Below are 72,089 nucleotides of genomic sequence, written 5' to 3' on the forward strand. Positions count from 1 at the left end.
AGGACATTCAGAGACTTGTCCCAAAGCCACTCCTGCGTTGTCTTGGCTGTGTGCTTAGGGTCGTTGTCCTGTTGGAAGGTGAACCTTCGCCCCAGTCTGAGGTCCTGAGCCCGCTGGAGCAGGTTTTCATCAAGGATCTCTCTGTACTTTGTTCTGTTCATCCTTCCCTCGATCTTGACTAGTCTCCCAGTCCCTGCCGCTGAAAAACATTCCCACAGCATAATGCTGCTACCACCATGTTTCACCGTAGGGAGGGTGCCAGGTTTCCACCAGACGTGATTGTCACGCCCTGGCTCTGGGGACTCTCGTATGTTGAGCCAGGGTGTTAGGTTCTAGTTTTGTGTTTCTATGTTGGCCAGGGTGGCTCCCAATCAGAGACGGCTGTTGCTCGTTGTCTCTGATTGGGAGCCATACTTAGGTAGCTGTAAGGCATTCGTCTCGTGTGGTTTCTTGTTCCTTTTGATTTGTGTTTGTATCGAAGAACTTCACGTTTCGTTTGTTGTTTTGTTCGCTGTGGTGTACAATAAAATAAATATGTACGCATCTCACGCTGCGCCTTGGCCCGCTTCTTTTCAAGACGATCGTGACAGTGATGCTTGGCATTCAGGCCAAAGAGTTCAATCTTTGTTTCATCAGTCCAGAGAATATTGTTTCTCATGGTCTGAGAGTCCTTTAGGTGCTCTTTGGCAAACTCCAAGCGGGCTGTCATGTGCCTTTTACTGAGGAGTGGCTTCCGTCTGGCCACTCTACCATAAAGGCCTGATTGGTGGAGTGCTGCAGAGATGGTTGTCCTTCTGGAAGTTTCTCCCATCTCCACAGAGGAACTCTAGAGCTCTGTCAGAGTGACCATCAGGTTCTTGGTCACCTCCCTGACCAAGGCCCTTCTCCCCTGATTTCTCAGTTTGGCTGGGCGGCCAGCTCTAGGAAGAGTCTTGGTGGTTCCAAACTTCTTCCATTTAAGAATGATGGAGGCCACTGTGTTCTTGAGGACCTCAACACAATCCTGTCTCGGAGCTCTACGGACAATTCCTTCGACCTCATGGCTTTGTTTTTGCTCTGACATGCAGTGTCAACTGTGGGACCTTATATAGACAGGCGTGCGCATTTCCAAAGGTTGGAGCGCTTGGGTGCACTGCCTTCATATCGTAGGCCTGCAGTAGTTGAAGCTTAATAATAGCCAAACCAAACCTTCACAAATGTTTCTAAACTTTATTAGGGTAATATCAAAAGTAAAGCAAGCCATTGTTTATAGGGAGAATATGAGCAGAAGAGCAAATGTTAACCAGTGAAAAAACACACTACCCTCCCCTGTGCCCCCCAAAAACACACTACCCTCCCCTGTGCCCCCCCAAAAACACACTACCCTCCCCTGTGCCCCCCCAAAATACACTACCCTCCCCTGTGCCCCCCCCCAAAACACACTACCCTCCCCTGTGCCCCCCCAAAATACACTACCCTCCCCTGTGCCCCCCCAAAATACACTACCCTCCCCTGTGCCCCCCCAAAATACACTACCCTCCCCTGTGCCCCCCAAAAACACACTACCCTCCCCTGTGCCCCCCCAAAAACACACTACCCTCCCCTGTGCCCCCCCAAAAACACACTACCCTCCCGTGTCCCCCAAAAACACACTACCCTCCCATGCCCCCCCCCAAAAAAACACACTACCCTCCCCTGTGCCCCCCCCAAAAACACACTACCCTCCCCTGTGCCCCCAAAATACACTACCCTCCCCTGTGCCCCCCAAAAACACACTACCCTCCCCTGTGCCCCCCCAAAAACACACTACCCTCCCCTGTGCCCCCCCAAAAACACACTACCCTCCCGTGTCCCCCAAAAACACACTACCCTCCCATGCCCCCCCCCCAAAAAACACACTACCCTCCCATGTCCCCCCCCAAAAACACACTACCCTCCCGTGTGCCCCCAAAAACACACTACCCTCCCCTGTGTCCCCCAAAACACACTCCCCTCCCCAAAGCAAATAAAAAGCTGGACAGCCCTCCCCAAGTAAATTTGGATCTGTCCCTAAATTAGACCAACTTCTATGCTGAGCCGTTGCACAGCCCCCAGCCAGGCAGTGTTGCAGCAAGGTGGGATAGGCTATAGGCAGGGCAGGGGTATTTAACTCTCTACGTGGGATAGGCTATAGGCAGGGCAGGGATATTCAACTCCCTGCGAAGTCCAGAGCCTCCTGGCTTTCTGTTCTGTCTGATAACTAATTGCACACACCTGGTGTCCCAGGTCTAAATCAGTCACTGATTAGAGGAGAACAATGAAACAACGCAGTGGTAATGGCTTCCAGGTCCAGAGTTTAGTTTAGGGGGGGGCTATAGGATTTGTAGTTCTTTGACTTTGTGCGATTAATTTACCAGCTATGAAACAAAACAGCAGAAATAATTAAACAGCTACTGCAGCATTTATTTTGCTCTAAATGTGATCACACTTTTTATTCACAAATGCGAGTGAAATGCTCGCACTGGTGAAATGGACATCTTTGGCGGGTGTTAACTTTAGGCTCTGGCTAAGTTCTTTGCAAAAAAATGAGCATAGTATTCACGGGATAGTATTCACGGGATAGTATTCACGGCACATTGTATATATCTGACTGTTACTAGGATAGTATTCACGGCACATTGTATATATCTGACTGTTACTAGGATAGTATTCACGGCACATTGTATATATCTGACTGTTACTAGGATAGTATTCACGGCACATTGTATATATCTGACTGTTACTAGGATAGTATTCACGGCACATTGTATATATCTGACTGTTACTAGGATAGTATTCACGGCACATTGTATATATCTGACTGTTACTAGGATAGTATTCACGGCACATTGTATATATCTGACTGTTACTAGGATAGTATTCACGGCACATTGTATATATCTGACTGTTACTAGGATAGTATTCACCGCACATTGTATATATCTGACTGTTACTAGGATAGTATTCACGGCACATTGTATATATCTGACTGTTACTAGGATAGTATTCACCGCACATTGTATATATCTGACTGTTACTAGGATAGTATTCACAGCACATTGTATATATCTGACTGTTACTAGGATAGTATTCACGGCACATTGTATATATCTGACTGTTACTAGGATAGTATTCATGGCACATTGTATATATCTGACTGTTACTAGGATAGTATTCACGGCACATTGTATATATCTGACTGTTACTAGGATAGTATTCATGGCACATTGTATATATCTGACTGTTACTAGGATAGTATTCACGGCACATTGTATATATCTGACTGTTACTAGGATAGTATTCACGGCACATTGTATATATCTGACTGTTACTAGGATAGTATTCACGGCACATTGTATATATCTGACTGTTACTAGGATAGTATTCATGGCACATTGTATATATCTGACTGTTACTAGGATAGTATTCACGGCACATTGTATATATCTGACTGTTACTAGGATAGTATTCACGGCACATTGTATATATCTGACTGTTACTAGGATAGTATTCACGGCACATTGTATATATCTGACTGTTACTAGGATAGTATTCATGGCACATTGTATATATCTGACTGTTACTAGGATAGTATTCACGGCACATTGTATATATCTGACTGTTACTAGGATAGTATTCACGGCACATTGTATATATCTGACTGTTACTAGGATAGTAAGAAACAAGACCAAATGCAAAAATAAGCCAACACATTTACATTTTAGTCATTTAGCAGACGCTCTTATCCAGAGCGACTTACAGTTAGTGAGTGCATACATTTTTTGTGTATGGGTGGTCCCGGGGATCGAACCCACTACCTTGGCGTTACAAGCGCCGTGCTCTACCAGCTGAGCTACAGAGGACCACATACACGAGTACATGTACATGAGTACATACATATTTGTATCTATTCTTCATACTGGCCCCCCGCGGGAATCGAACCCACAACCCTGGCTTTGCAAACACCATACTCTACCAACATCCCTTCCGGCCATTCCCTCCCCTACCCTGGACGACGCTGGGCCAATTGTGCGCCGCCCCGTGGGTCTCCCGGTCACGGCCGGCTACGACAGAGCCTGGATTCTAACCTTAGACCACTGCGCCACTGTTAGTTAAATAAAATATGTAATAGTAAACGATAATGTTCAACATATCTTTCGTTTTGGATCAAGTTAGCTAGTAGCTAGCTAGCTGACGGCAAAGGTGTCAGCTAGAGATGACGTGCCGGAGCTTGCAGGGATTTGTAGTCTTTGATGCTAATTAGCATTTTCTCAGCCGAGAGTAAATGGAGCCGAATATATTGATAAAAGTCACCTTGTCCTAATGAGATTTACACGGTTATCAAAACGTCACGCCAGGGTAAGCCCACACAAAACACAACCCTTATTTTAAGTGTTTCTAAAATCCCTTATTAGGAAAAATGAATGGTGAAAACAACTATTGGAATAATTTCTGTGTTTGACCGCTAGGTTTTATGGGTATTATGACAAGTCCACTCTGGGGCTCCATTGGTTTCAATGGATGTAAGAATATATGATAACAGGTCACACTAGAATAGCATTAGCCTACCGTCTGTGGAATACATGTAAAATAGATAGCTCAATGCATTTCAAAATGTTGGTAAGCGAAAACAGAGAAACAGAGAAATTCTTCACTTTTTAAAATTCAATCAACCTGCCTCAATACTATAGATTTAGGGGTCAATTATTTATAATTTAGGGTATAAAGATACAACACTTTTCTAAGGGGGTGAAAACAGTTTATTTGGTGTTCAACAAAGAGGAGGAGATATCTAAAGAGTCAAATATCAAACAAATATTTATGTAAAGTGTGAATGTTACTCAAAATGTTGGCCCACTTGAAGACAACAGGAGAGATATCATTCTCCCTTCAGGGCCCAACACAGAACAGAACAGAACAGAACAGCACAGCAGCATGGAAAATATGGTAGAAAATGAAATAACCAAACATTGGAAAAAGAGTTTAACCAGTATACATGATGTAGACATGAAAACGATGGGTCAGTTATTTTTTTAATGAATGAATCCATCTGGCTCAATAATCCAGGTCATTGTGACATCTTCAGCATTCAGACCACTGAGAACTAAATGATGTCAAGTGAAATAATTATTTTAAAACAAAAAATCAAAAATGTAGTAATGTATGATGAAAGATGTCTTCTTGTCTGCAGTGGGAAGAGATGCTGCCCGCTTGGTGGTTTTCTGGAATTATTGCAAAGATATTGTCCAGACACCAGGTGGCAGAAGACACAGTATTTCCCCTCACTAAAAACAATCTTTGGTGGTGGTTTTGACACCATTTATTTGACAGACTCCTTCCAACTAACGACGACCATATGTATCATCATAATTATGAATGTCTATATATCACCCTTTTCCAACCTAATTTAAGACCTGCCATTCCTGAGCAACATCACGACATGCTTTAAACATACAGTAGTAGGTAACTGGGGAGAACAAGGGAGAAAAAAGTGCACTGGTCTATTCCCTGATTAAACGTCTAGCATTCCAGATACAGAATGAGAATCCTATGGGTGTTCCATCCCCTAAGAGACCTGGAACATGGTTACGAGGGTTCCCCTAACCCCTACCCTAATGCTGCAGCTGGGATATTGTTGTGCACCTAGGGGCTACATCTTGATTCCTTTAAGTGTCCGTAGCTGCTTGGTTAAACTCGGAGGAGTGAAGGCGAGGCTGGTTTTGAGAGAGAGAGGAGCCAGACAGAGAAAAATGCTCAGTGTTTCTCATGCTTCGTAGTGCGGCTGCGTTGGGCGGCTCGGGTTGACTGACAGATCAAGAACAGGAAGGGGTTGTACTTGCACAGGAAGCAGGAAGTCAGAACAGGAGCGAGTTCAGTTAGTCATTGGTTGTGTCCGAAATGGCCCCCTATTCCTTATATAGTGCACTAGAGGGCAAGGGCTGTTCAACTCTGACCCTACGAGGTCCGGAGACGGCTGGTTTTCTGTTCTACCTGATAATGAATTGCACCCACCTGGTGTCCCAGGTCTAAATCAGTCCCTGATTAGAGGGGAACAATGAAACAACGCAGTGGAACTGGCTTGGAGCTCCGGAGTTGAGTTCCAGGGACATAGGGAATAAGGTGAGGTTTCAGACAGTGAGCGTGGGCTACTGGGCCATGCTGTTGAGGCTGCTGTTGGATCCTCCCAGGCCGTTCTCGGTCTTCTGGAAACTCTTGACTGCACTGGGGACCTGCATCCCTGTACTGAGGCTCAGTCCACCACACCATACCTGGAACAACACAACACATGAATACAACACCTCTACCATAGTCCACTACACCATACCTGTAGATAACAAAACACACATTAACAACTTGCAATACGGCTGTGAAATGTGCCGAATGATGGCACGCCTTACATAGCTACAGTGGGGGAAAAAAGTATTTAGTCAGCCACCAATTGTGCAAGATCTCCCACTTAAAAAGATGAGAGAGGCCTTTAATTTTCATCATAGGTACACGTCAACTATGACAGACAAATAGAGATTTTTTTTCTCCAGAAAATCACATTGTAGGATTTTTAATGAATTTATTTGCAAATTATGGTGGAAAATAAGTATTTGGTCACCTACAAACAAGCAAGATTTCTGGCTCTCACAGACCTGTAACTTCTTCTTTAAGAGGCTCCTCTGTCCTCCACTCGTTACCTGTATTAATGGCACCTGTTTGAACTTGTTATCAGTATAAAAGACACCTGTCCACAACCTCAAACAGTCACACTCCAAACTCCACTACGGCCAAGACCAAAGAGCTGTCAAAGGACACCAGAAACAAAATTGTAGACCTGCACCAGGCTGGGAAGACTGAATCTGCAATAGGTAAGCAGCTTGGTTTGAAGAAATCAACTGTGGGAGCAATTATTAAGAAATGGAAGACATACAAGACCACTGACAATCTCCCTCGATCTGCGGCTCCACGCAAGATCTCACCCCGTGGGGTCAAAATGATCACAAGAACGGTGAGCAAAAATCCCAGAACCACACGGGGGACCTAGTGAATGACCTGCAGAGAGCTGGGACCAAAGTAACAAAGCCTACCATCAGTAACACACTACGCCGCCAGGGACTCAAATCCTGCAGTGCCAGAAGTGTACCCCTGCTTAAGCCAGTACATGTCCAGGCCCGTCTGAAGTTTGCTAGAGTGCATTTGGATGATCCAGAAGAGGATTGGGAGAATGTCATATGGTCAGATGAAACCAAAATAGAACATTTTGGTAAAAACTCAACTCGTCGTGTTTGGAGGACAAAGAATGCTGAGTTGCATCCAAAGAACACCATACCTACTGTGAAGCATGGGGGTGGAAACATCATGCTTTTGGGCTGTTTTTCTGCAAAGGGACCAGGACGACTGATCTGTGTAAAGGAAAGAATGAATGGGGCCATGTATCATGAGATTTTGAGTGAAAACCTCCTTCCATCAGCAAGGGCATTGCAGATGAAACGTGGCTGGGTCTTTCAGCATGACAATGATCCCAAACACACCGCCCGGGCAACGAAGGAGTGGCTTCGTAAGAAGCATTTCAAGGTCCTGGAGTGGCCTAGCCAGTCTCCAGATCTCAACCCCATAGAAAATCTTTGGAGGGAGTTGAAAGTCCTTGTTGCCCAGCGACAGCCCCAAAACATCACTGCTCTAGAGGAGATCTGCATGGAGGAATGGCCCAAAATACCAGCAACAGTGTGTGAAAACCTTGTGAAGACTTACAGAAAACGTTTGACCTGTGTCATTGCCAACAAAGGGCATATAACAAAGTATTGAGAAACTTTTGTTATTGACCAAATACTTATTTTCCACCATAATTTGCAAATAAATTCATAAAAAATCCTACAATGTGATTTTCTGGATTATTTTTTCTCATTTTGTCTGTCATAGTTGACGTGTACCTATGATGAAAATTACAGGCCTCTCTCATCTTTTTAAGTGGGAGAACTTGGACCATTGGTGGCTGACTAAATACTTTTTCCCCCCACTGTATGTGTTGTTCACGGCAGTTGGACTGTTCTGAGACCATTAACTATCATTACAGACTCACAGGCATATCTTCTCTTGTTTTGTACCAGTATTCCTCACTCTTGGTAGACCAAGGAAGACAATTTTCGGATCACTGAAAATGTATTGGTTTTAGCTGGTTCAATATAGTGTACACACACCCAGTAGATTTCACAGATACAGGGTGTATATGGATAATATCTGGACCTGTGTTCTGGGACTGAGCTAGCCTGTGACCTATGGACCTGTGGTCTGGGACTGACTGACCTATGGACCTGTGGTCTGGGACTGACTGACCTATGGACCTGTGGTCTGGGACTGACTGACCTATGGACCTGTGGTCTGGGGCTGACTGACCTATGGACCTGTGGTCTGGGACTGAGCTAGTCTGTGACCTATGGACCTGTGGTCTGGGACTGAGCTAGTCTGTGACCTATGGACCTGTGGTCTGGGGCTGACTGACCTATGGACCTGTGGTCTGGGACTGAGCTAGTCTGTGACCTATGGACCTGTGGTCTGGGACTGAGCTAGTCTGTGACCTATGGACCTGTGGTCTGGGGCTGACTGACCTATGGACCTGTGGTCTGGGACTGAGCTAGTCTGTGACCTATGGACCTGTGGTCTGGGGCTGAGCTAGTCTGTGACCTATAGACCTGTGGTCTGGGACTGAGCTAGTCTGTGACCTATGGACCTGTGGTCTGGGACTGACTGACCTATGGACCTGTGGTCTGGGACTGACTGAGCTCTAAACACATCAAGCAAATAACATGCAAGGCCTCCTGGGGTGATTAAAGGAGAATATGGCAACATATTTGCATTGTCACTGGACAGATTATTGAAAGTAAAGCCCTGTTTTACCCTGCTGCTAAACTGAGTTTGTCTGGGTGTATAACATTGATCTTCTTTGACCAATGTCCACTTGTGAATGAAATGTGCTACCAATAGTCATGAAACATTTCACATTTATATATGAGTAATTTAGCAGACGCTCTTATCCAGAGAGACCATTTAGCAGACGCTCTTATCCAGAGAGACCATTTAGCAGACGCTCTTATCCAGAGCGACTTCCAGTTAGTGCATTCATCCTAAGATAGCTAGGTGGGACAACCACATATCACAGTCATAGTCACAACACTTCTTCCCGACAAAGTAGCTGTCAGAAAAGTCGGTGCTAGTTAGAAGTACGAGTGTTAGTTCATGAAAGAAACTTTTATTTTTATTTATTTTTTATATTGTTTTTTTTACAATACAAGTTCTCTGGTGTTATCTAGGTCTTGATGACAGGCAGGCGGTGTAAAGTACAGGGATGAGGGAGTGGTAGTTAGACAAAATAATATCAACCATAATACAGACAAAACATACCATGAAGGCTGGTACAACAGGTTGGCTAAACTTAGCCTTGAACGTGTGGATCAACTGCTTGGTTTCAGCGTTGTAGAAGGACACTTGTCCTGAGGAAGAACAAGAGAAAAACAAACAGAATTCAGGCCCAAGCAAACTATTGCATCCACTTCACTTGTTGAAGCACAGAGAGAGAAGGATGAGAAGTGTCTCCTGATAATAATAATATGCCATTTTAGCAGACGCTTTTAACCAAAGCGACTTACAGTCGTGTGCATACATTTTTACGTATGGGTGGTCCCGGGGATCGAACCCACTACCCTGGCGTTACAAGCGCCGTGCTCTACCGGCTGAGCTATTCTGATACTCAGAGGAGAACAGCCTAGTTTGTAATCACTTCCTGGGGAAGAGAGATGGCTGAAATCCAATATGGCCGTATCCGATGGCCTATGTCACCGTCACCTGAGGGATATGCTATTCCACCCTGACTGGCTGTAAAACACACCACTACATGTACAATAGAACAACGAGGCTCACCTTGTTCTCAGTTGGTGAAATTGTCAGTACAATATATCACACGTATAGCTGCATAAAATGTATGGATCAACAACAGGATTTTAATACCTGCCAGGTGTTGAAATCCATTGAACCACAGCTCCTATCAAACCTGGGTTCAAACTTCAAATACTATTTGACATTTTTTTTGGAATACTTTAGCTGTGCTTGACTGAGCTTTCCTGCCGAAACGGAACCAATAAAAGAGTCCCAAAAGTGTAAACACCACCTATCTGCCACCTCAGACAGGCTAAAGCAAAGGCTCAAAGTATCTGAAATATTTCAAATAATATTTGAACCCAGGTCTGGGTTCCTATGTCTCTAACATCAACCCACCTGAGTCCAGGTCACAGAAGACTCCGATGCGGTCAGGTGCGGCGCCGTCCAGACTCTTGGCCTTGTTGTTGTGCTTGGCGGAGAAGGAGGTCTGCAGCCAGGTGTTGATGTGGATACACCATGTGGTGTTGGTCTTTCCCAGCTGGTCGAACTTCCCCAGGTTCCTGTAGGAGACCCCGACGCTGTAGGACTTACAGTCTTTAAGAGCTTTCACCTCCCAGTAGTGTTGACCACAGTCCATACTGGTATCACCTGGGAGCGGTGGACAGACATGAAGGCTTATCAATCCCTTGACAGACAGAGCAAACACACATAAATACACAACTGGTGTCACCTGGGAGCGGTGGACAGACATGAAGGCTTATCAATCCCTTGACAGACAGAGCAAACACACATAAATACACAACTGGTGTCACCTGGTGGCTGGATACTGTGGTAGTATGATTTCATACATAATACCTGGGTGGGGACTGGAGAGGACAGACAGGACATCTTATGAATCACTACACAGACTTCTGGTGTGCCTTGGGAGTGGATATTATATTATGATATAATAATGTTATACCTGGGTGTGGAGGACAGGAAACCTTATCAATCCCACCTTGGGAGAGAACAAACACTGACACCCAAAACATCATAATACACGAAAACCCTGTTGAACATGTTTACCTAGCACTGTGTCCTCTGTTATGAATCCTCTGACAGAGCAGTGAGAACACAGCACGCCACTAAACAACTACCCTTCGTGGGTAGAGACTTCTGACAGAACACAGCACGCCACTAAACAACTACCCTTCGTGGGTAGAGACTTCTGACAGAACACAGCACGCCACTAAACGACTACCCTTCGTGGGTAGAGACTTCTGACAGAACACAGCACGCCACTAACGACTACCCTTCGTGGGTAGAGACTTCTGACAGAACACAGCACGCCACTAAACGACTACCCTTCGTGGGTAGAGACTTCTGACAGAACACAGCACGCCACTAACGACTACCCTTCGTGGGTAGAGACTTCTGACAGAACACAGCACGCCACTAAACGACTACCCTTCGTGGGTAGAGACTTCTGACAGAACACAGCACGCCACTAACGACTACCCTTCGTGGGTAGAGACTTCTGACAGAACACAGCACGCCACTAATTCTTACATAGATGTTCCTTTTGTCCAGGTGGGAAAGGGCAGTGTGGAGTGCAATAGAGATTGCGTCATCTGTGGATCTGTTGGGGTGGTATGCTAATTGGAGTGGGTCTAGGGTGTCTGGTATGATGGTGTTGATGTGAGCCATGACCAGCCTTTCAAAGCACTTCATGGCTACAGACGTGAGTGCTATAAGGTTGGTAGGGTTTACCTACCTAGCACAGTGATGTATTAACATTGTGTTTACCTAGCACAGTGATGTGTTAACGTTGTGTTTACCTAGCACAGTGATGTGTTAACGTTGTGTTTACCTAGCACAGTGATGTGTTAACGTTGTGTTTACCTAGCACAGTGATGTGTTAACGTTGTGTTTACCTAGCACAGTGATGTGTTAACGTTGTGTTTACCTACCTAGCACAGTGATGTGTTAACGTTGTGTTTACCTAGCACATAAATGTGTTAACGTTGTGTTTACCTAGCACAGTGATGTGTTAACGTTGTGTTTACCTAGCACAGTGATGTGTTAACGTTGTGTTTACCTAGCACATAAATGTGTTAACGTTGTGTTTACCTAGCACAGTGATGTGTTAACGTTGTGTTTACCTAGCACAGTGATGTGTTAACGTTGTGTTTACCTACCTAGCACAGTGATGTGTTAACGTTGTGTTTACCTACCTAGCACAGTGATATGTTAACGTTGTGTTTACCTACCTAGCACAGTGATGTGTTAACGTTGTGTTTACCTAGCACAGTGATGTGTTAACGTTGTGTTTACCTAGCACAGTGATGTGTTAACGTTGTGTTTACCTAGCACAGTGATGTGTTAACGTTGTGTTTACCTACCTAGCACAGTGATGTGTTAACGTTGTGTTTACCTAGCACAGTGATGTGTTAACGTTGTGTTTACCTAGCACAGTGATGTGTTAACGTTGTGTTTACCTAGCACAGTAATGTGATAACGTTGCGTTTACCTACCTAGCAAAGTGATGTGTTAACGTTGTGTTTACCTAGCACAGTGATGTGTTAACGTTGTGTTTACATTTACATTACATTTACATTTTTACATTTTAGTCATTTAGCAGACGCTCTTATCCAGAGTGACTTACAGGAGCAATTAGGGTTAAGTGCCTTGCTCAAGGGCACAGCGACAGATTTTCCACCTAGTCGGCTCGGGGATTAGAACCAGCGACCTCTCGGTTACTGGCACAACGCTCTTACCCACTAAGCTACCTGCCGCCCCTTTACGTTGTGTTTACTTACCTAGCACGGTGTAGGACTCTCCAGTGAACCTGTCTCTGCCTCCTCTGATGGCAGGCGACCGAGTCGTCAACGTTCTCTTGGGAGACGGAGTTCCACTTCTACAACCGAGAGGAAGGAAGGAAGGGCAGAACATTCTAAAGATTAGCATCGCAACACACTGACATTCTAAAGATTAGCATCGCAACACACTGACATTCTAAAGATTAGCATCGCAACAGACTGACATTCTAAAGATTAGCATCGCAACACACTGACATTCTAAAGATTAGCATCGCAACACACTGACATTCTAAAGATTAGCATCGCAACACACTGACATTCTAAAGATTAGCATCGCAACAGACTGACATTCTAAAGATTAGCATCGCAACAGACTGACATTCTAAAGATTAGCATCGCAACAGACTGACATTCTAAAGATTAGCATCGCAACACACTGACATTCTAAAGATTAGCATCGCAACACACTGACATTCTAAAGATTAGCATCGCAACACACTGACATTCTAAAGATTAGCATCGCAACAGACTGACATTCTAAAGATTAGCATCGCAACAGACTGACATTCTAAAGATTAGCATCGCAACACACTGACATTCTAAAGATTAGCATCGCAACACACTGACATTCTAAAGATTAGCATCGCAACAGACAAGACAGTAGAGTGAACAGGATGCTGTGGAGAAGCCCATTTCCTTTCAGCTAGGTATCCAGCTCCAAGGACCAATTTATCTGAAAGAAGATGGAGTTTTCCACAGATGTCATTGGTAAACTATGAAGATAAACAACAACCCTTGCAGTATGAAACATACGGATGAAGACGCTCTTTTATACGCACTTCAACAGTTTATCAGATTGCAAACAAACTCAAGCTTTTAGTGGTGTAAGACACAAGCAAACAGGGTGGAAGAGGAAATGAGAGATGAGAACTGGTAACAAACAGACCAATGGAAATGAGATGAGATGAGAACTGGTAACAAACAGACCAATGGAAATGAGATGAAATGAGAACTGGTACCAAACAGACCAATGGAAATGAGATGAGATGAGAACTGGTAACAAACAGACCAATGGAAATGAGATGAGATGAGAACTGGTAACAAACAGACCAATGGAAATGAGATGAGATGAGAACTGGTAACAAACAGACCAATCTGAGATGTTATTGGACTAGACGGGATCTCGGTGTAAGGGACTATTTTAAGGTTGAAATTGAGAGGTGGAAGGATACTCCTGGACAAGTTAGGAACATAGCTGTGACATGGCCGATATGGATACATCCTCTACAGGCAAATACATCAGATATAAGACTTCTCAGGTGGTGATTGAAACACTAATCAGGTTTCCATCCAACGTCTTTAAGCATGTTGTGTGGCCTCCCACTACGACTGGGGAAAGGATGCAGTTTATTAGGCTACAGATCAAATAAGTTCTGATGAACGTTTCAAGTTTTTATTGTCATGTGCACCAGTACAGTGAAATGCCTTTCTTGCTCTTCCCCAACACTGCAGTGTCAATAGCAGTGGCAGGGTGGTGATGAGCTTGATGCTCCTTTCAATAAATATCGACGCTCTTATTCTGGTGACATGATGATCGATGCTTGGCTGCCGTTTGACAAATACAAATAATCTTGCTATTTTGTCCATAATAATCCCGTCATGTAGGCTCTACGTGCGCTCCAGCCAACAGCTCGCAGATACACAGTGAGGGTCGGCTAGCCCAGAGTTTCCCAAACTCGGTCCTTTTCGGACTATAAGCCGCGCCTTTTTTCCCATTTTTCGACCCTGCGGCTTATATAACGGTGCGGCTAATCTATGGATTTTTACAGCTAACGGCCACTAGAAGACCTCCTAAATCTATGGATTTTACAGGTTACAGTCCATCAACTTTAACTCTATGGGCTCTATGACCGGTCCGCGCCCCCCACCTTTAAGCGGCGGGCTCCAGCAGGAAAAGCTGGAGGCCGGCGCAAAAGTAAAAGTGGAACCGAGAGTGGTACGAGAGACAGAACGAGCATTACGAGAGCGAGACAGTTTGTGCAAAGGAAGTTTTCATGCACAAACCCTCATTATGGAAAACAAATGTAGAAATGCATATGATGCAGCTTTTAAGTTAAAGGCAGTCAATCTGGCTGTCAAAACATCCACGATCATTAACGGGTTCCGAAAGGCTGGACTGCTGCGTGATGAAGAGGAGGACGCCGCCACAGCTGAGGCCCTTTAGAGGCTGTTCGATTCCGACAGTGATGAAGAGGAGTTCGTTGGTTTTGAGAGCGACAACGAAGGAGAGAGGAGAGTGGCTGACGAAGCCACCCTGAGCCTGTTAGTTTCCGACACTGAAGATGAGGACTTTGGTGGTTTTAGTACGCAGGAAGAAGACGGAGATGAGGATTAATGACTTGACTTTTCTGGTTACAGCCGTGTACTGCACCTTAGCCTAAAAGATGAAGACGAGGATTAATGACTTTTCTGGTAGGCTGATTACCGTATATTTTAAGCAGCCGTGTTGCTGCAACTTTAGGCTTACGCGCTTACTGTCGTGTTACAGGCACTTTATTTTGCACTTTTAAAAAAACACATTTAATTTAGCCATTGATATTCCCTCGTCAAGCGCTGTAAGCTTTGTTTTTTGTTATGGTACTACTGTAGGCTATAATGTAGATAAATATTCAAAGATGTGCACACTTTTTCAAGGTTTTTCAAAAATAACCAAAGTTAAGTGGTTAAATGATTGTGACGCTATTAACTAATTTTGCTGGGGAACCCCTAGCACTCCCTCAAGGACCACTGGTTGAAAACCACTGCTGTAGATCACTGCCGGTATGTGCGCTGGGACCGTTTACGTTTGAAAGTTGAAAAGTTTGTGTGTCTGCAACGCTGTGTGATACAGTACAGTTTACACAGCACAGTATATGTTCTGTAGCTACTATTGCACTAAATGGTAACACTTGAATACGTTATGCAAATATGCAACCTGTTTGTTGAAATGTTAATAAATGGGAGCTTCCTCAAGCAGCCATCTCTTTCCCGACAATCCCCTCTGTGCACGAACCCTTACATATGGTAATTAAACATTAAAACTCCTGCGGCTTATAGTCCAGTGCGGCTTATATATGTACGCATCATTCAATATCATTCAATTTAGCTGCTGCGGCTTATACTCCGGTGCGCCTTATAGTGCGGAAAATACGGTAACTTGATTCCAGAAGAAAGCCACTTTCAATGTATTTAGGTTGGGGGCTTTTCATCAAGGTGAGTGTTTCTTGGCGTAACGTCGTCCCCAGGCTATTGAACGCACAGCACATATAACCCTGGGAGATCAACCATTCAAAGTTGGCCTTAAATGGAAGTGACCATAGAATTCTATAGGAGTGACCTTACTGAGTAAAGTATTTGTCCTCGTCACTACTTAACACAGTCAAAAAGTCACAATTATTGCTGAACCCTGCCCAATTCCACAAGTTATCTTCATAAAATGTGATTTTAAACCTAACTAATGAAGGCCAAGGTTGATGCGTTGGTCCACCAGACCTTCCGGAAGTGTCTGGGAACGAGATTAGGTGTCACGTGACTAACATGACATCACTTTAGAGCGTATGCCATAGTGGGTTATGCCACATTTATGAACCCTTTATAAAGCATGACATATGGTTATAGATGCTTTGTAACACATTTATGTAGTGCTTATGAAGGCATTATGAAGGCTTTATGAAGCCTTTATAAGCTGAATGTAATTTAAAGCGGGACTTATTTTTCTAGTTTTTTTTTTCTGAGAGAGCATTGTGATCATGGTTGTGATTGTTGTTGTGATTGTTGTTGTGATCATTGTTGTAATCATAGTTGTGATCATTTTGTTTTTGTGAACATGATATGGAACGAATGAAAAACATGTATATTACAAATAGTACACTAGAACTGTTACTCACCAAAACCATTCGTTGCAATCAGGGAAAATGGGTAAAAACAAAATCAATTCTGTGCTATTAACTATACATTGATTCTGTAACAGAGATTGGTCAGCTGAAGGTAGAGGTTAATTTGATTTCTTTAGAAGGAGAGTGAGAAATAAGGGGGTTTTAGAAACAGAAACAGAGTTAGGATGTAATCTACAGATGGAGCTTCTTTCAGGACAGAATAAGATTTAATCATTTTCTTTGTTCGTGGACGGCAACCATGTCCAGTTTAACCAAATCAAATGTGCAATTATTTGGCCTAAATCAATAGTTGGTAAAGAGCTACCCTCTCCATATGTAGGTGACTAGTGAAGTCAGTCACACACAGATTCTCAATATCAAGTCATTTTCAGGAGGTTAATTCTCACAGACCTCAACGAGCAAAAATAGACTTTGCTGAAAATAATCTGTAAACTGTTCACACAAAAACCTGGAAGGGACTTGATGAATAAAACATATCTAAGCGTTTGTTTGCTGGAGCGTACGAACACGACCACAAGCGGTCTCTACCTAATACAATTCCACAGGTTTCAGGTAGCCTAATGCTACATTTAAGTAGCCTAATGCTACATTCAAGTAACATAATGCTACATTCAGGAAGCCTAATTCTACATTAAAGTCACATACTGCTACATGCAGGTAGCCTAATGCTACATGCAGGTAGCCTAATGCTACATTCAGGTAGACTAATGCTACATTCAAGTAGCCTAATGCTACATTCAGGTAGCCTAATGCCACAGGTTAAAAGGTAGCCTAATGCTACATTCAGGTAGCCTACTGCTACATTCAGGTAGCCTAATGCCACAGGTTAAAGGTAGCCTAATGCTACATTCAGGTAGCCTACTGCTACATTCAGGTAGCCTAATGCTACAGGTTAAAGGTAGCCTAATGCTACAGGTTAAAGGTACCTAATGCTACAGGTTAAAGGTAGCCTAATGCTACATTCAGGTAGCCTACTGCTACATTCAGGTAGCCTAATGCCACAGGTTAAAGGTAGCCTAATGCTACATTCAGGTAGCCTAATGCTACAGGTTAAAGGTAGCCTAATGCTACATTCAGGTAGCCTAATGCTACAGGTTAAAGGTAGCCTAATGCTACATTCAGGTAGCCTAATGCCACAGGTTAAAGGTAGCCTAATGCTACATTCAGGTAGCCTAATGCCACAGGTTAAAGGTAGCCTAATGCTACATTCTACAGCTTAAAGTCACACATGGTCACCTTGACATGTTCTTCAGATTGGTAAGATGAGCACTGTTGACGACCACAAAGAAACAATAAAAGCAACTGGTTAAAATAAAGACATTCTGTGGGTGTCATGGTGAAGCTTGCTATTTAAAGGACGCTAAAAGAGGTTCCATTCCATTAGGCACTAAATAACGCAAATCCTACACTATAGCTGAGTAAACATCTCTCCAGACAGTCCAGAGAATACTACGGGAACTATGAATTCTCTCTTTAATGGGGCAATCCGCAGTTGAAACAATATCAAAGCCTCCTCCCTGCCCCTGTTTCAAGTAAAAAGCTGAGGGATGGGGCTGGAGAAATGTAACGACTCAAATGTATAGACAGGACTATGGATATAAGGACTGACAGAGGTGTAGTCCAGGGTATACGCTGGTATACGGCGTATACCTACTTATTTTTCAGTCAGCATTGCGTATACCCACTTCTAAATCCCCCCTGATGCGCATCATTCAGTAATATCTGTGAGTCAGATTGCCTATTTTCTTCCTCGGGGATAGTGAAGCCATGACCCACCCTCCTCTGCCTCTAATTGGCTGGTACTCGCTGCTTTCACTGATTAGATTGGTTAACTTTAGGCATGAGGACTGATGAGCCAATCAGAGGCAGAGTAGGGCGGGTCATGCCGAGGAAAATATCGCTAATACCTCAGGTGCCAGTGAAAAAAAAAAAAAAAAAAACTCAGGTGCCGGTGCCACTTGACTACGATAACGGCAGCAGACCAAACAACGGATGAAGAAAGGACACAAGCGGCGGTGTGCCACCCCAGTTGATGGAAGACATCATTCTGAGGTAAGTTTTAAGGTGGTTTCCAAATGAATCATTATTTTAAACTACTGGCAAATTGCCAGTGACTGCACATTTAGAGGAGAAGAGATGTTGCCGCCAATAGTTAGTGCGAGTCGGCTAACGTTATGAAGCTAGCTACGTAGATTGGGATAATGTGGGGAAACCGGGGCATTGTTGGTTTTCAGTAAGTGTTTAATCAACCCAGTTCATAAGAATTTCATACCAGACTGATGAAACTGATTATCTCAATGTTTATGAAGCTTGTTTATTATTGTAAAGGTCTAAATTATAACGTTAGCCAAGTTACTAAGCCCTAAATTATAACATTAGCCAAGTTACTTAGCCCTAACTAACCTATATGATCTAGTTTAATTGCATAGTAGCTAAGCTGGTAGTTGATTTTTAAGTAAGTTAAAACACAAGAATGGGGACAAATAGTTTAAGATTCAGCCTAAAACAATATTGAGGTCTAATCAGGCTGTCTTATTTTGTATAGGGACAGGTAACCATGAAAAGGAAGGGAGATATTGCAGACTTTTTTGTAAAGAGGCACAAATCAGGCCCAGATCAGGCCCAGGCAGACCCCACCCCTAAAACCAGCAGCCCTGGCAGCTCTCAACCGGGAGCTAGCCAGGCAAGTCAGTGTGAGCATAGAGAAGGATCCAGTCTACCACCACCAGGTCAGAACACACAGGCAGTAAATTGCATCTCCAGTTTATTGAAAAGTGAAGCCTCACACTGTAACAAAAGGTGATTTTGACAGATTAAGCCTCATTTTGAATTTCTGTGTGATGTTATTTATTTTATTGCCCTTCTATTTATTTTGTCTGTATCCATGTTTGTTTTTTACAATGCTACTGTTATATAACATTTTGTACATTTTGTGTTAAATTTGTTGTTTTTTTGTTAAATAAACTCTCCCAAGTATTTCACTCACTAATCTCCTGTATGCTTCAGCTTCACTTGCTGAAAATATTTCTACTTGGTTATGCAGATTGTTAATGTAAAGAGGGGGACCCATGTCTTGCTGATGACTATTGTGATCACAGTAGTGTGTGTGTGTGTGTGTGTGTGTGTGTGTAAGTGTGTGAGAGAGAGAGAGACAGGGAGATGCATAATTAGTTTTGTTGTTGTCTGTAGACATCAATAATGACTGGCCAGACCTGTGGAGTGCTAAACAAACAGAAGACTTCAAATCCAAGAACCCCTGGTTGGGATCCAAAAACAAAAAATTGGGTAAGTTTAGGTAGATTGCTAGTTTGGGTAACTTCTGAAACAGTGGGCACAGATAACTTTGTGTGTGTGTGTGTGTGTGTGTGTGTGTGTAAAGGACCATGCACACGTACAGCTGTGGATACAGGAGTAGTTACATTGTTTGTTTATGCTTCGCAGGATGTCTGGTCTGTAGCAGTGTGAACTCCATTGGGATCGACAAGGAGCAAGGTGTATCGCTCTCAAGAGAATGGATGAACTTTGAAATTCAAGTGTCTGGCCAGGGAAGTAGAACAACAAGTTTGTCAATCTTGAGAAATAAGGTGAGGAAACATGCGTTGTCCAAGGCCCACACTCAGGCTGTGAAGGTGGCAGAGCAACAGAAAGAAGCTGCCATTGAGAATACAGTGGAGACTATGACTGAGTCCTACATGAAGGAAACTGAAGCTGTGTTTCGAACAGCCTACCATCTGGCCAAAAAGAACCGACCCTTTTCTGACCATGAGAGCCTCATTGAGCTGCAGGAACTGAATGGTGTAAAAATGGGCTCAATACTTCATTCACGTTACAGTGCAACACAAATAATACAACATGTTGCTAGTGAGATGCAGAGCAAAATCATCAGTAGCATTATAGCATCATCCAGTAAGTTAGCTGTCCTAATTGACGAGGCATCTTCTTTAAGTCACAAAGCTGTCATGACAGTTTCTATTAAAGCATCAATTCAAGAAGAAAGCCCTGAGTTCATATTCCTGGAACTTGTTGAACTGGAAAATCAGAGAGCAGATGGCATATTACAGGCGTTACTCACCTGTTTAACTAATGCTGGCTTTACAGAAGAGTGGCTTCATGAAAACTGGGTAACATTTGTATCTGATGGAGCCAGTGTCATGCTAGGAAAGAAGTCAGGAGTAGCAACCAGACTGACTTTGAGATTCCCAAAGCTTTTTGTATGGCACTGCATGAACCATAGACTTGAACTTGCTGTGTCAGATGCAGTTGATGAGGTAAACTCTGTCAATCACTTTAAAACTTTTATCCAGAAGCTATACTCTCTGTATAGTGTGTCAAACAAAAATTAACGTGAACTTGTTAATGCAGCAGCTGAAGTAGGCTCACAACTTCTTCGCATTGGCAGAATCTTGGATGTACGCTGGGTGGCCAGTAGCTTTCGGACTGTTCGTGCTGTTTGGACATCCCTGGGAGCTCTTGTGCAGCACTTTAAAAATGCTTGCAGTGATGAGATGAGGTCCACCAAAGAGAGGCAGATGTACAGAGGTTTGTTAGACCGTGTTCAAAGTCCAGAATTCATTTGTGACCTTGGCCTCATGTACGACACTCTCCATGAACTAAGTCTCCTGTCACAGGAGCTTCAGTCTCGTTCTATAACGCTCCTCAGAGCAGAGCATCTGCTGAAACGCTCAATCAGAGTGATCCAGTCATTCAAAGAGAGTCCAGGTGAGAAATATAGTGAGGCTTTAGAAGCAAAACAGACTGGGGAGTATCGGTCTATAGCCCTGAAAACAAATGCAAAGCTGAAGTCTATCAATCCAGGCCAGTTCTTACAAAGCCTTGTGAACAATCTGGAGAAACGCTTGTCTTTTGAAGATGAGACCATCATGGACCTCAGCATCCTTGATCAGAGTAAGTGGCCATCAAAGCCCAGCATCCGCCATGGTGAAGAACAAGTTAAGCGACTGTGCAAGCGATTTAACTTGTGCACAGACCAAGCACTGAATGGGATGCGGGACCTACTGGAAGAGCCCAGTAGTGAGCCCAAGGACCTAAAACCACTTATGAACTGTATGAAAACATTCCCTGTCGGTACAGCAGAGTGTGAGAGGAATTTTAGCCTTATGAACAATATAAGCTCAGACAAGAGGGCTGTCCTTCTGATCTCAAACATATCAAACTTGATGATGATTAATATCAACGGCCCACCAACTTCCAAGTTTGATCCTAGAAAATATACAAGGACCTGGTTGAAGAGCCATCGTGCTGCCTCTTCGGTGCGTTCTAGACAGTGCAGTGTGAAAGCTCCTGCAGAAAGCAAATTTGTCTGGAATATACTGTAGTATGAGCAAAGGTCAGAAACCCAGTGCTGGGTTGAGAGAGTATATCACTGTTGATGTGTTGTTAATGCATATATTTTTGTTAATTGTTAACTAAATATTGTTGTAACATATTTTGTTGAATGATTTACCGGTAAATGAACATGTTCAAAACAAAGCATATAGCAATATGAACAAGGATGCATTGTCACCTTCAGATTTGAAGTATTTTATTTAAATAAATGTGCAAAAAATAATCGAAACACCATTTCCTGTTTGCCTCATGATAAATACATTTTACATTCATCCAGGCTGCTCTTGTGACCAGTAGTAACTACAAACTGCTCCTAATCAAGTCATGATCATTTTATAATAGTGTGCAAGTAGAAATTACATATTTTTGGGTAAACTAAATCATAGTCTTACATGTCACTGTTTCTAAAACAGGGCTTTTTTCTGGACTACTTAAAAAAAAAAAAGGTGAATACTGAGAGTATACCCACTTCTCCAGGGACCACTACACCACTGAGGACTGACCATCCATGGAATCAAAATGATAGTTTTAACCATATTTTGAGGCTATGTAGTACTTTGTTTACAAACATTTCAGTAAAACAAGCTTCTATTTTGGGTTCTGATGAACTAAGCTTATTAGTCAAAACATGGATGTAGCCAACTGGATGTAGCCAGCTGGATGTAGCCAACTGGATGTAGCCAGCTGGATGTAGCCAACTGGATGTAGCCAACTGGATGTAGCCAACTGGATATAGCCAACTGGATGTAGCCAACTGGATGTAGCCAACTGGATGTAGCCAACTGGATGTAGCCAACTGGATGTAGCCAGCTGGATGTAGCCAACTGGATGTAGCCAACTGGATGTAGCCAACTGGATATAGCCAACTGGATGTAGCCAGCTGGATGTAGCCAACTGGATGTAGCCAACTGGATGTAGCCAACTGGATGTAGCCAACTGGATGTAGCCAGCTGGATGTAGCCAACTGGATGTAGCCAACTGGATGTAGCCAACTGGATATAGCCAACTGGATATAGCCAACTGGATGTAGCCAACTGGATGTAGCCAACTGGATGTAGCCAACTGGATGTAGCCAACTGGATGTAGCCAACTGGATGTAGCCAACTGGATGTAGCCAACTGGATGTACCAGCTGGATGTAGCCAACTGGATGTAGCCAACTGGATGTACCCAACTGGATGTAGCCAACTGGATGTACCAGCTGGATGTAGCCAACTGGATGTAGCCAACTGGATGTAGCCAACTGGATGTAGCCAACTGGATGTACCAGCTGGATGTAGCCAACTGGATGTACCAGCTGGATGTAGCCAACTGGATGTAGCCAACTGGATGTAGCCAACTGGATGTAGCCAACTGGATGTAGCCAGCTGGATGTAGCCAACTGGATGTACCAGCTGGATGTAGCCAACTGGATGTAGCCAACTGGATGTAGCCAACTGGATGTAGCCAACTGGATGTAGCCAACTGGATGTAGCCAGCTGGAAGTGCCCCTTTACGACGGAGCCTAGAATTGTTTTTCCAATATCCTTTTCTAAGAGTATCAACACTGCAGCTTGAAGAAATGAGGCCTCAACTTGGCAGACAGTGTCTGGAGTAACAATGCTGCAAGTGAAATGGCCTTTTGTCCTTTTGACCAATCAGATAAGCTCTTTTGCCAATAATTGGGTGGTCTGTGGAAACACAGCCCATGAACTAAAGAAAGAAGAATGCGAGAGAAAAAGCGGTTGAACGGTAGCCTGGTACCCAGACCTGTGTATGTCCTGTCACGCCAAAAGTGACAATGACCACAGAAGTTGGAAAGAGAGCACACAGATCTAGGACCAGGCTATTTCAATGAGAGTTCCAGGTAAAATGAGGATTAGGCCCAATCCCAAATGGATCCCTAGACCCTAAAACCTATGTGGAGAGCTAAGAGGATTTCACAGGTGCAGTCAATATGGTAATATCTACACCTCGCCCTCTGATAGGCTCGGTCGAAGTGTCTACACATTGCTTCTACCAATCAAATCCTCTCAGATCTCCACAAGTGCATAGGGCCTAGGGGTCCATTTGGGACGTGTATTTGTTTCAGTTCAGTTCTCACCTGCCCTTGTTCTCCTTGCCTTTGAGCTTGTTCTCCAGCCCCTTGCCCCCCTGGGGGTCCCACTCCACACTCCCGTCCTCTACCTTCAGGTTCAGGTGGGCCGAAGACGAGTCAAAGCCAAAGTTGAACGCTGGGGAGGGAATCAATCAATCAATCAATCAAACAAACAAACAAACACGAGATATAGCAGGCATTTTCTTACGTTTTTGTTGCCGGGGAAAACACTTAAGTCAAATAACTTTTATATCAATATTGTAATGACTACGTAATTAAAGATCCAAGACAACATAGTGCAATAGTTTTACCTCTGGTTTCCAGGGTAACTAACCGTCTTACCTCTGGTTTCCAGGGTAACTAACCGTCTTACCTCTGGTTTCCAGGGTAACTAACCGTCTTACCTCTGGTTTCCAGGGTAACTGGATCCGAGTATTCTCCAGCTGCTGCCTTGTTGCATGCTCGTACCCGGAAGTTCATGAACTTGGAGTCAAACTTTAAACCTGGAGGATGAACATTCCATTATCTGCATTGGTTCATAACGTTCTGTAGGTGAACAAGCTTTCACACTTTGATAAAGTTACAAACGTTTAGGTGAAGCAAAGCTATATGGATTGTTCACGTTTTAAACACAGGAAGCTACATGAAGACAGTCCAGTCTTAGCCTGGTTCACGTTTTAAAACACAGGAAGCTACATGAAGACAGTGCAGTCTTAGCCTGGTACCAGAGCTGTTTGTGCCGTCTTGCCAAGTGGCATGACAATGGCCATAGGAGTTGGCAAGACGGCACAAACAGATCTGGGACCAGGCTACAGTAGGTCTACTCTAGTTTCGTACCTGACAGTGAGTATTCTGTGGTCTTGATGTTATCCACCACCTCCCAGCAGTGTTCGTCTTTGATGCGTGGCAGTCCTTCGTGGTCGGTCTTTCTGTACTCCAGTATGTAGTGGTCTATCTTGCTGTCCTCCACTGGCATCTTCCAGGCTACGGACACCGTGTTGTCTGACACCAGACAATCCCCTACCTCCATCTCTGGGGCCCAGGGGACTGGAATAACATAGAGAGGAAGGCATCTTTAAAAGCTGAACAAGATCTTTCCATAGGACAATATTGGTAAATAATTTATAGTCTAAGACTTTTTGGATATTGTTCAAACCTCATAAATGTGTCCATATCACAATCAATAGGTTCCTAGCATTCATGGGGATGTTTTTTTACAATTAAATGAGAGAGAGAGGAGTGTGACAGACGTCCTATTAACAAGCCAGTGGACACACCACTGGGGATCAGGTGGTTTGCTTATTATAGTAGTTAGAGAGCTTCCATTGACTAAGATATCCTAGAGGTCAGGGTCCCACCACTGGTACTAACAGCAGCCTTTAGGTTCTAGAGGTCAGGGGCCCACCACTGGTACTAACAGCAGCCTTTAGGTTCTAGAGGTCAGGGTCCCACCACTGGTACTAACAGCAGCCTTTAGGTTCTAGAGGTCAGGGTCCCACCACTGGTACTAACAGCAGACTTTAGGTTCTAGAGGTCAGGGTCCCACCACTGGTACTAACAGCAGCCTTTAGGTTCTAGAGGTCAGGGTCCCACCACTGGTACTAACAGCAGCCTTTAGGTTCTAGAGGTCAGGGTCCCACCACTGGTACTAACAGCAGCCTTTAGGTTCTAGAGGTCAGGGTCCCACCACTGGTACTAACAGCAGCCTTTAGGTTCTAGAGGTCAGGGTCCCACCACTGGTACTAACAGCAGCCTTTAGGTTCTAGAGGTCAGGGTCCCACCACTGGTACTAACAGCAGCCTTTAGGTTCTAGAGGTCAGGGGCCCACCACTGGTACTAACAGCAGCCTTTAGGTTCTAGAGGTCAGGGTCCCACCACTGGTACTAACAGCAGCCTTTAGGTTCTAGAGGTCAGGGTCCCACCACTGGTACTAACAGCAGCCTTTAGGTTCTAGAGGTCAGGGTCCCACCACTGGTACTAACAGCAGCCTTTTGGTTCTAGAGGTCAGGGTCCCACCACTGGTACTAACAGCAGCCTTTAGGTTCTAGAGGTCAGGGTCCCACCACTGGTACTAACAGCAGCCTTTAGGTTCTAGAGGTCAGGGTCCCACCACTGGTACTAACAGCAGCCTTTAGGTTCTAGAGGTCAGGGTCCCACCACTGGTACTAACAGCAGCCTTTAGGTTCTAGAGGTCAGGGTCCCACCACTGGTACTAACAGCAGCCTTTAGGTTCTAGAGGTCAGGGTCCCACCACTGGTACTAACAGCAGCCTTTAGGTTCTAGAGGTCAGGGTCCCACCACTGGTACTAACAGCAGCCTTTAGGTTCTAGAGATCAGGGTCCCACCACTGGTACTAACAGCAGCCTTTAGGTTCTAGAGATCAGGGTCCCACCACTGGTACTAACAGCAACCTTTAGGTTCTAGAGGTCAGGGGCCCACCACTGGTACTAACAGCAGCCTTTAGGTTCTAGAGGTCAGGGTCCCACCACTGGTACTAACAGCAGCCTTTAGGTTCTAGAGGTCAGGGTCCCACCACTGGTACTAACAGCAGCCTTTAGGTTCTAGAGGTCAGGGTCCCACCACTGGTACTAACAGCAGCCTTTAGGTTCTAGAGGTCAGGGTCCCACCACTGGTACTAACAGCAGCCTTTAGGTTCTAGAGGTCAGGGTCCCACCACTGGTACTAACAGCAGCCTTTAGGTTCTAGAGGTCAGGGTCCCACCACTGGTACTAACAGCAGCCTTTAGGTTCTAGAGGTCAGGGTCCCACCACTGGTACTAACAGCAGCCTTTAGGTTCTAGAGGTCAGGGGCCCACCACTGGTACTAACAGCAGCCTTTAGGTTCTAGAGGTCAGGGGCCCACCACTGGTACTAACAGCAGCCTTTAGGTTCTAGAGGTCAGGGTCCCACCACTGGTACTAACAGCAGCCTTTAGGTTCTAGAGGTCAGGGGCCCACCACTGGTACTAACAGCAGCCTTTAGGTTCTAGAGGTCAGGGTCCCACCACTGGTACTAACAGCAGCCTTTAGGTTCTAGAGGTCAGGGTCCCACCACTGGTACTAACAGCAGCCTTTAGGTTCTAGAGGTCAGGGTCCCACCACTGGTACTAACAGCAGCCTTTAGGTTCTAGAGGTCAGGGTCCCACCACTGGTACTAACAGCAGCCTTTAGGTTCTAGAGGTCAGGGTCCCACCACTGGTACTAACAGCAGCCTTTAGGTTCTAGAGGTCAGGGTCCCACCACTGGTACTAACAGCAGCCTTTAGGTTCTAGAGGTCAGGGTCCCACCACTGGTACTAACAGCAGCCTTTAGGTTCTAGAGGTCAGGGTCCCACCACTGGTACTAACAGCAGCCTTTAGGTTCTAGAGATCAGGGTCCCACCACTGGTACTAACAGCAGCCTTTAGGTTCTAGAGGTCAGGGTCCCACCACTGGTACTAACAGCAGCCTTTAGGTTCTAGAGGTCAGGGTCCCACCACTGGTACTAACAGCAGCCTTTAGGTTCTAGGGGTCAGGGGCCCACCACTGGTACTACCAGCAGCCTTTAGGTTCTAGGGGTCAGGGGCCCACCACTGGTACTAACAGCAGCCTTTAGGTTCTAGAGGTCAGGGTCCCACCACTGGTACTAACAGCAGCCTTTAGGTTCTAGAGGTCAGGGGCCCACCACTGGTACTAACAGCAGCCTTTAGGTTCTAGAGGTCAGGGTCCCACCACTGGTACTAACAGCAGCCTTTAGGTTCTAGGGGTCAGGGGCCCACCACTGGTACTAACAGCAGCCTTTAGGTTCTAGGGGTCAGGGGCCCACCACTGGTACTAACAGCAGCCTTTAGGTTCTAGAGGTCAGGGTCCCACCACTGGTACTAACAGCAGCCTTTAGGTTCTAGAGGTCAGGGGCCCACCACTGGTACTAACAGCAGCCTTTAGGTTCTAGAGGTCAGGGGCCCACCACTGGTACTAACAGCAGCCTTTAGGTTCTAGAGGTCAGGGGCCCACCACTGGTACTAACAGCAGCCTTTAGGTTCTAGAGGTCAGGGTCCCACCACTGGTACTAACAGCAGCCTTTAGGTTCTAGAGGTCAGGGTCCCACCACTGGTACTAACAGCAGCCTTTAGGTTCTAGAGGTCAGGGTCCCACCACTGGTACTAACAGCAGCCTTTAGGTTCTAGAGGTCAGGGTCCCACCACTGGTACTAACAGCAGCCTTTAGGTTCTAGAGGTCAGGGTCCCACCACTGGTACTAACAGCAGCCTTTAGGTTCTAGAGGTCAGGGTTCCACCACTGGTACTAACAGCAGCCTTTAGGTTCTAGAGGTCAGGGTCCCACCACTGGTACTAACAGCAGCCTTTAGGTTCTAGAGGTCAGGGTCCCACCACTGGTACTAACAGCAGACTTTAGGTTCTAGAGGTCAGGGTCACACCACTGGTACTAACAGCAGCCTTTAGGTTCTAGAGGTCAGGGTCCCACCACTGGTACTAACAGCAGCCTTTAGGTTCTAGAGGTCAGGGGCCCACCACTGGTACTAACAGCAGCCTTTAGGTTCTAGAGGTCAGGGTCCCACCACTGGTACTAACAGCAGCCTTTAGGTTCTAGAGGTCAGGGGCCCACCACTGGTACTAACAACAGCCTTTAGGTTCTAGAGGTCAGGGTCACACCACTGGTACTAACAGCAGCCTTTAGGTTCTAGAGGTCAGGGTCCCACCACTGGTACTAACAGCAGCCTTTAGGTTCTAGAGGTCAGGGTCCCACCACTGGTACTAACAGCAGCCTTTAGGTTCTAGAGGTCAGGGGCCCACCACTGGTACTAACAGCAGCCTTTAGGATCTCACAGCCTCTGTCATCCCGTATATGGGTTGAAAATGGCAGATTTTGTCATTGATAAGTGATAAGTATTTTCAGATTTCGTTATTGACAAATGCTGTGAAAAGTACAGTAAATATAAAATGCACATAAAATCAACAATGTAAGTGCTCTCTTTCAACCCTTTCTACTCTGGTCATGCATATACTTTTCATACTTCCTCTGTTAGAAACACTTCCATGTGGCTATATCCATACAGGCCAGTGTAAAAGGTTAACAGGCTGCAGATTGAAACTCAATGGAAACGTTCAACCAGATAATGCCTTTTAGCAGTTGGAGTGGGGCGTTTACTATTTTCATTGTGATTTAACACCACATTTTCCAGAACTTCCTGTTGTCATCCATCTTAAAGAGTTTCTGCCTTCTTTCTTCTTTAAAAAAAGGTAGACATCTTCCTCAATCATTTGGAGAAATGCTAACCTTCTGCGGAGGAGTTGTTACCAAGGCAATGGATCCCCAGCAACTCACTAGTGTTAGACTGTTGAAACCCCAAGAGGCTCTTTGTCTGTCAAATAAAGCCTCCAAGGAAGTCTCAGATATTTTCAGCTGTGGGCCCCCATTACACATCACAAGCACTAGAGGTTAGCAGCCAGCAGTCCTTAACAGAAGGAGAGCATTGGGGCGGCAGGTAGCCCAGCGGTTAGAGAGGAGAGCCAGCAACCGGAGTGTTGCCAGTTCAAATCCCGGGGAAAACATCTGACGGGGGAAAAAAATCCGGCGGGAAGTGAACTGGCAACCCTAGATGCCATTGCCTGCCATTGTGCCCTTGAGCAAGGCACTTAACCCCCCACAACAACTGCTCCACGGGCGCCCAGTGGCAGCCCCCTGCTCCAACCGGAGGGGTTTGGATTAAGCAGAAGTACAATTTCGGTTGGACATTGTGTACAATTGACGAATAAAGTGATCTTAAATCAGCCTTATCAAAAAGACCAAAGTCTGTCCTACTAGAAATGCAACAGGGTATTCATAAAGTATCTCAGAGTACGAGTGCTGATCCAGGAACAGTGTTGCCTTTTAGATGAAAATGAACAGACAGAGGAGACCTGATTCTAGACTAGCACTGCTACTCTGAGACACTTCCTAAATACTGGACCTGATCTTCTTCTTCTAGGCTCCTACGTCAAGCTGTAACCCAACGGCAACATGCATAAAGATGGCAGAATTCAGATATGACGTCATTGTTTTAGCAGTATCCATTGCATTGGCGAAATTGCCAAGGGGGATGGGGGGACATGTCCCCCACCAATACAGGTTGATTCATCCCCCCCATTAATTTCTTTAAAATGGGGTGTGCCTTTGGTGGTTCATCTATGTGTTTTTCTGGTCATGCATGCCGCGACTGATGTAGCTAGTTGGTTAGCTAATCTAACCACTTGTAGCTAGTTGGTTAGCTAATCTAGCCACTTGTAGCTAGTTGGTTAGCTAATCTAACCACTTGTAGCTAGTTGGTTAGCTAATATAACCACTTGTAGCTAGTTGGTTAGCTAATCTAACCACTTGTAGCTAGTTGGTTAGCTAATCTAACCACTTGTAGCTAGTTGGTTATCTAATCTAACCAATTGTGGCTAGTTGGTTAGCTAATCTAACCACTTGTAGCTAGTTGGTTAGCTAATCTAGCCACTTGTAGCTAGTTGGTTAGCTAATCTAACCACTTGTAGCTAGTTGGTTAGCTAATCTAACCACTTGTAGCTAGTTGGTTAGCTAATCTAACCACTTGTAGCTAGTTGGTTATCTAATCTAACCAATTGTGGCTAGTTGGTTAGCTAATCTAACCACTTGTAGCTAGTTGGTTAGCTAATCTAACCACTTGTAGCTAGTTGGTTAGCTAATCTAACCAATTGTGGCTAGTTGGTTAGCTAATCTAACCACTTGTAGCTAGTTGGTTAGCTAATCTAGCCACTTGTAGCTAGTTGGTTAGCTAATCTAACCACTTGTAGCTAGTTGGTTAGCTAATCTAACCACTTGTAGCTAGTTGGTTAGCTAATCTAACCACTTGTAGCTAGTTGGTTATCTAATCTAACCAATTGTGGCTAGTTGGTTAGCTAATCTAACCACGTGTAGCTAGTTGGTTAGCTAATCTAACCACGTGTAGCTAGCCAGTAACTCCTCCAGTATGTGTTAACTGTTTCAGACTGCTGGCTCGCCTCTCTAACCGCTAAGCTACCTGGAGGCTGCTGAGGGGAAGACGACTCACAGTAATGGCCGAAATGGAGTGAATGGAATGGTATCAAACATCTAGTTTTCATGTGCCTGATACCATTCCATTTACTCCGTTCCAGCCATTACTATGAGCCGTCCTCCCCTCAGCAGCCTCCACTGGTGTTGACGTAGTTTCACAGGATGTGTTTTTGGACGGAAGCTGTAGAGATCTGGAAGAAATGGCACTTCTATAGCCGAATATCTTGACCAAAGTCGACCTGTAAAGTAACTGTCCAGTTTTTCTAGATCTTTATGAAATATGACCTATAATTAATTACAATATGAGTTAAATAGTTAAGTAGGTTAAAAAGCAGCTTTTCTGTTTTGGAATGGTGAGGGCCAGAGTATGTGAGTGGAGCGGCTGCTCTCCAGACACCATCGCATGAGCCTGAAGCCACAAACTCTAGCCAAACTCCTGTTTCTAAAAGGCCTCATATGGCATTTTTCGTTTTATTTTAATTCAACCAAATGTTGTTTAAAGGCTGAATTACTTAATGTTCAGGCTTGTGTCGCACTCGCAAATGCTTCACAATGTACTTATTTGTAGGCTATAGCCTTGAAATAACTGAAGTAATAGGCTAATAATAATAACAATAATAATAATAATAATAATAATAATAATAGTAATAATAATAATAATAATAATAATATAGCCTAAATAATTCATTTTCGTTCCTTCTTAGGCTCCCTGTCTGGCTCCTGACCTATTTAGAGTGTTTATATGCTGTTTAATACGACATGGAGACTATTTGAAATTATGAGCGCTTCTTACGGTTTCATGTTGTTCAATAAAATACTTTTCATTCAAATCATATGGTTTGATTTCAATACTTCAAAACTAAATGGTAGGTCCAGGTAGACACAAAAATAGATGGGTGTTGGTTAAATTGTGATTTTAATGAATGGAGCGAATTTGGAGCGGCAGTTAGTGTTTCTGTGAGCGAGGAGCGGTTTTTAGCGGAGCGGTTGGAAAGGATGTGGAGTGACAGAGGGGTGACACCGCTCCGTGAGCGATGAGCGGGATTTCCGACCGCTCTGGTGTGAGCGGGCGTACCCCGACAACAGAATGGTGTGGACGTATAACGGTCATTAAAAATATTCATGCAAGCAGACTGCTGATTGGCCAGCTCATCCTCCTCAGGAGGATGACATCATCCTCTATGAGGAAATAGCACACTTTTTTTAAACAGTCTGTTTGAGGTGGAGTTTTTGTTGTGTTTTTTCTCTCCAATTTATGCTTTGGGCATAAATACGAGTATAGGATGAGATAACATTATTTCGAGTTAACAGAATATGAACTTTTAAAAAGTGAGATTTTTACTGGACAGTTACTTTAAAGGGACATTTTACCATTGCTCTATACATTAATATGTTATTAAAATGTGTATTAAACATTTTGAATTTCAAATACGAGTGTTTCTGCATCTCAATGGTAGAAAACGGGCCTACATTTCCTGGTTGTAAGTAAACCACAATATCCAGAATTCATAGTGATTTCAGGGTGATTTCAGGGTGTGGAGGACTGCTCCATGGAGGTGTGAGAAATATAAACATTTCTGAGTTTGTAGCAAGCACTTTCAGACAGAGGATTTCGAAACGGAACTGAAGTCTCAACTGATGGGGTTGCCATGTCGTCGAACGTTGAAAAGTGATGCAATTCTATCAATTTTCCACTTCACTTCAAAGAGGGAGCGATCAGCCAACATCAGCGCAGCAGAAAATAAGTCAAGCTGAGGTAACGTAGCTAACGTTACCTAGCTAGCTAGCAAACTACATTTGTTTATCTAAACCAAGCTACGGACAATGAACACAATTGCATTTTATCGATGGCAATTTGAATGCACAGAGATACCGTGACGAGATCCTGAGGCCCATTCATCCACTGCCATCACCTCATGTTCCAGCATGATAATGCACGGCCCCATGTCGCAAGGATCTGTACACAATTCCTGGAAGCTGAAAATGTCCTTCCATGGCCTGCATACTCACCAGACATGTCACCCATTGAGCATGTTTGGGATGCTCTGAATCAACGTGCACGACAGCGTGTTCCAGTTCCCGCCAATAACCAGCAACTTCGCACAGCCATTGAAGAGGAGTGGGACAACATTCCACAGGCCACAATCAACATCCTGATCAACTCTATGCAAAGGAAATATTTCACGCTGCATGAGGCAAATGGTGGTCACATCAGATACTGACTGGTTTTCTGATCCACGCCCCTACCTTTCTTTTAAGGTATCTGTGACCAACAGATGCATATCTGTATTCCCAGTCATGTGAAATCCATAGATTAGGACCTAATGAATTTATTTCAATTGACTGATTTCCTTATATGAACTGTAACTCAGTAACATTTTTGAAATTGTTGCATGTTGCGTTTCTATTTGTGTTCAGTATAGTTTAGTATCCTGTTGTTCTTTTACTCGTTTGCCAGTACATCTTACATTTTAAATTTTTAGTCATTTAGCAGACGCTCTTATCCAGAGCGACTTACAGTCAGTGAGTGCATACATTTATTTATCGAACCCACAACCCTGGCGTTGCAAGCGCCATGCTCTACCAACTGAGCTACACGGGGCCAGTAACGTGTATTTATTGAGCGCAAGGCTAATTATGTGTAGAGGAAATGTTTGGTAGAGTTGCATTGTGACGCATTTCAGTTTCATATTTAAATGCAGTAATTTACCATTTTGCAATCCTCCCAGTGGATGCCATTTTCAGGTGCACATGAACACTACTGACGAGAAAGAACCATCTCTGTAGCACTCCACCAATCAGGCCTTTATGGTAGAGTGGCCAGACGGAAGCCACTCCTCAGTAAAAGGCACATGACAGCCCGCTTGGAGTTTGCCAAAAGGCACCTAAAGACTCTCAGACCATGAGAAACAAGATTCTCTGGTCTGATGAAACCAAGATTGAACTCTTTGGCCTGAATGCTAAGCGTCACGTCTGGAGGAAACCTGGCACCATCCCTATGGTGAAGCATGGTGGTGGCAGCATCATGCTGTGGGGATGTTTTTCAGCGGCAGGGACTGGGAGGCTAATCAGGATCGAGGGAAAGATGAACGGAGCAAAGTACAGAGAGATCCTTGATGAAAACCTGCTCCAGAGCGCTCAGGACCTCAGACTGGGGCGAAGGTTCACCTTCCAACAGGACAACGAGCCTAAGCAAACAGCCAAGACTACGCAGGAGTGGCTTCGGGACAAGTCTCTGAATGTCCTTGAGTGGCCCAGCCAGAGCCCGGACTTAAACCCGATCGAACATCTCTGGAGAGACCTGAAAATAGCTGTGCAGCGATGCTCCCCATCCAACCTGAGAGAGCTTGAGAGGATCTGCAGAGAAGAATGGGAGAAACTCCCCAAATACAGGTGTGCCAAGCTTGTAGCGTCATACCCAAGAAGACTCAAGGCTGTAATCGCTGCCAAAGGTTCTTCAACAAAGTACTGAGTAAAGGGTCTGAATACTTATGTAAATGTTTTTTTTCTCTAAATGCCTAAAAACCTGTTTTTGCTTTGTTATTATGGGGTATTGTGTGTAGATTGATGAGGAAAAAAAACAATTTAATCAATTTTAGAATAAGGCTGTAACGTAACAAAATGTGGAAAAAGTCAAGGGGTCTGAATACTTTCCGAATGCACTATACCCCTCCCTATACCCCTCCCTATACCCCTCCATATCCCCCTCCATATACCCCTCCCTACAGCCCTCCATATACCCCTCCCTATACCCCTCCATATACCCCTCCTATAGCCCTCCAGCCCTCCCTATACCCCTCCATATACCCCTCCCTATACCCCTCCCTATCGCCCTCCCTATACCCCTCCCTATACCCCTCCCTATACCCCTCCCTACACCCCTCCCTATAACCCTCCCTATACCCCTCCCTATACCCCTCCATATACCCCTCCCTATAGCCCTCCATATACCCCTCCATATACCCCTCCCTATAGCCCTCCCTATACCCCTCCCTATACCCCTCCCTATACCCCTCATTATACCCCTCCCTATACCCCTCCCTATACCCCTCCATATACCCCTCCCTATACCCCTCCATATACCCCTCCCTATACCCCTCCCTATAGCCCTCCCTATAGCCCTCCCTATACCCCTCCCTATACCCCTCCCTATAGCCCTCCCTATACCCCTCCCTATAGCCCTCCCTATAGCCCTCCCTATAGCCCTCCATATACCCCTCCCTATACCCCTCCATATACCCCTCCCTATACCCCTCCCTATACCCCTCCATAGACCCCTCCCTATACCCCTCCATATACCACTCCCTATACCCCTCCCTATACCCCTCCCTATACCCCTCCCTATACCCCTCCATATACCCCTCCCTATACCCCTCCCTATAGCCCTCCCTATAGCCCTCCCTATACCCCTCCCTATAGCCCTCCCTATACCCCTCCATATACCCCTCCATATACCCCTCCCTATAGCCCTCCCTATACCCCTCCCTATACCCCTCCCTATACCCCTCCATATACCCCTCCCTACAGCCCTCCCTATACCCCTCCATATACCCCTCCCTATAGCCCTCCCTATACCCCTCCATATACCCCTCCCTATACCCCTCCCTATACCCCTCCCTATACCCCTCCCTATACCCCTCCCTATAGCCCTCCCTATACCCCTCCCTATACCCCTCCCTATACCCCTCCCTATAGCCCTCCCTATACCCCTCCCTATACCCCTCCCTACACCCCTCCATATACCCCTCCCTATACCCCTCCCTATACCCCTCCATATACCCCTCCCTATACCCCTCCCTATAGCCCTCCCTATACCCCTCCATATACCCCTCCATATACCCCTCCCTATACCCCTCCCTATACCCCTCCATATACCCCTCCCTATAGCCCTCCCTATACCCCTCCCTATAGCCCTCCCTATACCCCTCCCTATACCCCTCCCTATAGCCCTCCCTATACCCCTCCCTACACCCCTCCATATACCCCTCCCTATACCCCTCCATATACCCCTCCCTATAGCCCTCCCTATACCCCTCCCTACACCCCTCCATATACCCCTCCCTATACCCCTCCATATACCCCTCCCTATAGCCCTCCCTATACCCCTCCCTATACCCCTCCATATACCCCTCCCTATACCCCTCCCTATACCCCTCCCTATACCCCTCCCTACAGCCCTCCCTATACCCCTCCCTATACCCCTCCCTATAGCCCTCCCTATACCCCTCCATATACCCCTCCATATACCCCTCCCTACAGCCCTCCCTATACCCCTCCATATACCCCTCCCTATAGCCCTCCCTATACCCCTCCCTATACCCCTCCATATACCCCTCCCTATACCCCTCCATATACCCCTCCCTATACCCCTCCCTATACCCCTCCCTATAGCCCTCCCTACAGCCCTCCCTATACCCCTCCCTATACCCCTCCCTACAGCCCTCCTTATACCCCTCCCTATACCCCTCCATATACCCCTCCCTATACCCCTCCCTATACCCCTCCATATACCCCTCCATATACCCCTCCCTATACCCCTCCATTTACCCCTCCCTATACCCCTCCCTATAGCCCTCCATATACCCCTCCCTATACCCCTCCCTATAGCCCTCCCTATACCCCTCCCTATAGCCCTCCCTATACCCCTCCCTATACCCCTCCCTATACCCCTCCCTATAGCCCTCCATATACCCCTCCCTATACCCCTCCCTATAGCCCTCCCTATACCCCTCCCTATAGCCCTCCCTATACCCCTCCATATACCCCTCCTACCCCTCCCTATACCCCTCCCTATAGCCCTCCCTACACCCCTCCCTATACCCTTTCCTATACCCCTCCCTATACCCCTCCCTATACCCCTCCATATACCCCTCCCTATACCCCTCCATATACCCCTCCCTATACCCCTCCCTATAGCCCTCCATATACCCCTCCCTATACCCCTCCATATACCCCTCCCTATACCCCTCCCTATACCCCTCCCTATAGCCCTCCCTATACCCCTCCCTATACCCCTCCATATACCCCTCCCTATACCCCTCCATATACCCCTCCCTATACCCCTCCATATACCCCTCCCTATACCCCTCCATATACCCCTCCATATACCCCTCCATATATATATACCCCTCCATCGGCATAATAAGTCATGTCAAAGTGTAGAATTGCAGGAGATGCATTTTGAAATGTCAAACAGACTGCTCTCCAATCAACAGAGGTAGAGGCTGAGCTGTGCTGATGATTTCTGCTCTCACGGTCCAGTGAGCATCAGAGGAGCCACAGACTGCCTAGTTATATGGAACACACACTGGTCCTCTCACATCCTATATGCAACCACACACACAAGATTAAGTAAAGATTAAGATTACTGGTCAACTGCACACAAGGTCCAACCGAAATGTGACTTCTGAATTTAACCCAACACTGGGTGCCCGTGGAGCTGTTGTTGTGGGGGATTAAGTGCCTTGTTCAAGGGCATAACGGAAGGCAATGGCATTTTCCGCCAGATTTTTCCCGTCAGACCTGGGATTCAAACTGGTAACCCTCAGACTGCTGGCTCGCCTCTCTAACCACTAAGCTACCTGGAGGCTGCTGAGGGGAAGGCGGCTCACAGTAATGGCCGGAATGGAGTGAATGGAATGGCGTCATGTGTTTGATACCAATCCATTCAATCCATTCAACTCCATTACAGTCCTAAGCCTAAAATAGCCTTTTTACAAGTGAGACACGGACAAACGTCCTCATTCTGGTACTCACAAGTATAGTAAAACGTACACGCACACACACACACACACACACACACACACACACACACACACACACACACGCACACGCACACGCACACACACACGCGCTTGTAAAGGATGTCCTATTCAAGCAGTTCTCTAGTCTAGCCACTCCTCTGACCGATTCAAGCAGTTCTCTAGTCTAGCCACTCCTCTGACCGATTCAAGCAGTTCTCTAGTCTAGCCACTCCTCTGACCGATTCAAGCAGTTCTCTAGTCTAGCCACTCCTCTGACCGATTCAAGCAGTTCTCTAGTCTAGCCACTCCTCTGACCGATTCAAGCAGTTCTCTAGTCTAGCCACTCCTCTGACCGATTCAAGCAGTTCTCTAGTCTAGCCACTCCTCTGACCGATTCAAGCAGTTCTCTAGTCTAGCCACTCCTCTGACCGATTCAAGCAGTTCTCTAGTCTAGCCACTCCTCTGACCGATTCAAGCAGTTCTCTAGTCTAGCCACTCCTCTGCCCGATTCAAGCAGTTCTCTAGTCTAGCCACTCCTCTGCCCGATTCAAGCAGTTCTCTAGTCTAGCCACTCCTCTGACCGATTCAAGCAGTTCTCTAGTCTAGCCACTCCTCTGACCGATTCAAGCAGTTCTCTAGTCTAGCCACTCCTCTGACCGATTCAAGCAGTTCTCTAGTCTAGCCACTCCTCTGACCGATTCAAGCAGTTCTCTAGTCTAGCCACTCCTCTGACCGATTCAAGCAGTTCACTAGTCCAGCCACTGCTCTGACCGATTCAAGCAGTTCTCTAGTCTAGCCACTCATCTGACCGATTCAAGCAGTTCACTAGTCTAGCCACTCCTCTGACCGATTCAAGCAGTTCTCTAGTCTAGCCACTCCTCTGCCCGATTCAAGCAGTTCTCTAGTCTAGCCACTCCTCTGACCGATTCAAGCAGTTCTCTAGTCTAGCCACTCCTCTGACCGATTCAAGCAGTTCTCTAGTCTAGCCACTCCTCTGCCCGATTCAAGCAGTTCTCTAGTCTACCCACTCCTCTGCCCGATTCAAGCAGTTCTCTAGTCTAGCCACTCCTCTGACCGATTCAAGCAGTTCTCTAGTCTAGCCACTCCTCTGACCGATTCAAGCAGTTCTCTAGTCTACCCACTCCTCTGACCGATTCAAGCAGTTCTCTAGTCTAGCCACTCCTCTGCCCGATTCAAGCAGTTCTCTAGTCTAGCCACTCCTCTGACCGATTCAAGCAGTTCTCTAGTCTACCCACTCCTCTGACCGATTCAAGCAGTTCTCTAGTCTAGCCACTCCTCTGCCCGATTCAAGCAGTTCTCTAGTCTACCCACTCCTCTGACCGATTCAAGCAGTTCTCTAGTCTAGCCACTCCTCTGACCGATTCAAGCAGTTCTCTAGTCTAGCCACTCCTCTGCCCGATTCAAGCAGTTCTCTAGTCTAGCCACTCCTCTGACCGATTCAAGCAGTTCTCTAGTCTAGCCACTCCTCTGACCGATTCAAGCAGTTCTCTACTCTATCCACTCTACTAGTAACCCAGTCAATGTACAACCATACAGCCATACAGCCATACAGCCATACAACCATACAGCCATACAGCCATACAACCATACAGCCATACAGCCATACAGCCATACAGCCATACAGCCATAAAACCATACAGCCATACAGCACATTACAACAGTAGTATATGGAGGGTTTGACTAGTATGAGAAAGGACTACTGCCCAGGTTAGTTCCCTGAGGAAATTGTTCTTTTCTGGGTTATTTTTAGTCTTTGTTGAGTGGCTCTGAGCTTGGGGGGCATCTGCATCCAGAGCCAGTTCAGTCAGAGTAATATTTAGTGCAGTGCATCATCTGGGGCCGAGCGCTGCTGCAGTGCCTTGGGGACCCTGTATGACACAGAGGAGGAGGAGGAGGAGGAGGAGGAGGAGGAGGAGGAGGAGGAGGGGGGAGTCTTCATCAGCTGATCCTGGATCTGAGCAGCACAGAAAGCCCTAATAATCCAATAGGAGGGCCAGTCATTATAACCCTATAAAAGATGAGGCTTGGTCCTCCCTAAAAATCCAAAAGAGTCAGAACAGATCTGCTCTACATTCGACCACAAAGAGAATGTCTCTGGAGCCTCTTTGGATTACTGCTGTGGCAGCTGATGCTCTGATGCTCTGCTTTCTGAAAGACAAATTAATTAGCCGTCTGTCCATTCCTCCCACTGACTGACTGGAATCACAGAATGCTAATAGGATATAGAGGTCTGTCATAGTGTGTTCCAGTCAGACCAGACCATGACTACGTCCCAAATGGGGCCCTGGTCAAAAGTAGTGCACTATGTAGGGAATAGGGTGCCATTCTCTGGTCTAAAGTAGTGCACTATGTAGGGAATAGGGTGCCATTTGGGACACATCACGTCAGAAAGATTGTCCATAGCTCTAGAATGCAGTTAGAGCTTTACTGGTCCTACAGCGCCACGCCCCCTGCCACGCCCCCTGGCACGCCCCCTGCCACGCCCCCTGGTAGGCCCCCTGCCACGCCCCCTGGCAGGCCCCCTGGTAGGCCCCATGCCACGCCCCCTGGTAGGCCCCCTGGCAGGCTGACTACCACTACCGCTGTGCTTTTCATACATTCTGACAGCACCATACACACGCTGTATGAATAACGTTACAAGAGGAAAGCTAAATAACCACAGACTACCGCTGCTACCCTCTATAGCTGATGCTTTAGCAGCGGTTATTGGGGATCCTAATAAATACCAAATAAGCAGAAAAAAAACATAAAATGAATCAAAGGTAGACTAATTATGCAAGATACTCAAATTAACAACAGGCTATATGACAACAACAAAAAATTCAAATACAGCATTATAAAAATGCAAACATTAGCAATCTTTTCCCTACAAATTGAATCTCATTGTCTATTAGAGTAATAATAAAGATATATAATGTTGCCAGATTGGAGGGTTTCAAATGTCAGCCAGTTAACACTAATGTACTGTATCACATCCACTACGAAATAATGGCTGTACGGCTGTATGGCTGTATGGCTGTATGGCTGTATGGCTGTATGGCTGTACGGCTGTATGGCTGTATGGCTGTATGGTTGTATGGCTGTACGGCTGTATGGCTGTATGGCTGTATGGTTGTATGGCTGTATGGTTGTATGGCTGTATGGCTGTATGGTTGTATGGATGTATGGCTGTATGGCTGTATGGCTGTATGGCTGTATGGTTGTATGGCTGTATGGCTGTATGGCTGTATGGCTGTATGGTTGTTTGGCTGTATGGTTGTATGGCTGTATGGCTGTATGGTTGTATGGATGTATGGCTGTATGGCTGTACGGCTGTATGGCTGTATGGCTGTATGGCTGTATGGCTGTATGGTTGTATGGTTGCATGGTTGTTTGGCTGTATGGCTGAATGGCTGACAGACAGTCACCTGAGTACAACCCCTGAAGACAGACAGACAGACAGACAGGCACCTGAGGCCAACCCCAAAGACAGACAGACAGACAGGCACCTGAGGACATCACCAAAGACAGACAGACAGACAGATCATTATTATATCATTACAGAATCACATGGGTTAAGTCTCCTGAGTGGCGCAGTGGTCTAAGGCACTGCATCGCAGTGCTAACTGTGCCACTAGAGATCCTGGTTCGAATCCAGGCTCTGTCGCAGCCGGCCGCGACCGGGAGACTCATGGGCGGTGCACAATTGGCCCAGCGTCGTCCAGGGTAGGGGAGGGAATGGCCGGCAGGGATGTAGCTCAGTTGATAGAGCATGGCGTTTGCAACGCCAGGGTTGTGGGTTCGATTCCCACGGGGGGCCAGTATATATTTAAAATAAAATAAAATGTATTCACTAACTGTAAGTCGCTCTGGATAAGAGCGTCTGCTAAATGACAAAAATGTTAATGTAAATGTCTCAAATATATTCCATATACAGTGCACTACATTTACATGTTTACATTTGAGTCATTTAGCAGACGCTCTTATCCAGAGCAACTTGCAGTTCAAAATAGCTGCTATCAGTAAAATCAGTGCCAGGAAGAAAAAGTAACGTTTTGGTGTGACCAGGGGCCCTTTTGACAAGGGACTGCTATCCAGTCACAAGTAGTGCACTATATAGGAAACAGGGTGTCATCTGGGATTGCAGCCATAGTGTCATCACGTACCAGGCAGGAACTTGAGGTTCTGGAGGAGTTGTCGTTCCTGGGTGAAGTCCACCATGAGATGGTTCATGTGGTCTGTGGCCTTGGGCTTCATGGTCAGTCTGAAGGCTGGGGCCATGGTCACCCTGCGGGGAGGAATAAGACGCAGTGAGACCCCCGCCACCACCCTCCAGCTGAAACGGAAGCCGTTCCATTGCTGTGACCACAGTGTGCTATTGGGAATACCTTCCAGGGGCCAATGAGCAATGGCTGTTTTTGATGATTCTACATACAGTATCTCACAAAAGTGAGTACACCCCTCACAATTTTGTAAATATTTGAGTATATATTTTCTATCTATCTAAACTATCTATCTATCTATCTATCAATCTATCAATCTATCTATCTATCTATCTATCTATCTATCTATCTATCTATCTATCTATCTATCTATCTATCTATCTATCTATCTATCTATCTATCTATCTATCTATCTATCTATCTATCTATCTATCTAAACTATGCACTAAGCTAGGTTTCTCACTGCAGCTGATACCAGACATGTCCACAGACTAGAGAAGGGAAGAGTATACCTACCTATCTTTGATCTGCTTGGCAGCCTTGAAGAAGAGGAGAAGAAGAGAGTTGGTTAGAGCAGCCATGCAGGTGAGGGTTGGTTAGAGCAGCCATGCAGGTGAGGGTTGGTGGACATGCAGAAGTGTTCTGCTCAGTGGCTGTACTGGACACAGACACGCAGGCAGGCCCTCGTACTCACACGCACGCAGGCAGGCCCTCGTACTCACACGCACGCAGGCACAGGCATGGTGATCAACATCACACAGAAAAAGCAGCGTGACTTTGGATGTAAACATTAGTTAAAGTGGAACTGACAGAACATTAGTTAAAGTGGAACTGACAGAACATTAGTTAAAGTGGAACTGACAGAACATTAGTTAAAGTGGAACTGACAGAACATTAGTTAAAGTGGAACTGACAGAACATTAGTTAAAGTGGAACTGACAGAACATTAGTTAAAGTGGAACTGACAGAACATTAGTTAAAGTGGAACTGACAGAACATTAGTTAAAGTGGAACTGACAGAACATTAGTTAAAGTGGAACTGACAGAACATTAGTTAAAGTGGAACTGACAGAACATTTTTTTAATTTTTTTTATGTCATTTAGCAGATGCTCTTATCCAGAGCGACTTACAGGAGCAATTAGGGTTAAGTGCCTTGCTTAAGGGCACATCGACAGATTTTTCACCTAGTCGGCTCGGGGATTAGAACCAGCGACCTTTCGGTTACTGGCACAACGCTCTTACCCACTAAGCTACCTGCCGCACAGTCAAGTTCCCATTCAGTTGTCAAAACGTGGGTTGGGACAAGCGTTGGCAGGCAAGTTCCCATTCAGTTGTCAGAACGTGGGTTGGGACAAGCGTTGGCAGGCAAGTTCCCATTCAGTTGTCAGAACGTGGGTTGGGACAAGCGTTGGCAGGCAAGTTCCCATTCAGTTGTCAGAACGTGGGTTGGGACAAGCGTTAGCAGGCAAGTTCCCATTCAGTTGTCAGAACGTGGGTTGGGACAAGCGTTAGCAGGCAAGTTCCCATTCAGTTGTCAGAACGTGGGTTGGGACAAGCGTTAGCAGGCCAGCTGCAGAAGGACGAGGAGGCTACTATTCCCCATCGTTTATCAGTGCAATATGACGGCCAACTAGCTGGAAAGGTTTGAGAGGGTTTATCTAATGTTCCCTCGTTAGATTTGAGCTCATCTTGCTCTGGCTAGCATTAGTTGTTGATCTTGTTTTGTTGATGTGCATAACTGAGGGAGAGAGAGCCTACCTTTTCATGGTTGTTTGATCAATAGGACTGTAAAGTTCCCAAATGTAAGAGGACTCCTGTGGTATTTACATATTTGCAGAAATCCATTCAGGTGTATTTTGTGGCTTTTGGTGAATGTGTTCTAATGATCTAAAGTCACGCTGTTACAACAGCCTGTAAACACACAGTCCAGTTCAAAGAAGTTAAGGATGGCAGGCCTGTGTGGCAAATGGCTTGTTTGCCTAAAGGCCTACTGTAGCTCTGATTGGCTATGGCGCACCGGTCTGCGTAGACTCCGGTCCTGGACGAGACAGAAGTTTTTATTAGGTTTTATTTACTGCAGTGTCTATTAATTGTCCAAAAGCACGGCTGCTTTCCCACTCTATATTGCTATAGAGTTTTCACAAATGACTTACTCTACGTCATTCCCAAACATTCTAGGAATTTATGAAAACGTGAAAATGACCATATCTAAGTGCTCGCTTGTCAGAAAATGTAAAAAAAAATAAAAGGTGTCATATTCCTGAGGGTGTATATGAAGAGATTTGAATAAGACTTCATGTTGTTAAAACGCTGTCAGTTCCACTTTAAGATTCTGAAAATGTATTATAGGAAATTGAGAGGGAAAAATCATGTTTGTTTGTTAGTTTAGGAGAAAACCATTCTTCATAGGTCACCTTTAGAAGTATATTTTAAGCTTGTTAACAAAAGTTCTCATTCACTTCCATTCATTTTATCACATTGTATTTTGAAAAGAAATCCAAAACAATCAAATAAACTTTCACTTTAGAATGAGGACTACAATCTGCCAAATTTAGCTGGATGAGACCAACAGACTACAATCTACCCAACATTTTCCTGACTCATGTTACCCAGCAGCAGTCAACGTTGACCTTTACCTACTTCCTGTTATCCCTTATCAGCTGATCACATTCAAATAATCTTCTTGTCTAAGGCCCAGACAGCCAATGAGATGCTGTTGTTTCACACCATATCCTGTATGATACCTTAGTGAACTCCTCCTCGTCTTTCATATCCAGGGCATTGTTGGCAAACTCCAGCAGCTCCTCTGCACTCTCCAAGGCGTTGCCGCTCTGTGTCAGTTGATTCTGTGGAACAAAGAAAGAAAATTGAAATATTGAGCTGTTACAGCACATTCTGTTTGCAGGGTTTTTCTGTTAAAGGCTCAGTGCAGCCGTTTTTATATCAATATTAAATCATTTCTGAGTAACAATTAAGGACCTTACTGTATGTTCTAGCAGTGTCTGAATCCTGGCTTAGGAAGGCCACCAAAAATTCAGACATTTCCATCCCGAATTACAACATTTTCCGTCTAGATAGAACTGCCAAAGGGGGTGGAGTTGCAATCTACTGTAGAGATAGCCTGCAGAGCTCTATCATACTATCCAGGTCTGTGCCCAAACAGTTTGAGCTCCTACTTCTAAAAATCCACCTTTCCAGAAATAAGTCTCTCACTGTTCCCGCTTGCTACAGACCCCCTTCAGCCCCCAGTTGTGCCCTGGACACCATATGTGAATTGCTTGCCCCCCATCTATCCTCAGAGTTCGTAATGCTTGGTGACCTAAACTGGGATATGCTTAACACCCCGTCCATCCTACAATCCAAACTAGATGCCCTCAATCTCACACAAATTATCAAGGAACCTACCAGGTACAACCCTAAATCCGTAAACATGGGCACCCTCATAGATATCATCCTGACTAACTTACCCTCTAAATACACCTCCGCTGTCTTCAACCAGGATCTCAGCGATCACTGCCTTATTGCCTGCGTCCGTAATGGGTCCGCGGTCAAACGACCACCCTTCATCACTGTCAAACGCTCCCTAAAACACTTCAGCGAGCAGGCCTTTCTAATTGACCTGGCCCAGGTATCCTGGATGGATAATGACCTCATTCCGTCAGTAGAGGATGCCTGGATGTTCTTCAAAAGTGCTTTCCTCTCCATCTTAAATAAGCATGCCCCATTCAAAAAATGCAGAACTAAGAACAGATATAGCCCCTGGTTCACCCCAGACTTGACTTCCCTTGACCAGTACAAAAACATCCTGTGGCGTACTGCATTAGCATCGAACAGCCCCCACGATATGCAACTTTTCAGGGAAGTCAGGAACCAATATACACAATCAGTTAGGAAAGGGTTAGGGTTAGGGTTAGTAAAGTAATTTGCATCCTGTAGCACTAACTCCAAAAGTTTTGGGACACTGTAAAGTCCATGGAGAATAAGAGCACTTCCTCCCAGCTGCCCACTGCACTGAGGCTAGGAAACACTGTCACCACCGATAAATGTACGATAATCGAGAATTTCAACAAGCATTTTGCTACGGCTGGCCATGCTTTCCACCTGGCTACCCCTACCCCGGCCACCAGCTCTGCACCCTCCGCTGCAACTTGCCCATGCCCCCCCCCCCCCCCCCCGCTTCTCCTTCACCCAAATTCAGACAGCTGATGTTCTGAAAGAGCTGCAAATCTGGACCCCTACAAATCAGCTGGGCTAGACAATCTGGACCCTTTCTTTCTAAAATTAGCCGCCGAAATTGTCGCAACCCCTATTACTAGCCTGTTTAACCTCTCTTTCGTATCGTCTGAGATCCCCAGAGATTGGAATGCTGCCGCGGTCATCCCCCTCTTCAAAGGGGGTGACACTCTAGATTCAAACTGTTACAGACCTATATCCATCCTGCCCTGCCTTTCGAAATTATTTGAAAGCCAAGTTAACAAACAGATCACCGACCATTTCAAATCCCACCGTACCTTCTCCGCTATGCAATCTGGTTTCAGAGCTGGTCATGGGTGCACTTCAGCCACGCTCAAGGTCCTAAATGCTATAATAACCGCGATCGATAAAAGACTGTGCAGCCGTCTTTATCGACCTGGCCAAGGCTTTCGACTCTGTCAACAACCGCATTCTTATTGGCAGACTAAATAGCCTTGGTTTCTCAAATGACTGCCTCGCCTGGTTCACCAACTACTTCTCAGATAGAGTTCAGTGTGTCAAATCGGAGGGCCTGTTGTCTGGACCTATGGCAGTCTCTATGGGGGTGCCACAGGGTTCAATTCTTGGGCCGACTCTTTTCTCTGTGTATATCAATGATGTCGCTCTTGCTGCTGGTGACTCTCAGATCCACCTCTACGCAGACGACACCATTTTGTATACATCTGGCCCTTCATTGGACACTGTGTTAACAAACCTCCAAACGAGCTTCAATGCCATACAACACTCCTTCAGTAGCCTCCAACTGCTCTTAAACACTGGTAAAACTAAATGCATGCTCTTCAATCGAACACTGCTTGCACCCGCCCGCCCGACTAGAATCACTACTCTCAGCGGGTCTGACTTAGAATATGTGGACAACTACAAATACCTAGGTGTCTGGTTAGACCGTAAACTCTCCTTCCAGACTCACATTAAGCATCTCCAATCCAAAGTTAAATCTAGAATCGGCTTCCTATTTCACAACAAAGCCTCCTTCACTCATGTTGCTAAACATGCCCTCGTAAAACTGACTATCCTACCGATCCTTGACTTCGGCGATGTCATTTACAAAATAGCCTCCAACACTCTACTCAGCAAATTGGATGTAGTCTATCACAGTGCCATCCGTTTTGTCACCAAAGCCCCATATACTACCCACCATTGTGACCTGTACGCTCTTGTTGGCTGGTCCTCACTACATATTCGTCGCCAAACCCACTGGCTCCAGGTCATCTATAAATCTCTTCTAGGCAAATCCACGCCTTATCTTAGCTCATTGGTCACCATAGCAACACCCACCCGTAGTATGCGTTCCAGCAGGTATATCTCACTGGTCATCCCCAAAGCCAACACCTCCTTTGGCCGCCATTCCTTCCAGTTCTCTGCTGCCAATGACTGGAACGAATTGCAAAAATCTCTGAAGCTGGAGACTCTTATCTCCCTCACTAACTTTAAGCATCAGTTGTCAGAGCAGCTTACCGATCACTGCACCTGTACACAGCCCATCTGTAATTAGCCCACCCAACTACCTCATCCCCATATTGTTATTTATTTTGCTCATTTGCACCCCAGTATCTCTATTTGCACATTATCTTCTGCACATCTATCACTCCAGTGTTAATACTAAATTGTAATTATTTTGCACTATGGCCTATTTATTGCCTTACCTCCATAACTTACTACATTTGCACACACTGCATATATATTTTCTATTGTGTTATTGACTGTACGTTTTGTTTTACCCCATATGTAACTCTGTGTTGTTGTTGTTTTAATCGCACTGCTTTGCTTTATCTTGGCCAGGTCGCAGTTGTAAATGAGAACTTGTTCTCAACTGGCTTACCTGGTTAAATAAAGGTGAAATAAATAAAATGCAATAGAGTTCCATTAAAATAGGCAAAAATTGCTTTTTAGCAAAAAAACTATGTTATTGGCAGAGAGGTTTGGAACTCTTTATAATTGGTGTATTAACCAATTTACCACATGGTGATGTCACCATGGAAGGCCGAAAATCCCACCCATGCAAACCTGCTGATTATAAGGTCCTGGGTAGATTTTATTTTCAACCAGCAACTATCACAGTGACACAATAACATTTTGGTCCGGCAGCTGACAGACAAACTCATAACGCTGGCAAAACAAAGACTAGCTCTTGGAGTGTTGGACGAAAACACTAAGTGCTAAAACTAATCATGAACAACACGACTGTCATGCTGTGGTTTAGTCATTCAAAAGACTCGCTGCCACTGACACGCATTTAACAACTTTGAATAAATGACACAAAACAGGTGTATGTTATTCATTTAACTGATGAAAATATATGTTTTCCTGAGTCACATGATGAGACATGAGTATGTGAGTTGAATACCAGGCAGCACTCACCCTACAAAGAGGGACAATGGGTAATCTCATATCTGGCGGTAATTTCAGACACTTTTTGTTCCTGCTCAATGAACTTAAGAGAGTTGGCCAGAGAAACTGCAATAGCAGTATGATGACATCACACACACCCCAGGCTGCCTGAGCGAGGGGTGAGAGGGGTGTATGGAGGCACTACAACAACGTGATGGAAGAGAATTTTAGGGAAAAACATTTAAGAGCAATAACTCTAGAAATTCTCTTTTTAACAAATCAGACTTTAACGTTTCAATTTTCATCATGAAAAGTATTTCCTGTCATGTTTTAAGTCTTCTGTATTTATGGATTTTAAATCAGTGTTTTCCTATTCTTAGTAAATTCAGCATTTCTTAAGTTTTATCTGTGAGCAAGAATAAATAAACCCAAACAAGCTCAACATAACTCACAGTACAAACACACGCAGATGCACGCCACTCATCAAAGGGGGCTCCCAGGCATTGCATTCACTACTGTGGTCCTCTGTAGCTCAGCTGGTAGAGCATGGCGCTTGTAACGCCAAGGTAGTGGGTTCGATCCCCGGGACCACCCATACACAAAAATGTATGCACGCACGACTGTAAGTCGCTTTGGATAAAAGCGTCTGCTAAATGGCATATTATATTATTATTTTTATTATTTACATAAGAGACAAATCCGCTCTGTGTGTAGTATGTTACAGTGTGTAGTATGTCTCAGTGTGTAGTATGTCACAGTGTGTAGTATGTCACAGTGTGTAGTATGTCACAGTGTGTAGTATGTCACTGTGTGTAGTATGTCTCAGTGTGTAGTATGTCACAGTGTGTAGTATGTCACAGTGTGTAGTATGTCACTGTGTGTAGTATGTCACAGTGTGTAGTATGTCACAGTGTGTAGTATGTCACTGTGTGTAGTATGTCTCAGTGTGTAGTATGTCACAGTGTGTAGTATGTCACTGTGTGTAGTATGTTACAGTGTGTAGTATGTTACAGTGTGTAGTATGTCACAGTGTGTAGTATGTCACAGTGTGTAGTATGTCACTGTGTGTAGTATGTCACAGTGTGTAGTATGTCTCAGTGTGTAGTATGTCACAGTGTGTAGTATGTCACAGTGTGTAGTATGTCACTGTGTGTAGTATGTCACAGTGTGTAGTATGTCACAGTGTGTAGTATGTCACAGTGTGTAGTATGTCACTGTGTGTAGTATGTCACTGTGTGTAGTATGTCACAGTGTGTAGTATGTCACAGTGTGTAGTATGTCACTGTGTGTAGTATGTCTCAGTGTGTAGTATGTCACTGTGTGTAGTATGTCACAGTGTGTAGTATGTCACAGTGTGTAGTATGTCACAGTGTGTAGTATGTCTCAGTGTGTAGTATGTCACAGTGTGTAGTATGTCACTGTGTGTAGTATGTCACAGTGTGTAGTATGTCACAGTGTGTAGTATGTCACTGTGTGTAGTATGTCACTGTGTGTAGTATGTCACAGTGTGTAGTATGTCACAGTGTGTAGTATGTCTCAGTGTGTAGTATGTCACAGTGTGTAGTATGTTACAGTGTGTAGTATGTCTCAGTGTGTAGTATGTCACAGTGTGTAGTATGTCACAGTGTGTAGTATGTCTCAGTGTGTAGTATGTCTCAGTGTGTAGTATGTCACAGTGTGTAGTATGTCACAGTGTGTAGTATGTCACAGTGTGTAGTATGTTACAGTGTGTAGTATGTCACAGTGTGTAGTATGTCACAGTGTGTAGTATGTCACTGTGTGTAGTATGTCTCAGTGTGTAGTATGTCACAGTGTGTAGTATGTCACAGTGTGTAGTATGTTACAGTGTGTAGTATGTCACAGTGTGTAGTATGTCACTGTGTGTAGTATGTCACAGTGTGTAGTATGTCTCAGTGTGTAGTATGTCACAGTGTGTAGTATGTCACAGTGTGTAGTATGTCACAGTGTGTAGTATGTCTCAGTGTGTAGTATGTCACAGTGTGTAGTATGTCACAGTGTGTAGTATGTCACAGTGTGTAGTATGTCACAGTGTGTAGTATGTCACAGTGTGTAGTATGTCTCAGTGTGTAGTATGTCACTGTGTGTAGTATGTCACAGTGTGTAGTATGTCACTGTGTGTAGTATGTCTCAGTGTGTAGTATGTCACAGTGTGTAGTATGTCACTGTGTGTAGTATGTCACAGTGTGTAGTATGTCACAGTGTGTAGTATGTCACAGTGTGTAGTATGTCACAGTGTGTAGTATGTCACTGTGTGTAGTATGTCTCAGTGTGTAGTATGTCACAGTGTGTAGTATGTCACTGTGTGTAGTATGTCACAGTGTGTAGTATGTCACAGTGTGTAGTATGTCACAGCGTGTAGTATGTCACTGTGTGTAGTATGTCTCAGTGTGTAGTATGTCACAGTGTGTAGTATGTCACTGTGTGTAGTATGTCACAGTGTGTAGTATGTCACAGTGTGTAGTATGTCACAGTGTGTAGTATGTCACTGTGTGTAGTATGTCACTGTGTGTAGTATGTCACAGTGTGTAGTATGTCACTGTGTGTAGTATGTCACAGTGTGTAGTATGTCACTGTGTGTAGTATGTCACTGTGTGTAGTATGTCACTGTGTGTAGTATGTCACAGTGTGTAGTATGTCACTGTGTGTAGTATGTTACAGTGTGTAGTATGTCACAGTGTGTAGTATGTCACAGTGTGTAGTATGTCACTGTGTGTAGTATGTCACTGTGTGTAGTATGTCACAGTGTGTAGTATGTCACTGTGTGTAGTATGTCACAGTGTGTAGTATGTCACTGTGTGTAGTATGTCACAGTGTGTAGTATGTCACAGTGTGTAGTATGTCACAGTGTGTAGTATGTCACAGTGTGTAGTATGTCACAGTGTGTAGTATGTCACTGTGTGTAGTATGTCACAGTGTGTAGTATGTCTCAGTGTGTAGTATGTCACAGTGTGTAGTATGTCACTGTGTGTAGTATGTCACTGTGTGTAGTATGTCACAGTGTGTAGTATGTCACTGTGTGTAGTATGTCACAGTGTGTAGTATGTCACTGTGTGTAGTATGTCACAGTGTGTAGTATGTTACAGTGTGTAGTATGTCACTGTGTGTAGTATGTCACTGTGTGTAGTATGTCACTTTGTGTAGTATGTCACTGTGTGTAGTATGTCACAGTGTGTAGTATGTTACAGTGTGTAGTATGTCACTGTGTGTAGTATGTCTCAGTGTGTAGTATGTCACAGTGTGTAGTATGTCACAGTGTGTAGTATGTTACAGTGTGTAGTATGTCACTGTGTGTAGTATGTCACAGTGTGTAGTATGTCACAGTGTGTAGTATGTCACTGTGTGTAGTATGTCACTGTGTGTAGTATGTCACTGTGTGTAGTATGTCACAGTGTGTAGTATGTCTCAGTGTGTAGTATGTCACAGTGTGTAGTATGTCACTGTGTGTAGTATGTCACTGTGTGTAGTATGTCTCAGTGTGTAGTATGTCACTGTGTGTAGTATGTCACTGTGTGTAGTATGTCACTGTGTGTAGTATGTCACAGTGTGTAGTATGTCACAGTGTGTAGTATGTCACAGTGTGTAGTATGTCACAGTGTGTAGTATGTCACTGTGTGTAGTATGTCACAGTGTGTAGTATGTCACTGTGTGTAGTATGTCACAGTGTGTAGTATGTCACAGTGTGTAGTATGTCACAGCGTGTAGTATGTCACTGTGTGTAGTATGTCTCAGTGTGTAGTATGTCACAGTGTGTAGTATGTCACTGTGTGTAGTATGTCACAGTGTGTAGTATGTCACAGTGTGTAGTATGTCACAGTGTGTAGTATGTCACTGTGTGTAGTATGTCACTGTGTGTAGTATGTCACAGTGTGTAGTATGTCACTGTGTGTAGTATGTCACAGTGTGTAGTATGTCACTGTGTGTAGTATGTCACTGTGTGTAGTATGTCACTGTGTGTAGTATGTCACAGTGTGTAGTATGTCACTGTGTGTAGTATGTTACAGTGTGTAGTATGTCACAGTGTGTAGTATGTCACAGTGTGTAGTATGTCACTGTGTGTAGTATGTCACTGTGTGTAGTATGTCACAGTGTGTAGTATGTCACTGTGTGTAGTATGTCACAGTGTGTAGTATGTCACTGTGTGTAGTATGTCACAGTGTGTAGTATGTCACAGTGTGTAGTATGTCACAGTGTGTAGTATGTCACAGTGTGTAGTATGTCACTGTGTGTAGTATGTCACAGTGTGTAGTATGTCTCAGTGTGTAGTATGTCACAGTGTGTAGTATGTCACTGTGTGTAGTATGTCACTGTGTGTAGTATGTCACAGTGTGTAGTATGTCACTGTGTGTAGTATGTCACAGTGTGTAGTATGTCACTGTGTGTAGTATGTCACTGTGTGTAGTATGTCACAGTGTGTAGTATGTTACAGTGTGTAGTATGTCACTGTGTGTAGTATGTCACTGTGTGTAGTATGTCACTTTGTGTAGTATGTCACTGTGTGTAGTATGTCACAGTGTGTAGTATGTTACAGTGTGTAGTATGTCACTGTGTGTAGTATGTCTCAGTGTGTAGTATGTCACAGTGTGTAGTATGTCACAGTGTGTAGTATGTCACTGTGTGTAGTATGTCACAGTGTGTAGTATGTCACAGTGTGTAGTATGTCACTGTGTGTAGTATGTCACTGTGTGTAGTATGTCACTGTGTGTAGTATGTCACTGTGTGTAGTATGTCACAGTGTGTAGTATGTCTCAGTGTGTAGTATGTCACAGTGTGTAGTATGTCACTGTGTGTAGTATGTCTCAGTGTGTAGTATGTCACTGTGTGTAGTATGTCTCAGTGTGTAGTATGTCACTGTGTGTAGTATGTCACTGTGTGTAGTATGTCACTGTGTGTAGTATGTCACAGTGTGTAGTATGTCACTGTGTGTAGTATGTCACTGTGTGTAGTATGTCACAGTGTGTAGTATGTCTCAGTGTGTAGTATGTCACTGTGTGTAGTATGTCACTGTGTGTAGTATGTCTCAGTGTGTAGTATGTCACAGTGTGTAGTATGTCACAGTGTGTAGTATGTTACAGTGTGTAGTATGTTACAGTGTGTAGTATGTCACAGTGTGTAGTATGTCACAGTGTGTAGTATGTCACAGTGTGTAGTATGTCACTGTGTGTAGTATGTCACTGTGTGTAGTATGTCACAGTGTGTAGTATGTCACAGTGTGTAGTATGTTACAGTGTGTAGTATGTTACAGTGTGTAGTATGTCACATTGTGTAGTATGTCTCAGTGTGTAGTATGTCACAGTGTGTAGTATGTCACTGTGTGTAGTATGTCACTGTGTGTAGTATGTCACAGTGTGTAGTATGTCACTGTGTGTAGTATGTCACAGTGTGTAGTATGTCACTGTGTGTAGTATGTCACTGTGTGTAGTATGTCACAGTGTGTAGTATGTTACAGTGTGTAGTATGTCACTGTGTGTAGTATGTCACTGTGTGTAGTATGTCACTTTGTGTAGTATGTCACTGTGTGTAGTATGTCACAGTGTGTAGTATGTTACAGTGTGTAGTATGTCACTGTGTGTAGTATGTCTCAGTGTGTAGTATGTCACAGTGTGTAGTATGTCACAGTGTGTAGTATGTCACAGTGTGTAGTATGTCACTGTGTGTAGTATGTCACTGTGTGTAGTATGTCACTGTGTGTAGTATGTCACAGTGTGTAGTATGTCTCAGTGTGTAGTATGTCACAGTGTGTAGTATGTCACTGTGTGTAGTATGTCACTGTGTGTAGTATGTCACAGTGTGTAGTATGTCACAGTGTGTAGTATGTCACAGTGTGTAGTATGTCACTGTGTGTAGTATGTCACTGTGTGTAGTATGTCACAGTGTGTAGTATGTCACTGTGTGTAGTATGTCACTGTGTGTAGTATGTCACAGTGTGTAGTATGTCACAGTGTGTAGTATGTCACTGTGTGTAGTATGTCACAGTGTGTAGTATGTCACTGTGTGTAGTATGTCACAGTGTGTAGTATGTCACAGTGTGTAGTATGTCACTGTGTGTAGTATGTCACTGTGTGTAGTATGTCACTGTGTGTAGTATGTCACAGTGTGTAGTATGTCACTGTGTGTAGTATTTCACTGTGTGTAGTATGTCACAGTGTGTAGTATGTTACAGTGTGTAGTATGTCACTGTGTGTAGTATGTCACTGTGTGTAGTATGTCACTTTGTGTAGTATGTCACAGTGTGTAGTATGTCTCAGTGTGTAGTATGTCACAATGTGTAGTATGTCACTGTGTGTAGTATGTCACTGTGTGTAGTATGTCACAGTGTGTAGTATGTCACAGTGTGTAGTATGTCTCAGTGTGTAGTATGTCACTGTGTGTAGTATGTCTCAGTGTGTAGTATGTCACTGTGTGTAGTATGTCACTGTGTGTAGTATGTCACAGTGTGTAGTATGTCACAGTGTGCAGTATGTCACAGTGTGTAGTATGTCTCAGTGTGTAGTATGTCACTGTGTGTAGTATGTCACTGTGTGTAGTATGTCACAGTGTGTAGTATGTCACAGTGTGTAGTATGTCACAGTGTGTAGTATGTCTCAGTGTGTAGTATGTCACTGTGTGTAGTATGTCTCAGTGTGTAGTATGTCACTGTGTGTAGTATGTCACTGTGTGTAGTATGTCACAGTGTGTAGTATGTCACTGTGTGTAGTATGTCACTGTGTGTAGTATGTCACAGTGTGTAGTATGTCTCAGTGTGTAGTATGTCACAGTGTGTAGTATGTCACAGTGTGTAGTATGTCACTGTGTGTAGTATGTCACAGTGTGTAGTATGTCACAGTGTGTAGTATGTCACTGTGTGTAGTATGTCACTGTGTGTAGTATGTCACAGTGTGTAGTATGTCTCAGTGTGTAGTATGTCACAGTGTGTAGTATGTCACTGTGTGTAGTATGTCACTGTGTGTAGTATGTCACTGTGTGTAGTATGTCACTGTGTGTAGTATGTCACTGTGTGTAGTATGTCACAGTGTGTAGTATGTCACAGTGTGTAGTATGTCACTTTGTGTAGTATGTCACTGTGTGTAGTATGTCACTGTGTGTAGTATGTCACAGTGTGTAGTATGTCACTGTGTGTAGTATGTGACAGTGTGTAGTATGTCTCAGTGTGTAGTATGTCACAGTGTGTAGTATGTCACAGTGTGTAGTATGTCACTGTGTGTAGTATGTCACAGTGTGTAGTATGTCACAGTGTGTAGTATGTTACAGTGTGTAGTATGTCACTGTGTTTAGTATGTCTCAGTGTGTAGTATGTCACAGTGTGTAGTATGTCACAGTGTGTAGTATGTCACAGTGTGTAGTATGTCTCAGTGTGTAGTATGTTACAGTGTGTAGTATGTCACAGTGTGTAGTATGTCACTGTGTGTAGTATGTCACTGTGTGTAGTATGTCACTGTGTGTAGTATGTCACTGTGTGTAGTATGTCACAGTGTGTAGTATGTCTCAGTGTGTAGTATGTCACAGTGTGTAGTATGTCACAGTGTGTAGTATGTCACTGTGTGTAGTATGTCACAGTGTGTAGTATGTCACAGTGTGTAGTATGTCACTGTGTGTAGTATGTCACTGTGTGTAGTATGTCACAGTGTGTAGTATGTCTCAGTGTGTAGTATGTCACAGTGTGTAGTATGTCACTGTGTGTAGTATGTCACTGTGTGTAGTATGTCACTGTGTGTAGTATGTCACTGTGTGTAGTATGTCACAGTGTGTAGTATGTCACAGTGTGTAGTATGTCACTTTGTGTAGTATGTCACTGTGTGTAGTATGTCACTGTGTGTAGTATGTCACAGTGTGTAGTATGTCACTGTGTGTAGTATGTGACAGTGTGTATTATGTCTCAGTGTGTAGTATGTCACAGTGTGTAGTATGTCACAGTGTGTAGTATGTCACTGTGTGTAGTATGTCACAGTGTGTAGTATGTCACAGTGTGTAGTATGTTACAGTGTGTAGTATGTCACAGTGTGTAGTATGTCACAGTGTGTAGTATGTCACTGTGTGTAGTATGTCACTGTGTGTAGTATGTCTCAGTGTGTAGTATGTCACAGTGTGTAGTATGTCACTGTGTGTAGTATGTCACTGTGTGTAGTATGTCACTGTGTGTAGTATGTCACAGTGTGTAGTATGTCTCAGTGTGTAGTATGTCACAGTGTGTAGTATGTCACAGTGTGTAGTATGTCACTGTGTGTAGTATGTCACTGTGTGTAGTATGTCACTGGGGTACGATACAGTAGTAGGCTGTCTGTTGATACCTGCAGCTCATAAGACCTCCAGACCTATTCCTGTGTGTTGGGGTTAAGGGTCAGGTACCTGTAGTTCCTGTGCCTTCTTGGCCCCCTCCTGTTTGAGGGTGTTGGGTTAGGGGTTAGGGGTTAGGGGTTAGGGGTCAGGGGTCAGGTACCTGTAGTTCCTGTGCCTTCTTGGCCCCCTCCTGTTTGAGGGTGTTGGGTTAGGGGTTAGGGGTCAGGTACCTGTAGTTCCTGTGCCTTCTTGACCCCTCCTGTTTGATGGTGTTGGGTTAGGGGTTAGGGGTTAGGGGTCAGGGGTCAGGTACCTGTAGTTCCTGTGTCTTATTGGCCCCCTCCTGTTTGATGGTGTTGGGTTAGGGGTTAGGGGTTAGGGGTCAGGGGTCAGGTACCTGTAGTTCCTGTGTCTTCTTGGCCCCCTCCTGTTTGAGGGTGTTGGGTTAGGGGTTAGGGGTCAGGGGTCAGGGGTCAGGTACCTGTAGTTCCTGTGTCTTCTTGGCCCCCTCCTGTTTGATGGTGTTGGTCATCCTCTCCTTCATCTCAACCAGGACGGCGAATAACGTATCAAACTCCTCCTCCAGGTCTGACACTACTTGTGTGGAGTTCACCTGTCAATCACACATAGTGATACACCTGTCAATCACACATAGTGATACACCTGTCACAATCACACATAGTGATACACCTGTCACCATCACACATAGTGATACACCTGTCACCATCACACATAGTGATACACCTGTCACCATCACACATAGTGATACACCTGTCACAATCACACATAGTGATACACCTGTCACAATCACACATAGTGATACACCTGTCACAATCACACATAGTGATACACCTGTCACAATCACACATAGTGATACACCTGTCACAATCACACATAGTGATACACCTGTCACAATCACACATAGTGATACACCTGTCACAATCACACATAGTGATACACCTGTCACAATCACACATAGTGATACACCTGTCACAATCACACATAGTGATACACCTGTCACCATCACACATAGTGATACACCTGTCACAATCACACATAGTGATACACCTGTCACCATCACACATAGTGATACACCTGTCACAATCACACATAGTGATACACCTGTCACAATCACACATAGTGATACACCTGTCACAATCACACATAGTGATACACCTGTCACAATCACACATAGTGATACACCTGTCACAATCACACATAGTGATTCACCTGTCACAATCACACATAGTGATACACCTGTCACAATCACACATAGTGATACACCTGTCACAATCACACATAGTGATACACCTGTCACAATCACACATAGTGATACACCTGTCACAATCACACATAGTGATTCACCTGTCACAATCACACATAGTGATACACCTGTCACAATCACACATAGTGATACACCTGTCACAATCACACATAGTGATACACCTGTCACAATCACACATAGTGATTCACCTCTAAACCCAGAACCAAATCTCTGCATCACTAGAGTCTATAGATTCATTAACATTTCATATTTGATTTGATTGATTAACATGGCATATTTGGCAAATGGAAATTCCTGTACAAGATTGTGATTTCACTGTTAATATTGCTTCTTTATGTTATGTTTAATGTAATTCAATGAATTTAGAGTGTTATTATGTATGTCTTACCTGGACACCAGCCAGAGAGTGGCTAAGTGTTTCCATGAAGTTATGGAGTTCCTCATTTTTATTGGCCAACGTGGTTATTATCCTTTGCAGGGCCTCCTGAAATAAACATTACGTATATGTTAAAGGGTCTGCAATCCATCAATACATTGAAAATACATTGGCCTACGATTGTATTTCATGCCAATCAATCACATATTCAAATTGCTTGTCAGGTTTAGAAGTTCACCCATGACCAATTATAACCTCCCACTGATTGGCTGACTGTCCTCTTGGTTCCTGCCATACGACTCCTGCCCTGCGTCAGCACCCATGACCAATTATAACCTCCACTGATTGGCTGACTGTCCTCTTGGTTCCTGCCATACGACTCCTGCCCTGCGTCGGGCATAGGAAGAAATGGTACTGTGACTTCCTTACCAACATCAGAAGTATCAGAGTCAGAATCCACACAGCAGGCTTACAATACGTTAGCCAGGGCACACAGCCAGGACACTCACCCAGGACACACAGCCAGGGCACTCAGCCAGGACACACAGCCAGGGCACTCAGCCAGGGCACTCAGCCAGGGCACACAGCCAGGGCACACAGCCAGGACACTCACCCAGGACACACAGCCAGGGCACTCAGCCAGGACACACAGCCAGGGCACTCAGCCAGGGCACTCAGCCAGGGCACTCAGCCAGGACACTCAGCCAGGACACACAGCCAGGACACACAGCCAGGGCACTCAGCCAGGACACACAGCCAGGGCACTCAGCCAGGACACACAGCCAGGGCACTCAGCCAGGGCACTCAGCCAGGGCACTCAGCCAGGACACTCAGCCAGGGCACTCAGCCAGGACACACAGCCAGGGCACTCAGCCAGGAGACACAGCCAGGACACTCAGCCAGGACACACAGCCAGGGCACACAGCCAGGACACACAGCCAGGGCACTCAGCCAGGGCACACAGCCAGGGCACACAGCCAGGGCACTCAGCCAGGACACACAGCCAGGACACTCAGCCAGGACACACAGCCAGGACACTCAGCCAGGGCACTCAGCCAGGGCACTCAAGGCTTCATCTGCAGCGTTTCTGGAGGGCTGCCAGATTCAGGATCAGCACCCGCAGCTCCACTACTCATCTAAAGCTATTTCCTGGTGCTGTGTGTAGCGAGCCGCGTGTTGGAACTATGGCCACACATAGTCCAGGCTACACGCGATTTGTATAAATCCTGGCCTAATTTTTCTTGTGTTTCTACATCGAGTCATATTCAGTAACCCACATCATGATGAACTCACCCTAAAGGCTGGTTGTGAATGGCCTACATAATAAGTCATGCTGAAACTTCACAACTGCTCTGCTCTCTACTTGGACCGCCTGGGAATGGAACATGGTCTTTGTACTGTCTCTATGCGGATGGATATCTGGCACCAACGCAGTGCCTGGGTGATTTTCCAAATGGTACCCTATTCCTTATATAGTGCACTGGGGTCATCTCCATGTGAATGGACCCATGAGCACCAACAGGTTCATATCAAATTGGGTGTCAAATAAAACGCTAAGAATTTATATTTTGGGGGAAATGAAGGCATAGATATATTTTTCAACCATTTTCCATTAAAGAACATTTGCATAAGCAATGGTAAAGGGGTCTTAGAAATCCAAACTATCTACCAGAAAAAGTCTTAAAAGCTATTAGAACTACATCAAAACACAATAATGTTGAAGACCCCTGCCAGCTATTATCAACACTTACAGCGCCTTCGGAAAGTATTCAGACCCCTTGACTTCTTCCACATGTTGTTACGTTACAGCCTTATTCTAAAATGGATTAAATAAATAAAAATCCTCAGCAATCTACACACAATACCCCATAATGACAAAGTGAAAACAGGTTTGTAGAAATGTTTGCAAATGTATTAAACATAAAAACAGAAATACCTTATTTGCATAAGTATTGAGACCCTTTGCTATGAGACTCGAAATTGAGCTCAGGTGCGTCCTGTTTCCATTGATCATCCTTGAGCTGTTTCTACAACTTGATTTGAGTCCACCTTTGGTAAATTCAAATGATTGGACATGATTTGGAAAGGCACACACCTGTCTATATAAGGTCCCACAGTTGACAGTACATGTCAGAGCAAAAACCAAGCCATGAGGTCAAAGGAATTGTCTGTAGAGCTCCGAGACAGGACTGTGTCGAGGCACAGATCTGGGGAAGAGTACCAACACATTTCTGCAGCATTGAAGGTCCCCAAGTACACAGTGGCCTCCATCATTCTTAAATGGATGAAGTTTGGAACCACCAAGACTCTTCCTAGAGCTGGCCAAACTGAGCAATCGGGGGAGAAGGGCCTTGGTCAGTGAGGTGACCAAGAACTCAATGGTCATTCTGACAGAGCTCTAGAGTTCCTCTGTGGAGATGGGAGAACCTTCCAGAAGGACAACCATCTCTGTAGCACTCCACCAATCAGGCCTTTATGGTAGAGTGGCCAGACGGAAGCCACTCCCCAATAAAAGGCACATGACAGCCCGCTTGGAGTTTGCCAAAAGGCACCTAAAGGACTCTGACCATGAGAAGCAAGACTCTCTGGTCTGAAGAAACCAAGATTGAACTCTTTGGCCTGAATGCCAAGCGTCACGTCTGGAGGAAACCTGTCACCATCCCTACGGGGAAGTATGGTGGTGGCAGCATCATGCTGTGGGGATGTTTTTCAGCTGCAGGGACTGGGAGACTAGTCAGGATCAAGGGAAAGATGAACGGAGCAAAGTACAGAGAGATCCTTGATGAAAGCCTGCTCCAGAGCGCTCAGGACCTCAGACTGGGGCAAAGGTTCACCTTCCAACAGGACAACAACCCTAAGCACACAGCCAAGACAACGCAGGAGTGGCTTCGGGACAAGTCTCTGAATGTCCTTGAGTGGCCCAGCCAGAGCCCGGACTTGAACCTGATCGAACATCTCTGGAGAGACCTGAAAATAGCTGTGCAGCAACGCTCCCCATCCATCCTGAGAGAGCTTGAGACGATCTGCAGAGAAGAATGGGAGAAACTCCCCAAATACAGGTGTGCCAAGCTTGTAGCGTCATACCCAAGAAGACTCGAGGCTGTAATCGCTGCCAAAAGCGCTTCAACAAAGTACTGAGTAAAGGGTCTGAATACTTATGTAAATGTGATATTTCTGTTTTGTATTTTTTATAAATTATCAGAAATGTCTAAAAACCTGTTTTTGCTTTGTCATTATTGTAGATTGATGAGGGAAAAAAAACAATTTAATAAATTTTAGAATAAGGCTGTAACGTAACAAAATGTGGAAAAAGTCAAGAGGTCTGAATACTTTCCGAAGGCGCTGTATATTTGCATCTGGAGAAATGATTTGCCTTCTGTAAGTTTAAGAAACATTGTCCTATACAACAAAACCCATATAGTGTATCTTCAAGATATTCAAGATAAAGAACGTTCACAGAAGTAACAAGTAAAGGTAGACTTATCAATTAGTTCTAGTGTTTTAACTAATATACCTTTTTATGAATTAAGTGATTAAAAATTCTGAGACCAAATCGGTAACAGAATGACAGACAAATCATCAACAATGGTATTACTACAGTTGAACTGGCTACAATGGGAACTCAAAATAGTCACAGACCACAGTTGGGTCTCCTGCTACTGTCCTCCTTCCACTGGTATACTGTTATGTTCATCTCATAGGGTCTCCTGCTACTGTCCTCCTTCCACTGGTATACTGTTATGTTCAGCTCATAGGGTCTCCTGCTACTGTCCTCCTTCCACTGGTATACTGTTATGTTCATCTCATAGGGTCTCCTGCTACTGTCCTCCCTTCCACTGGTATACTGTTATGTTCAGCTCATAGGGTCTCCTGCTACTGTCCTCCTTCCACTGGTATACTGTTATGTTCAGCTCATAGGGTCTCCTGCTACTGTCCTCCTGCTACTGTCCTCCTGCTACTGTCCTCCTTCCACTGGTATACTGTTATGTTCAGCTCATAGGGTCTCCTGCTACTGTCCTCCTTCCACTGGTATACTGTTATGTTCAGCTCATAGGGTCTCCTGTTACTGTCTTCCTTCCACTGGTATACTGTTATGTTCAGCTCATAGGGTCTCCTGCTACTGTCCTCCTTCCACTGGTATACTGTTATGTTCAGCTCATAGGGTCTCCTGCTACTGCCCTCCTTCCACTGGTATACTGTTATGTTCAGCTCATAGGGTCTCCTGATACTGTCCTCCTTCCACTGGTATACTGTTATGTTCAGCTCATAGGGTCTCCTGCTACTGTCCTCCTTCCACTGGTATACTGTTATGTTCAGCTCATAGGGTCTCCTGCTACTGTCCTCCTTCCACTGGTATACTGTTATGTTCAGCTCATAGGGTCTCCTGCTACTGTCCTCCTTCCACTGGTATACTGTTATGTTCAGCTCATAGGGTCTCCTGTTACTGTCCTCCTTCCACTGGCATACTGTTATGTTCAGCTCATAGGGTATCCTGATACTGTCCTCCTTCTACTGGTATACTGTTATGTTCAGCTCATAGGGTCTCCTGTTACTGTCCTCCTTCCACTGGTATACTGTTATGTTCAGCTCATAGGGTCTCCTGCTACTGTCCTCCTTCCACTGGTATACTGTTATGTTCAGCTCATAGGGTCTCCTGCTACTGTCCTCCCTTCCACTGGTATACTGTTATGTTCAGCTCATAGGGTCTCCTGCTACTGTCCTCCTTCTACTGTCATGTTCAGCTGAACTGTTCTCTCTCTCTCTCTCTCTCCCTCCCTCCCTCCCTCCCTCCCTCCCTCCCTCCCTCCCTCCCTCCCTCCCTCCCTCCCCCGACTCTTACCAGCATTGGAGCATTGACCGACACCGGATGTTGAAAAGTAGTTGAAATTTGATCAGTCCGCCATGGTCTACAGACGTTGAAATTTGGTCCGGACCGGCCTTGATTTGCCTCAAACATAGACATCCATGATTGGTGACCGGACCAAATCTGAACCAATCATAGACGTCTAGGTTTCACAAGTCTGGACAGCAGAGTAGAGAACAGTGAAGAAAAGTAGTTTATAGTTAAGTACAGTACACTAGAGTAGAGTACAGTAGAATGTAAAATACTGTGAGGAACTCTACTACTGTACTGAACTCTACTACGATGTGGTGTACTCTACTCTAGTCTAGTCTAGTCTAGTCTAGTCTAGTCTAGTCTAGTCTAGTCTACTCTAGTCTACTCTAGTCTACTCTACTCTACTCTACTCTACTCTACTCTACTCTAGTCTACTCTACTCTACTCTACTACTCTAGTCTACTCTACTCTAGTCTACTCTACTCTACTACTCTACTGAACTCTACTACTGTACTGAACTCTACTCTAGTCTACTCTACTCTACTCTACTCTACTCTACTCTAGTCTACTCTACTCTACTCTACCCTACTCTACTCTACTCTACTCTACTCTACTCTACCCTACTCTACTCTACCCTACTCTACTCTACTCTAGTCTACTCTACTCTACTCTACTCTACTCTACCCTACTCTACTCTACCCTACTCTACTCTACCCTACTCTACTCTAGTCTAGTCTACTCTACTCTACTGAAGTCTACTCTACTGTGATGTCCAAACTTGTGAAAAATAGACATTATGATTGGTTCATATTTTGTCCGGTCCGGAACAACCAATTTTGTTCTTGTTTGGGGGCGGAGTTCATTACAATAATAGCCAGTGTGTAGAGTAATGCAGATATGCAAAGGATGATATTGCATATTTCTACCTTTGTGTTCCTGTTCAGGATAAATCCCCATGAAGAGCATGACTTTCATATCCTTCATTATGTATTACTGTGTAGTACAGATCAGATCAGGGACCCATGATGAAGTTCTGTTACCCTCATTCCGTTACCCTCATTCCGTTACCCTCATTCTGTTACCGGGTGTTAATTCACTTCACCTACTGTAATTCAATAACCAAAATTGATTTTTTCAAACTAAAAGGTGTCATATCATAGCTGACACCCCATTCTTTCTGCAGACAGCTTTGAATCTTAATTCAGAGCAGATATGTAACAAGAGTGTTGGGAAAACATGGTCGAATTAAAACCTGAGGGAGATTTTACCATAATTCCGTTACCAAAGTTTGCATCTGCACAGTTCTTCAACTAAATGTGTTTTTGTGACATTTTCTGTATAAACTGTTCAAAGTAGTCGTTGTGTATAGAGTTCTATGGTTTGTTAAACTTTGAAATCAATGGTTTTGCATACATTTTAAAGTGAAAAAACTGAGACTCAGCATAATTCAGTTTCTGTGAAATTGCCCCACTACCTTTACCAGGCCCTGCCATCACCTGCTCCAGAGGTCATGTCATCACATGGAAACAAAGGACTACAACACCAGTTACCTCTTCTTTATGACCCCTCCTGTCATTGCATTAGTGTACACTGTCAATATTGCCTACCTGAGAGAACCACAATGGAAATAAGCCTCAGGGGTCAAAATGAATGCCAACAAAATGTTGATTTGAATTTCATTGGTCATTGTGATGCATCATTTTTATTATGGGCGTCAGGTAACATAATTCTCTGAAAAACATCAACCTTTAGGGCTATATGAGGCTGTCGGCTACATATTTTATGATGAATATATTCATTACATTCTAGTATGTGAGCTTATATGGCCAATGGAGAACAGAATACACAACAGAATAATAGATATAATATAGCCCATTGACTCAGGTCAGTTTCCATCATGTCCAACCACAGTAATATCAGATATCAGATATCCACTGCACAATAAGGCTTCTCAACAATAAGGGGTGTGTCCTGAGTCCTGCTCTGATCTAATTTGGCCAAGCCCACAGACCGTTCAGCCCATAGGCCAAGCCCACAGACCGTTCAGCCCATAGGCCCAGCCCACAGACCATGTTCAGCCCATAGGCCCAGCCCACAGACCCATGTTCAGCCCATAGGCCCAGCCCACAGACCATGCTCAGCCCATAGGCCCACAGACCCACGTTCAGCCCATAGGCCCACAGACCCATGTTCAGCCCATAGGCCCAGCCCACAGACCCATGTTCAGCCCATAGGCCCAGCCCATAGACCCATGTTCAGCCCATAGGCCCAGCCCATAGACCCATGTTCAGCCCATAGGCCCAGCCCACAGACCACGTTCAGCCCATAGACGGTATAAGATAACAACTCACACCAATGTATACTACACATTCATTATTGATGAAGGCTAGTCATTGGGGGGCATTTGAGATGTGCAATCTGCAGCCCTATGTTTGGGCATTCTGTATCTGCATGTTATGTCATGTGAGAGTTGACAGATGTCTGTTAGTTCCCGGGGGGGACCGAGCGAGCGAGCGACCGTGCAACTGAGCAACACGACATGATTAGGCAGACTTGAGGATTAGGCTTCACTTCTATTTAAAACTGATGCACGACACTAGGGACAGATTATTAGACAAAATATATATACACAGTGATGGTAAATATGATCATACATAACCCTAATGGGTCGTTCCACCTCAAAAAAAAAGAGGATTGACACCCACCATCTCAGATAGTAAAAGATACGATTAGCATTAGCATTCCTGATTAGCATTAGCATTCCTGATTAGCATTAGCATTCCTGATTAGCATTAGCATTCCTGATTAGCATTAGCATTCCTGAAACATTATTTAGTTGAAATAGAATTTGATCTCTGAAAAATTAAGCTAATTGATTGCACTCAAATTGACCATTTTAATTGATAGGATTCAGATAATATTCAATATAGTACCCAATATCTGATTTTGACCAAACTTCTTCCTACCAATGAGTAAGACATGAAGACCCTCCACACCCCACGTCAATCACACCCGAGTATACAGTATCAGTTCTCTATGTTTTACAACTCAACAAAATCCAGAAAAACGCATGTCAAAAATGTTATAAATTGATTTGCATTTTAATGAGGGAAATAAGTATTTGACCCCCTCTCAATCAGAAAGATTTCTGGTTCCCAGGTGTCTTTTATACAGGTAACGTGCTGAGATTAGGAGCACACTCTTAAAGGGAGTGCTCCTAATCTCAGTTTGTTACCTGTATAAAAGACACCTGTCCACAGAAGCAATCAATCAATCAGATTCCAAACTCTCCACCATGGCCAAGACCAAAGAGCTCTCCAAGGATGTCAGGGACAAGATTGTAGACCTACACAAGGCTGGAATGGGCTACAAGACCATCGCCAAGCAGCTTGGTGAGAAGGTGACAACAGTTGGTGTGATTATTCGCAAATGGAAGAAACACAAAAGAACTGTCAATCTCCCTCGGCCTGGGGCTCCATGCAAGTCTCACCTCGTGGAGTTGCAATGATCATGAGAATGGTGAGGAATCAGCCCAGAACTACACGGGAGGATCTTGTCAATGATCTCAAGGCAGCTGGGACCATAGTCACCAAGAAAACAATTGGTAACACACTACGCCGTGAAGGACTGAAATCCTGCAGCGCCCGCAAGGTCCCCCCGCTCAAGAAAGCACATATACAGGCCCGTCTGAAGTTTGCCAATGAACATCTGAATGATTCAGAGGAGAACTGGGTGAAAGTGTTGTAGTCAGATGAGACCAAAATCGAGCTCTTTGGCATCAACTCAACTCGCTGTGTTTGGAGGAGGAGGAATGCTGCCTATGACCCCAAGAACACCATCCCCAACGTCAAACATGGAGGTGGAAACATTATGCTTTGGGGGTGTTTTTCTGCTAAGGGGACAGGACAACTTCACCACATCAAAGGGACGATGGACAGGGCCATGTACCGTCAAATCTTGGGTGAGAACCTCCTTCCCTCAGCCAGGGCATTGAAAATGGGTCGTGGATGGGTATTCCAGCATGACAATGAACCAAAACACACGGCCAAGGCAACAAAGGAGTGGCTCAAGAAGAAGCACATTAAGGTCCTGGAGTGGCCTAGCCAGTCTCCAGACCTTAATCCCATAGAAAATCTGTGGAGGGAGCTGAAGGTTTGAGTTGCCAAACGTCAGCCTCAAAACCTTAATGACTTGGAGAAGATCTGCAAAGAGGAGTGGGACAAAATCCCTCCTGAGATGTGTGCAAACCTGGTGGCCAACTACAAGAAACGTCTGACCTCTGTGATTGCCAACAAGGGTTTTGCCACCAAGTATTAAGTCATGTTTTGCAGAGGGGTCAAATACCTATTTCCCTCATTAAATGCAAATCACTTTATAACATTTTTGACATACGTTTTTCTGGATTTTTTTGTTGTTATTCTGTCTCTCACTGTTCAAATAAACCTACCATTGAAATTATAGAATGATCATGTCTTTGTCAGTGGGCAAACGTACAAAATCAGCAGGGGATCAAATACTTTTTTCCCTCACTGTATATATATATATATACACAGTCGAAGTCTGAGGTTTACTTACACTTAGGTTGGAGTCATTAAAACTCTTTTTTCAACCACTCCACAAATTTCTTGTTAACAAACTATAGTTTTGGCAAGTCGGTTAGGACATCTACTTTGTGCATGACACAAGTAATTTTTCCAACAATTGTTTACAGACAGATTATTTCACTTATAATTCACTGTATCACAATTCCAGTGGGTCAGAAGTTTACATACACTAAGTTGACTGTGCCTTTAAACAGCTTGTAAAATTCCAGAAAATGATGTCATGGCTTTAGAAGCTTCTGATAGGCTAATTGACATCATTTGAGTTAATTGGAGGTGTACCTGTGGATGTATTTCAAGGCCTACATTCAAACTCAGTGCCTCTTTGCTTGACATCATGGGAAAATCAAAAGAAATCAGCCAAGACCTCAGAAAACAAATTGTAGACCTCCACAAGTCTGGTTCATCCTTGGGAGCAATTTCCAAACGCCTGAAGGTACCACGTTCATCTGTACAAACAATAGTACGCAGGTATAAACACCATGGGATCACACAGCCGTCATACCGCTCAGGAAGGAGATGCGTTCTGTCTCCTAGTGATTAACGTACTTTGGTGCGAAAATGCAAATCAATCCCAGAACAACAGCAAAGGACCTTGTGAAGAAGTATCTATATCCACAGTAAAACAAGTCCTATATCGACATAACCTGAAACGCCGCTCAGCAAGGAAGAAGCCACTGCTCCAAAACCGCCATAAAAAAGCCAGACTACGGTTTGCAACTGCATATGGGGACAAAGATCGTACTTTTTGGAGAAATGTCCTCTGGTCTGATGAACAAAAAATAGAACTGTTTGGCCATAATGACTATCGTTATGTTTGGAGGAAAAAGGGGGTTGCTTACAAGTCGAAGAACACCATCCCAACCGTGAAGCACGGGGGTGGCAGCATCATGCTGTGGGGGTGATTTGCTGCAGGAGGGACTGGTGCACTTCACAAAATAGATGGCATCACGAGGAAGGAAAATTATGTGGATATATTGAAGGAACATCTCAAGACAACAGTCAGGAAGTTAAAGCTTGGTCGCAAATGGGTCTTCCAAATGGACAATGACCCCAAGCATTCTTCCATAGTTGTGGCAAAATGGCTTAAGGACAACAAAGTCAAGGTATTGGAGTGGCCATCACAAAGCCCTGACCTCAATCCTATAGAAAATGTGTGGGCAGAACTGAAAAAGTGTGTGCGAGCAAGGAGGCCTACAAACCTGACTCAGTTACACCAGCTCTGTCAGGAGGAATGGGCCAAAGTTCACCCAACTTGTTGTGGGAAGCTTGTGGAAGGCTACCCAAAACGTTTGACACAAGTTAAACATTTTTAAAGGCAATGCTACCAAATACTAATTGAGTGTATGTAAACTTCTGACCCACTTGGAATGTGATGAAATAAATAAAAGCTGAAATAAATCATTCTCTCTACTATTGTTCTGACATTTCACATTCTTAAAATAAAGTGGTGATCCTAACTGACCTAAAACAGGGAATTTTTACTAGGATTAAATGTCAGGAATTGTGAAAAACTGAGTTGAAATATATTTTGCTATGATGTATGTATACTTCCGACTTCAACTTATATATATATATATATGATACTAGTCAAAAGTTTGGACACCTATTCATTCAAGGGTTCATTTGTTTTTCAACAGGACAATGACCCTGCACCTCCAGGCTGTGTAAGGGCTATTTTACCAAGATGGAGAGTGATGGAGTGCTGCATCAGATGACCTGGCCTCCACAATCCCCCGACCTCAACCCAATTGAGATGGTTTCGGATGAGTCGGACGGCAGAGTGAAGGAAAAGCTGCCAACAAGTGCTCAGCATATGTGGGAACTCCTTCAAGATTGTTGGAAAAACATTCCAGGTGAAGGTGGTTGAGGGAATGCCAAGAGTGTGCAAAGCAGCCATCAAGGCAAAGGGTGGATATTTATATATACCATCATGTAATGGACATACACAAAATAGTCCAAATTGTTGAAGTGAAATGCAAAAAATTACTTATTTCAAAAAATTCTAAAAAATAAATAACGAAAAACTCACGGACCAGAAAAGGAGAAAACTCAAGGAGGGCATTAATCAGAGAGGCAACAAAGACACCAACGATAACCCTGAAGGAGCTGCAAAGCTCCACAGCGGAGATTGGAGTATCTGTCCATAGGACCACTTTAAGCTGTACACTCCATAGAGCTGGGCTTTACGGAAGAGTGGCCAGAAAAAAGCCATTGCTTAAAGAAAAAAATAAGCAAACACATTTGGTGTTCGCCAAAAGGCATGTGGGAGACTCCCCAAACATATGGAAGAAGGTACTCTGGTCAGATGAGACTAAAATTGAGCTTTTTGGCCATCAAGGAAAATGCTATGTCTGGTGAAAACCCAACACCTCTCATCACCCCGAGAACACCATCGGCAGGGACTGGGAAACTGGTCAGAATTGAAGGAATGATGGATGGCGCTCAATACAGGGAAATTATTGAGGGAAACCTGTTTCAGTCTTACAGAGATTTGAAACTGGGACGGAGGTTCACCTTCCAGCAGGACAATGACCCTAAGCATACTGCTAAAGCAACACTCGAGTGGTTTAAGGGGAAACATTTTAATGTCTTCGAATGGCCTAGTCAAAGCCCAGACCTCAATCCAATTGAAAATCTGTGGTATGACTTAAAGATTGCTGTACACCAGCGGAACCCATCCAACTTGAAGGAGCTGGAGCAGTTTTGCCTTGAAGAATGGGCAAAAATCCCAGTGGCTAGATGTGCCAAGCTTATAGAGACATACAGTGGGGAAAAAAGTATTTAGTCAGCCACCAATTGTGCAAGTTCTCCCACTTAAAAAGATGAGAGAGGCCTGTAATTTTCATCATAGGTACACGTCAACTATGACAGACAAAATGAGAAAAAAAAATCCAGAATATCACATTGTAGGATTTTTAATGAATTTATTTGCAAATTATGGTGGAAAATAAGTATTTGGTCAATAACAAAAGTTTCTCAATACTTTGTTATATAACCTTTGTTGGCAATGACACAGGTCAAACATTTTCTGTAAGTGTTCACAAGGTTTTCACACACCGTTGCTGGTATTTTGGCCCATTCCTCCATGCAGATCTCCTCTAGAGCAGTGATGTTTTGGGGCTGTCGCTGGGCAACACGGACTTTCAACTCCCTCCAAAGATTTTCTATGGGGTTGAGATCTGGAGACTGGCTAGGCCACTCCAGGACCTTGAAATGCTTATTACGAAGCCACTCCTTCGTTGCCCGGGCGGTGTGTTTGGGATCATTGTCATGCTGAAAGACCCAGCCACGTTTCATCTTCAATGCCCTTGCTGATGGAAGGAGGTTTTCACTCAAAATCTCATGATACATGGCCCCATTCATTCTTTCCTTTAAACGGATCAGTCGTCCTGGTGCCTTTGCAGAAAAACAGCCCCAAAGCATGATGTTTCCACCCCCATGCTTCACAGTAGGTATGGTGTTCTTTGGATGCAACTCAGCATTCTTTGTCCTCCAAACACGACGAGTTGAGTTTTTACCAAAAAGTTATATTTTGGTTTCATCTGACCATATGACATTCTCCCAATCCTCTTCTGGATCATCCAAATGCACTCTAGCAAACTTCAGAAGGGCCTGGACATGTACTGGCTTAAGCAGGGGGACACATCTTGCACTGCATGATTTGAGTCCCTGGCGGCGTAGTGTGTTACTGATGGTAGGCTTTGTTACTTTGGTCCCAGCTCTCTGCAGGTCATTCACTATGTCCCCCCGTGTGGTTCTGGGATTTTTGCTCACCGTTCTTGTGATCATTTTGACCCCACGGGGTGAGATCTTGCGTGGAGCCCCGGATCGAGGGAGATTATCAGTGGTCTTGTATGTCTTCCATTTCCTAATAATTGCTCCCACAGTTGATTTATTCAAACCAAGCTGCTTACCTATTGCAGATTCAGTCTTCCCAGCCTGGTGCAGGTCTACAATTTGGTTTCTGGTGTCCTTTGACAGCTCTTTGGTCTTGGCCATAGTGGAGTTTGGAGTGTGACTGTTTGAGGTTGTGGACAGGTGTCTTTTATACTGATAACAAGTTCAAACAGGTGCCATTAATACAGGTAACGAGTGG

The 72,089-nt window shown here is 44.6% G+C and overlaps 1 protein-coding gene across 1 annotated transcript; it reads right to left on the reverse strand.

Annotated features, from left to right (window-relative positions):
- Window positions 1-4,792: 4,792 nt before the first annotated feature.
- LOC311118550 (FSD1-like protein) lies at window positions 4,793-58,638 on the reverse strand. The gene is made up of 12 exons (XM_084193342.1): window positions 58,565-58,638; window positions 57,373-57,504; window positions 44,756-44,857; window positions 42,527-42,549; window positions 41,954-42,075; window positions 24,851-25,060; window positions 24,418-24,516; window positions 24,020-24,149; window positions 12,657-12,754; window positions 10,255-10,506; window positions 9,385-9,473; window positions 4,793-6,266 (listed from the first exon to the last, which is right to left on the reverse strand). The coding sequence occupies exons 1-12, from the start codon at window positions 58,598-58,600 to the stop codon at window positions 6,144-6,146; spliced, it is 1,416 nt and encodes a 471-aa protein (XP_084049468.1). The 5' UTR covers window positions 58,601-58,638; the 3' UTR covers window positions 4,793-6,143.
- Window positions 58,639-72,089: the final 13,451 nt, after the last annotated feature.

The sequence above is a fragment of the Coregonus lavaretus genome (assembly GCF_964263955.1).
Source record: "Coregonus lavaretus genome assembly, contig: HAP1_SCAFFOLD_236, whole genome shotgun sequence".
Taxonomy (NCBI): Eukaryota; Metazoa; Chordata; class Actinopteri; order Salmoniformes; family Salmonidae; genus Coregonus; species Coregonus lavaretus.

Excerpts from the sequence above, each read along its gene's own strand:
- LOC311118550 (XM_084193342.1), bottom strand. The coding sequence starts at position 58,600 with ATGGAAACACTTAGCCACTCTCTGGCTGGTGTCCAG. Across the intron at positions 42,550-44,755 it reads ACGAGGAGGAGTTCACTAAG|GCTGCCAAGCAGATCAAAGA; the intron begins GTATCATACAGG and ends CTCTTCTTCAAG. Across the intron at positions 6,267-9,384 it reads CTGTTGTACCAGCCTTCATG|GTATGGTGTGGTGGACTGAG; the intron begins GTATGTTTTGTC and ends GTGTTGTTCCAG.